Below are 61542 nucleotides of genomic sequence, written 5' to 3' on the forward strand. Positions count from 1 at the left end.
AAAGTCGTTAATTCTTAACAGCATCACAGAACTGATCGTTTATATCATCTGAAAATAGTAAAGAAACGAAACATACAGTTAAAAACCATTTGGGAAACATAAGTAAGCCTTTGGTTATTAGATTCCCGGTAGGAAAAGCACAAAAAATTACACACAACGAAACTATTGAAACTTTAAAACCTACTTCCCAAATAAGGTTCTCCGACTGGCTAATGGCCAAATTGGATTTATATTATCATTTCAAACACTGCAATGCCTGAGTTTTTTTACTAGACATTCTAATTAATCATTATTTAACTAAAGAATACAATAAATAGAACAATAATTGGACAAAACAGGAGAAGCAATATTAAAACCATGGGGTTACCTGAATTTTGAGGTCTGAGGGTGATAGCTTAATGGCATCAAATTGAAATCGTAAACCCAAAACCCAATCAAATGATAAGGAAAAGAAATAAAAATGTTACCTTCCTGAGAATAAGGTCCAGAAGCTGCCCCAGATTTTGAGTCGCATAACTAAGGTTGGTTACTTCTAAATGCAACGAAGAGAAAATACATGTTACTAACTGTAAAAAAAAAAAAAAACACAATAACCAACAGGGTGTCGCTCTAATATATTATTAATTAATTTACAACAAAATTAACTGAAGCAAACAAATCTGAAAAACAGGGCTAACCATCGAATTCTCGGGGTTTGAGCTTCTTGGTTTCAGGTTTACATGCTGAAACCTAAGTCAAATTTCTTGATAAAAAAACTAAGAAAAACTCCACAAATTACTAATTTGTAAAAAAAATTCAGAATCCCAGATTAAATTTCAACTTTAAAAACCCCAATTCGGACAATATACCCACAATACCTCCAAAGATGCTCACCTAAACAGAATGAACAAAAACTGCCCAACTCAGTTGGACATTCCCTTAAACCACTCCAACATAAACAATCATGCTTTTAGCACAACACAAACCGTACGGGGCACAAAAATTGAAATTTGAAGCAGATCGAGATATCTTCAACCCTCTAAAAGAAAGAGAATCCTAAATGTCAACCTCAACGTTTCAGACTCACTAAATTCTAGTGTTTCTTCAGCTTTTCTAACAATGTGGTAGTTTCTAACAACATTAACCATTATGTTTATCAAAATAGTACTGGAAATCAAACACAACACTCGTCAAATATCGACTTACTCTTTTCAACAGCAACTCCATTGCCCTTGACACTCTCAGCAATTGTGATCAGAGTATGAAGAGCTGACCAAATAACTTGCAAAAATTAGAACAAAATGCTGAAACTTGATGCAAATTAAAACCATGGCTGCTCTAATTAACACTAACAAATCTGTTGCCAATATTGTCAGTGACAGAAAAAAATGCTAAAAAACAATGTGAGTCACAAAATACATGAAACCTAGATCGAATTTCTTGATAAAACCTACGAATAACTCCACAAACTACTGAGTTGTAAAAAAAATTCAGAATCCCAGATCAAATTTCTTGATAAACTATAAAAACCCCAATTCGAACAATATACCCATAATACCTCCAAAGACACTTAATTTGCATAATTCACAACAAAAAAAAAGAGTATACATACATCAAGTTTCGCTCTTAAATTCGAAGGAGGACAAAATTAAGATTAGAGTTTCACGGTTCTTACCCAAAGTAATAGAAACAAATGCATAAATGTACAGAAGGCTTTTTATAGAAAAGTTTCTCTATCTTGACATTCAACACACAGAATTTCAAATCTAAAGTATTTAGCATATTTAAACATGAAAGAGCGCTAATTGCATGAACTAATTAGGCTTAGAAAAATGGATTCAAGTAGATAACCAATTCAAATTGAGAACGAAATTCATCAACAAAGTTGGAGCCGGTCTTTAGAAAATGAAAGTTGATTCCATTGTTCCGTTGTGTTCACTCCAAAAAACCGCACTTTTCAACTTTAAAAAGCAGGAAAATAAATACCTTGACAGAAATTTCAAAGAGGATAATTAAATTACAAAAACATAAGTACAATGCATGGATCCGCACCTGGCAATCAAGAAGGGAGAGAGAAGCTATCGCAAAGCAGGTAACTGACTTCGACAAACACAGGTCAGGCGCGAGATGATACGATGGTAGTTGGTCAAGGTCTCAGTCGAATCTGGACACACACGGGTCAGGCAGCGGTAGTCTTGAGGTGCAAAGGTGCAGCTGAGTAACGGCGGCGGTGCGAACAAGCATATATATATATATATATATATATATATTAGGAGTCCTATATTTAGTAGGAGTCATATTTGTATTTATCCTTTCCCTGTGAGAACAAGCATATATAGGACTCCTAATATATATATACACACACAATAAATATATCTATATCTATATATTTACATTTATATTGTAACCCTAACGATCAATACGTGCGAAACTTCAGCCATTCGCTTTCTACTATTATGGCGGGTGATGATGGAGAATTGCCGATCTTGTCCTCCAACAATGACGATATAATCGTCGAGATACTTTCATGGCTACCGGTCGTATCTCTCCTCCGATTCCGTTGTGTATGCAAGTCATGGCGCGCCTTAATCACTACTCCCCAGTTCGTGGCCAAGCACCGAGCACATACCAACGACAGCAACAAGAATGTCCTGATTCTCACGAAACCGTACTGGCCGCCACCAGCCCCGCCACCACCCCCCTCTGTATCTCCCCTACTGATTGACTACCAATCACTGAAGAAGAATGTTGCCGCCTGCGCCTCTGCCTCTTCATCAGCGATACGAAGCAACCATAGAGACGTTGAAGCTGAATTTCCAGATGATACTAGCCTCAACGATTCATCACTTGTGGGTTCTTGCAATGGTCTCATCTGCCTACTACTTAACCCTCTACTTGAATACTATAAAGAATACTATGAAAATATAAGACTTCTCTTGTGGAACCCTAGTACCAGAACAGCCCATAAGGTACCGGACATTGATTGGTTTTGTTTCAGACCATGTTATTACGGATTCGGCTACGATTCCACCACTCAAGACTACAAGGTCCTTTTGGGCGGTAAAAGTGACAAAGATGGATTTGCTGCAATCTTCTCACTCAAAGCGGCTTCATGGAAGATTGTTGTAGACTCCCTCAAGCCTGCGGCCTCGTTAGGTATTGATGGACGAGGGTGCTTCTTAAATGGAGCTCTACATTGGAATCATAGACACGATAACGGGACAATAATCAGGTCCTTTGATTTCGCACAGGAGAAATTTCATTCGTTTTCCTCTATTAGGCATAACAAATGTTATTGGGCGGGAGTGGGGACTACTGGAAATCGTCTCTTCTTTCACACTTTCTGCCATGATTGCCAAAATTTTCCTGACTTTGAGGACACTGGCCTTACCCTATGGGTGATGATGGAATATGGGGTCGATCAATCTTGGACTATTTTTGCAAAAATTCGCCCGGAGATTTTCCCTCCTAATGTGTGGTTGTTGAATCCGTTATTCCTCGACGATGGTGCACTTTTGATGGAATCGGATCGAGGTGACTTGGTATTATATATGCCTAAGGAAGATACATGCAGGAATGTGCTCGACAATTCTGATGTTGAAAAATTGAGAGCTTCGTCTTCGTCTGGGCGTGCAGTAATGGTTATGTACGTAGGCACTTTGGTTTCACCGGCGACAGGTGGCGGCTAGCTCATACATTTTGATTTGTAAGATACCAAATGGTATTGTGAGCCTCGTCTCTCTTTTGCTCTTTTTATTAATTTAACAATGTATTCAAGGTAGTGAGTATTATTTAATGCAATTGAGAATTATATTAATGATCTATTCATCTTTTCGTGATCATGTACGAGACCAAATTTAGATTTATATTACTCTTGATCTATTTCGTCCTTCATGATCATGTATGAGAACAAAAGGACATACATAGCCCCATCAATATAATTCCAGGCATTTCTTTATAAATGAGATCATACGTACGTACATACATATATTTATATATAGAGAGAGAGTTCTGGAAGAGAAAGCAATCCGTTAGTGTAGGGGAAAATAGATGATAAGATCAATGAATGTGTACCGAAACTTGCAACATGTTTACATATAGAAAAGTAAACCATCAACTTATACACGACTTATTATCCGTTTAGTGTTCGTCGAGTTTGTGAATGGGATCAATTAGTCACAACTCACCTGGTTGTGGGATAGGTTGGAGGGTCTGAGATGAATCTCTAGGGATGAATCTAATGAAGAACTATAGTAAGATGTTTATAACTACCACGCACACGTGGCATCTTGGCCTTCACTCATGTATGTGACACGTGGCTCAGGAGGAACTAAAATAAGATGTCAAAGAAACATATAGAGGACGTGCAATTAATAATATTACATGAATTCTCAAAAACAAAGACGTTCCAACAAACAAATTCTCAAAAACGTTTTCAGCCATGGCAAAAGTTTTTACTATTCAGTTTGAGGTTTGAAGTTATTTTCATGAAATTTCAAATCTCGGTTGAATGGGTCTTATCTTGTTACTAGGTTCACTCACTTAGAGCTGTTAATATTAAAGGTGAGCTTAACGGTACACATTCAAGATGAATGGCTTCAAGTTGAAACGTACTTAGAGTCATCCTTCGACAAGTCAATGATTCTTAAGTAATCATTGATCTAATCACCGAACTTCAACTGTCTCCACAGATTAAATAAATCGATTATGTGGAGGCAACCCTATTTCCTAACATTTTTCTCTTTTCTTTAGAGCACCTCTATATGGGGACTCCTACCACAAACTTTGAGGACTCTTTTAGTAGCTTTAAAAGAATATTCGAGTCCCTAAAAAAATATTTGGCAAATCCTTATATATTAAGATATTTTGAGGACTTCAAATCCGGCCCATTGGAAGTCATTTGTCCATAGATTTAGTGACCATACAGTTGTAGACACTCTATTGGAGATGTTCAAGTCTTTCATTTTTTATTTATTTATTTCTAGGTGCATATTTCCTTTGTTACCCACTTATTTCAAATTTTTTGAAAAAAAATAAATAAATAGGAACTCTTAAAAAAAAAAAGTATATATATGTGTGTGTGTTTTATTTACTAATTAGTTTTAATTTAAATTTTCTGTTTTCACATTCTGTGTTTCAACATCAAAAACATTTGTTTCAAAAGTTGTCTGTGCGTGTGTTACAATTTGTGCTGGGTAAGCTTGGGGTGATAAAAACAGTATATTAATTGAAGAACATTGGATTTTTGCAGGGAGCAAACCGGAATAGCAAGAGGGGCCTATTTTCCAACTATAGTGGTCAAGTGCGCAGACAAGAAAAAGTAAAACTGGATCCTGCAGCCTACAGCAAGTCTAGTTTACCATCAACCACGGCAGTTGTAGAGCTATCAAATTGCAAAATTTAATGAAGCTTAAAGCATTTAGACAAACATGCAAGCAGAGTCACAGCAAACAAGCAGTTATGGGGCCTCGAAATGCATTGCTTAACTTGCAGAGATATGTCCCAACTCCCAAATAGTTTTTCTGATCACCTTCACTGCAAACAGCAGTTATTTTGGGAGGGTTTTCAGAAAGCGCATGGGTAATTTTGATGAGGCTTCTGTACTGGACCCAACTAATCCACTTATGTCACTCCTACCCCAGAGATATACATCATTTTTAAAGTCCTACATACACATTCTAGTATTCTACAATTCGTCAACAAAGTTGAGAACGATTAAAATTGACAACGAAATTTATCAACAAAGTTGAAAAATGAAAGTTGATTCCATTGTTACATCGTGTTCACTCCAAAAACTACACTTTTTCATTTTAAAATGCAGAAAAATGAATATCTTGACAGAAATTTCCAAGAGGATAATTAAATTAGAAAAAATAAGTACAATGCATGGATCCGCACCTAGCAATCAAGAAGGGAGAGACAAGCTATCGCAAAGCAGGTAACTGACTTAAGTAAATCTCTCGACTGATTTGCATTTCAAAACATTCATTTCATTTTGGTCTAACGTTTCATTTATTATTCCAGTCATCTATACCCACCAGCAACACAAAAGAAAAGCAGATTTACACTACATGGATGCAGAATACCGATATATCACAGATACATATGATCAACATCAATCCGAGCACTAATTTTCAGATCTACATTATTTCAATTAACAATGTATGTGAATGTGAATGCAGGGATGGATTTTATAAGATCTGTTATGGATCCGAGATTTCCTGCATACAAGGCACTGATTTATGTTTTTTTCAAAGTAGAAAGATATTTATTTGCAGATCCATGGACTATTTTTTCAAAGTAGAAAGATATTTATTTGCAGATCCATGGACTATTTTTTCAAAGTAGAAAAGTCGTTTTGAAAGAAGGGTGGAGGTGCAGGCTATGGGGATTTAAAAACAACTTTGTTTTCAACAACAAGGTTTTATGTTTGAGTTATTTTTTTAGTTTAGTTTTCTTGAGAATTGGACCACCAAACAAGAATTTACATGCTAACAAAAGTATCAGCAGCAATAACAGTACATGATGCGATCGAGTTTGCATCTGTGGACAAAAACAATAAAATTATTCATTATTCATTATTCATGACCTCAGACATTTTTTCCTCTCAAACCAACAAATAAGTAAGATTCAACAATCCATTTTCATACAGGCTTGAGAGGAAAAAATGGATTCAACAATGGATTGTTGAATCTTACTTATTTGTTGGTTTGAGAGGAAACAATGTATGAGGTCATGAATAATGAATAATGAATAATTTTATTGTTTTTGTCCACAGGTGCAGTGTGGAAGGAGGAATATTGTATCAGCATCAAGAATGCTCAAACAAAAAAGAGGGCCAGTTTCATCACTTGCAGTGTTGAAATGGTAAAAAAAGAAGGGAACTGTGTGAGCTGGGAACAGTAAACGTAAGCCTCTGATCGAGTCTGAAGGTTGTTTGGTTGTCGAAGGTCAATCGACCTATTTATATACCAAAAGTCATTGTTTCTTACAAGTCGCTTCCCGTGAGCTACCTAATTTCCATACAAGTCTCTTTCTTCCCGTGAGCTACCTAAACCCTAATCAACCATGCATAAATCATTCTTTTTACACCATCTTTACATGCTACGTGCTTCTGCAAATTAAGATTTAAACCTGTGGACCAGTGGTTATTATTATTCTTTATACCCACAAGCTTCGTAAACTTCTTGCTCCTCTCTTATATATTTATGGGATTTTTGAACTTTAATGCTTCAAGAAGATTAAAATTTAATAAAAATCTGGTGTTAGATTGAATATTGATTTTAGTCTCGAATGTGTACTCAATTCAAATTTATATTATATTTTTGTTTTAATATTTAATAGATATCTTATTTAATGTCATTGCATTAAATTTTAAATTTATTATTATACACATTTTAATTCATTAATTTTGTTTAACTTCCTCTAATTAGTGTACCAAAATGTCCGTATCATAATTTATTTTACTAATTTAGTGTATCGAAATGTCCGTACCTAAATATATTGTAGTAAATTAGTGGCACATAAGAAAATATGCAAAAATATAACTGTATTGAAAATTCCGTATCTAACTATATGATACTGAACTAGTGTACCGAAATGTCGATACCTAAATATATTAGACTAAACTAGTGTACCTAAATGTCAGCACCTAAACATATTATACTAACTCAGTGTACTGAAATGTTCGTACATAAATATAATGTAATGAATTAGTGGCACATAAGAAAATATGCAAAAATATAAGTGTACCGAAAAATCTCTACGAAAATATTTTCTTACATAAGATACTCACCATAATGAGAATTAAAATTTATAATATTTTCATAAAATTTAATTTATGAACACCATAAAATTATAAATAAGAAAGAGACACATTGAATACATATGCTGGCATATAATAGAGTATAGGGACTAAAATCAATTTTTAATCTTATATAAGACATTTTTCTAAACTTCATCTTATTTAGGGATTAAAATCTAGTTTTCTATAAAATTAATACATCAAAAATTAGGAAGAAAAAGAGAAATAATTAAAAAATAAAAATAAAATTAATAAATGAGGTTATTAATGTACCAAGGGACTAAAATTAGATCTTGATCTTACTCATGATTTTAATCTAAAAATCATCTTTATCAAGGATTAAAATGAAGTTTTCTAATTTTTTTATTAGATTGGTATATTTGACTTAGTTAAGAAATAGTTTAAGACATAGTCATTAGGAATTTTTGTAACTGAACGTAGTTGTTTTCATGAGGTCGATAAATACAATGAGGTGCTTCTATACCAAGAAGTGATTTTATACGGACACATTGTGTGATAATACACGTTCCCGTCCAGCCTTCTGTTTTCTAAGTCTTACTTATTTTTCATTAGTCATATGAAAGATATACTGCAATACCTTGGGATCAAAATAGCCAAGAAACTGGACTCAGACATCTTTATTCTATAGAGCGTTTTTAAAAGTAATTTAGACCTTATTAGTTTATATTAATCCTTCACTTCTGTTCATTCATTGTAATTTCTATATGGTTTGTCCACTTTTGTCATCTATAATATCTGCTCGTATTGTAAGTCCTAGCTATTTTCTTTGAATGCATATATAGTTCTGTGTGTTGTATCACAGTGAGATTACTCTTGAAGGAAGAAGTACGACCAAGCTTGATCAAAATTTACTCAAACGGAAACAATATAGCCATTGTAGGTCGTTAGGCCATCTTCAACCGGATGAGTTTATTATCGTCCCGTCCAGAATTATAGTCCTGTAAAAAATTATTTTTAAATGAACAGTGCTAGGCAAATCGACCCATTGGATGGTCAATGGGTACCCATTGAGATCCATTTAGTTTGATTTCACCTTGTACCATCATCACCACCACCACCACCACCATTCTCACCTCTATATTATGATGACATCAAATTAAACAGGTCTTAACGGGTACCTATTAACAACCCAATGAGTTGATTTGCCACCTCTAGACGGTACAAGATCAAGGTTTCCATGTGGGCAGGAAGTTATCCTTGTCAAAAAAAAAAAAAAAGAAAAAAAAAAGTACAAACTACACTTTAGACTCTATACATTTGAGTTGGTTTTCAAAATGAGTCAAGAGGTTTCAAATTTTTTCACATTACACCTTGAGTTTTTAAAATTATATCAATTTACACATTTTGTTTATTTGAACTTGTAATTCTCTGTGTATTTCTCTGTTACATTGATGAGTTTTTAATTAATGTGGTGTAGATGCAGTTAGCATTTTTTTTTTAAAAACAATTATTATTAATGGAAGAGAGTTTGAAACTATTACAACAATTTAGGAGAGGGCGTTTCAATCCTGAAACGGAATAGGTTGAAACTCAAGACCCTATCTAGTAGGAAAGTAGACCGCATGCAATGTAACTTGCATATCAATCCTATTACGAGTTTTATACTCATCATGTCATCAATTTAATGAATATTCAAATACAAATGCATAAATTACAACAATTTCAAAACTTCATTCTGCAATTTGAGAAAATTAAAACCGCATGACACATTTTAAAAAACCACCCCAAACTTAAAAAGGATATAAAATGTAGTTTAGAGAGAACATAGAATTAAGGGAAAGACTGCCGACGGATAACGTTGGCTTAGTCACGGGAAGGCAATGGTTTAGGAGGGTGAGATTCGACATTCATTTATTTCAAAATTTATATTTGAATCTATGTACAGATTTAGGGAAATTAACCGAGAGCTCTTCAAATTTAGGACCCTCTGTTTTCTTCAACTCAACTTACAAAACTATACAACCAGCCCTTTGTGGCAAATAGAATTACATCCCGAGGCCGAAGACCATCAAGGCGTGAGAGATGGCTTCAACCCGTTAGTCTGTCTTCTGCTGCACAAATGCACGGTCTAGAAGCGATACCAAGGGATGCATCAATCTTCCTCGTGCGTCCTTGGACGATGAACATGGCACCTGAAATCCTTCTTTCTATAGTTGCCACCCGACTAGAACAAATAATATTTTGTCTCATTTTACTCCCCTTCTCAACTGGGGGGATTCTTAAAGCCGCCTTCAAGGAACCTCTCTGGAGGACAAAATGTTTCCCTCATTAAAATCTTCGTAGGGCGAGGATCCACTCGAAGAATCGCTCTCGAATGCAGTGGTCTCCCTTGGCGAGGATGCGAGTGAATCTCTCTGTTGTGAGGATGAACCTTACAAAGACGAGAAGAAGTAGAAGTGATTTCAGTTTCAATGATAAAAATCATCAAAGTAGGCATCCAACATTGCCAGAAAAAGGGAGGTTGGACAGACAGACAGTTTCTATAGGATCACCTACTTATTGTCTAACTAAATGGCATCCCTAAGAATGAACAGGCCATGCGCTATGTTATTTTCTACGTCCTTGCGGAAGAATAAAAATGACAAGTGGACAAAAGAAGGCGATGAGGTGATTGATCATTTTACGAAAATGAACAATTTGACAAACCTTTTCTTGAACGGAATTTTCTCGTGTGCCGCCGGATAAGTCTCTTAGCTTTCGTTATAGTGAGCTGCCTAGCAAATGGAGAGAACTCTGCATCACTTTCACTCCAATCTCCTTGGAAATCATTCTCTGCTTCACCCCTCATGGTTCGCAGTACGAATGCCTTGGCCTTGCGACGTTGAGTATTGAAAAGGCCTCTGATGGAAGTGACAAATCCATCACCTGCTCCGTCACTTGGACGCTTGAGAAACGTTATAGGATTCTGGTCAGGCTGTTCTGACTGACCTTCATTGTCACTGAAATTAAGGTCACTATCCGGAACACCCGATCCACTGGGTTCCCTCTGACTATTAGCCTTGTCCTTGAACTTCTTACCCTGAAAAAATTGACGGTGATAATTTAAAGCAGGTTAGAGATCGATGTTTTCATAACAATTTTCCGGCTGCTAAATTATAATAGTAGGGAAAATTGGTGTTAAAGAGGGAAGAAAGAGCCCTAGCTCATTGGATTTTTGTACGGATAACCAGCAGGGGTAAATGTTAAAAGGTATAAATGCAGACCTGCATTCCCGTCACAGACTTCAAGACTCCCCAAATGATATGCTTCTTAACCCGCGAAAAGAGTCTCCGCCAAGTGCCGGTGAACTCAACACGGTGAAATGTATCCATCAGCAACTTAAGATCATTTACAACAAATCTAGATCCTTCGTAAGTAACACATAGCTCAACCTGTGAAAATATGATATTAGGCATTTGAGTAAAAATGGAAAATTAGCAGAATATGGAATTGTAGATAAGGAAACTGAACCTGGCTTATCTTGATATTGTGAAACTCCATCATCTTTCGCGGCCTAGATTGTGACTTTGTTACCTTCTTTTCTTCATGGGATGACCTACCAGATTTGACAGCTTTGGGGTCTTTCAATTTATTCTTTGAGGACTCATCTGGTTCAATAGAACCAAGTGGCCCAGTAATGCTCTGTAAGACAAGTTCTGTAGCAACTGATTCTGCCACAGTGTCTTCCCATGATCTTTCAAAGGAAGACGTTCTTCTTAACTCTCTGGTTGGACTACCACCAACTGTTGTCTTTAGGTTTTGCAATTTTGATTCCTGCACAGATGAATCAGGTCAAACAAAAAGATCAACAAAAGTGCAGTGTAGCTTTAAGATCACATGGAAGAAAATAAACGAACACAATTATTTCTCTATATCCATTCTAGTATGACATCAAATGTTGATTTAAAGTAACCGTGCAATAAAAAAGAAAAAAGGCATACATTAATCTGTTATAATGATAATCTAGAAAATAAGGAAGCGGTAATCATATTGTTTCATAAAAAAACGAGCCCAAAAAATTAAAGGAAAGAAGAGAAGGAATCTCACTTGCACAGGATCTGCATGAACGGAGGATTGACTGGTAGCAGGGGCAGAGGCACTTGCTTTGGATGAGGTCTCAGACTCTTTATTTGTCTGACCGCTTAATGCAGAAATCTCTGGGACTAATGAGCCTTTCTTCACACGTTTCGCACCAGCAGTTGTTGAAACCTTCCAAACTTCCTGCATGTGACCAATTGGACAACCATTTATACCTCTGAAAAGTTCTAGCAGTCACAAATTTGAAATCAGTAACATTTCCAACATACCTGCCGTCTTTGTGAATCTTGTTCTTCTTCTGGGAATAAATATCCCCACATCATTCTGTACATTGCCTCGGTTAAATGAATCTTGAGAGGATAGATATCTACCTACAGTATTAAAAATAAATGTTGAGCAAGCAAATATTGGTTTGCCAAGGCAAGATACACAAACCCAAGCCTCTTTATTACCAAACAAAACGGTTGATATAAGGCAAGCTAGATTCCATGCACGGCATACATGTTCTTTTATGATAGTATTACTGGTCAAACACTCTAGGTTATGAAAGGAATTTGGGTGCCCATAACCCGACCTTCTCCCAAAGAACTCTCCTCCGCATATATCTCTATCCAACCAAATTACCCAAAAGAAACATACAACAGCACAATTATACAAAATTCTTGCCCTACTTCTGCCACTGCAAGTCAGAAGGATTTCGGAAACAGAGTTTGTGTGGGCACATTCGTCCGTCAAAAGAGAGCTTTATAAATTGAGTATCTAAAACAAACAATGTGTGGTTGTTATTACATCCACCCAAATGCTCGCTCCACCGTCTCTTAAAAAAAATTTAAAATACAGTTTTATCCTCTTGCAAAGGAGAAGTTTGAGATTTAAAAGAAAACAAAACTAGGGATTCTGTGAGAGCATCTGTGGCAGTCACCATACAGATCAAACCCAAAATAACCAAAAGCAAATGGATTAGTATTTGTAGTTATTTGACAATGACTGTGGATGTGAGAGAAAGAGAACGTGTTACGTGAAAACGTTCAAGAGAAGAATTTCCATCCTTAGCAGCTCCTTGCTTTGCATCCACGCGAAGCAAAACTTCCCTGTAGCCAAAATCGTATATTTTTAACATGTGAACAATTATAGAAAACATTTAAGGAACTACCAAATTCTTCATATTTAAATGATGTGATTCAGAGGGTGGACAATTTTTATTTACACAATGCCTAACTAAGCAAAATTTTACCCAACAAGTTAATTACCAACATGTTATCACATCATATGCATAACTAGTTTCTTCCTAAGCATATCAGTGTGCTGCTTTTGTAACATAAGAATGGCTGCATGTATTAATATATGACAACTACCAGTATGAACTACACATTTTTTGTCAGGAAACATAAACATTTAATAAGCATGTAAACAAGGTCACAACAACGAACTACAGATATGCAAGGTATTGTTCTCATGACTGACATATGTTTGCCAGATTGTGGATTTGGAACACGTATTCAAGCAGGAATCCCTCTGATGAAAAAGGTCCAGATTCACATCCTGGAAATATAACATTTACGCATACTTTTTATATTGACATGAACGTGAAGAACATATGTATATTCAAAATTGTACCCATAGACAGCAAAACTTCTCATACTAAGCTATAAAGCTTGTAACCGTTTATGGGACAATCATGAAGTCGTCAACATGGGTTTATGCCTTAAAAATATGAATCCAAACATACAATTTTAGTAACTAGTAAAAAAGATAAATACGGGATTGGTAGGTAAAGTTTTGTTTTCTTTCATCTTTAAGATAATGATTTGCAAACAGTAGTTGGATCTCCTAAGGGACGAGGGAGAGGAGGGTTGGCTTAGGATTAGTATAAGTCTAGAGTTGGATTACCTCCAATGGAACCAGAAAAATTAAAGGTAGAGAGAAAGAAAGATTGAGCATTTCTCATGATAAAGAAAACAGAAGAAAAGGTGAAAGATAGTGATAATAGTGCGAAATATAACGCAAGGGCAACAAGCTAGTAACAAATTTAAAGAGGTTTTTTATCCAGCTTTTATTTTATGTCTAGTCATTCATTTCTTCTTCACCTCATTTATTCTCATTTCCTTCCTTTCTCCCTCCTACTCTTTATCCCAACAGCAGCACTGAACCCAAAATCAAACTGCTGTTAAATGAAATTATTATTTAAATTGAAATATAGTCAATTTCAGGGAGAATACCCAAAAAAAAGATAAAAAAAAAGAAAAAAAAAAAAAAAAAACCTGAGAAAAAGGGCACTGGAATGTTAAATGTCAAAACACTCAAAAACCAAACATCCTGAAATGTTATGAATGACATCCAGGGTAGAATATTGAGAGAGCAATAAAGGACATTTTTGTATAAAAGAGTATTCTTGAAATTTTCATGATTAAATCAAACAGTGGCTTAAAGTTTCCCTTTCCTGCGTGGAAACAGAAACCAAAGGTTGTGACAATTACAGCTAATCTTTGGGGACCATTATAGTCCTCTCCTCGCACTAAACTATGATGACTGAAGGCAAAGGAAAAAAATTCATCTAAAACAGAATAAGCATCCATGTTGGGTGTATAGAGTAAGAAAATCAGTTGTTACTCATAAACAATATTCAGGCGAATTTACTCAACTGAACCAAACAGAATCAAAATTAAATATGGAGACATGAAAAATTTTTCCAGAACAAGAGCCAAGGAGAGTGCCTTAGGGCAGCTAACCAACTAAAACGTAAAAACCAAATTTTATTATCACTAAAATTTATTTGCATGATCTAATCTGAGTAACAACTTCTGAAACATTTTATTCAACTATGTAACACAGGTGAAAGGAGGAACACAAAAGCACCATATGGTGGTTCACACTGTACACAGAAAAGCGCAGATATTAATGTGTGAAAAGAATAAGTGTGATAAAAGCAGAGTTGATTAATAGAATAAGCTATGCTTTAGGCAGGGAAAATGTGCATACTTTCGCCATTCATTAGGAGGATTCCATGCTGATAAAAGCATATCTGACTTGGCATTTGGCAGGCAGTTTCTGACAACAAAATTTTTTGTTGTAAACTGAGCAACACCAACATCCTTGTAATCCCGGTCAAAGTCACAAACCTATGTGGAGGAAAAAGAAAATCGCATCAGCCTTCTTCTTGCAAATATAATGCTTAGAAAAACACAATAAATATATCATACATAGCATACATTTATGAAAGTTAACTGACGTGAACAGGCAACGACAGACAAAGAAGAATGGCATCAGATGAAAACAATGTGGGCAAAGAGCATCTTTACTTAATTTCTTAAAGAAACAATAATGTCATAATGGATACAAAGAAAAACAAAGACCAACCAATTACAAGAGAACTACAACCAAAGTTATCCAATAGCAGCCTTCCAATAAGCAAACCAGAAGACAATATTAGATCCCTAAACTCTGAAGCCCAGAGAGAACAAAAACATCACCTCAACAAAACTACTTCTAAACATTCCCTTCCCCCCCCCCCCCCCTCTTTTTCAACCACTTCATTGATAACACCAACAAAACAGCCTTCTTTGAATAATACAAATCATAAAGACATTATGCACACACCTGTAAACAGTACCTTGGAGTTTTAACATTTTGTTTTAGCATCCTTCATAAACAACACACCATACTACAAGGTTCCAATAATAAATTGAGAAACCGTTCATCAATGCCAAGAAAAACAAGGCAAGCTTATCCCCCCTCAACCCCAGTACCGAAATAATTTCTGTCATGACTCACCCACCAAGTACCTCCCTGTATTAATGTTATTTTTCTTCCTGCTACTGGTGGCTTACTTCAACCAGCTCTCTTTGTGTGTGTGTGTGTGCAAATAATAGATCAGGAAAGGTAAAAACACAAACATTGAACACATTTGCATAATGTTTTCTTCTTGATCTCATCTTTATTCCAAGAAAGGAAGTCATGTTAAGCAAGTTTAGGGAGTCACTGCTCAATCTTTTACTTAAAGACAAGTAGATTTCAATTCATAGAATACGGTGATGCTCAGTTCTCACCATGTCATTGATCTCAGCCTCGGCAAAAGATTTACCATCAACAATCATGCTCCAAACCACTTTGTTAATTTGCAAAGAAATGCGCATAGCATATGATGGACTTTTGTTCTTCTCTTTTTCCATAAGGCGTAGCTGGGCAGCCTTATGTAGAGCCATTCTTAATAATGCATATGATGCTTTCCTTGACTTTCTGGAATTCACAAGCTCTCTTTTAAGTCCTTGCACCTGGAAAGAGAAAACCATGGTTTTTTAGATCTCTAATTATGTAATGAAGAACCAAAAACTAAAACATCCATACAAGTACAAATAATAAACAAAATAAACGAGATGTTAAGACAGATTCTTTGAGAAAAAAGACCATATTCTAGTGATGAAAGAAAATCAATTCAGAGTAGCAAGCTTCTGTGCAAAAAGGCCATCATCTAATGTTTGAAACCACACCAATCCTTATAAGCCTTAGAATAGAAACTTTTGAATAGGAAACTCATATTTGATGTTTATTTGTATGAAACTTGGGAAAATTCTTCTTTAGAATAGCATGAAATGCAAGAAAAGTATTACTTAGTAGTTATTATAAATTATGAGTCAAAGGGGAGAAAGAAAGGGGCGCTCCAATCAGGTGGAGAAGTTTAAAGGAGACATTCAGACTATGCACATGAAAGTGAAGCCTAAGATCTATGTGTAAACAAGTCAGACCCAAAGCACTTAAAAAGCGTGGTGTGTTAGAAGAATAGAAAACAAAATGTTAGCATAGGATGGCAGATGCCAAGTATTTATAAGAAAAATCTGGCTACAATGATCATTCAAGTATAACACACATGACTAGCCTTGTAAGGAGGCTGATGCCATTATACCTACATCTTGAAAATCATATTGGACAAAAAAGAATCATGCAATGGTGGAACCATTAACCACATGCAGAAGAAAATATCGGAATAAAAGGCCAACAATACCTAAACGCAGTCACCTACTTTTAGAAAAAATCATTTTACTATACTGTCAAATAGGAAATAGATTTTAGTAAAACTGAAATGCAGAAGTGCTTTTCTTATTTTTCATAAAGAAAATACTATTCCATACCAACCACATAAAAATAAAATAAATAAAATTGGCGGGCTTGAGGAATAGTCGAAGCCATAACCAACCCAAAAAGGATGTTATCCAAACACATTTCAAGTAATACTATTCCATGCCAAGTAAAAATAATTAAAAGTATAAACAATTACCTTTTCCATTAACTTCAGAGTTTAAACAGCTAAATGTAAGGCTACACAAGCAAAAAAGACTAGCTTTGACAAATCTTACCAAGTTATACATGTTGGAAAGCACTTTACCACTATTTAACACTATAAGTACGACCTAATTAGCAAATACAAAATTACAATCAGCACCCAGAGACCCCTAAAGAAAACCTACGATAAAGGGTATCAAATTTTGTCTAGAACTAGTTGTATAGTATATTCCATCCCTTTCTTATTATAGTTATTTTGATTATCCCCGCACATCAAACAAACATGACTTGAAAAAGGTAACATAAAAATGAAAAACCACACAATGCAATGCTTTCACCGACTAAATCACACAATTTAATGCTTTGACTGACTACCATAAAATCCAACTTCAGTGCAAAGTTTGTTTCTCACCAGAGTGGATCTTGTACAATTTATCATCCACAAGTCCCCTTCCTTTTCTGGATATAGGTCCCCAGTGGTATCACACCGAAGAGACAAATTCCTTATGTCACCAAGAACCAATTTCTGCTCCCGCTCTTTCTGCTCAAGGTCCACCTTTGCAAGCTCTACCTCTTCAACACCATCAGGAACAACCTCATCTGCCTCCTCCTCCACATCTTCATCATCTTCAGCAGGAAGAGACAGACTACTTTTTCTAGGCCTGAACCAAACGCATAATTCAAATCAATCGAATATCTATAAAAAGTTGAAAAAGCATCACCAACAACCTTTTCACAGGAAGTTTCACATTTAATTTGAGATCTTTATAGGGAAAAGGCCATTGCAGCTGACTAACAAAGTAGCAGTACTGAAACAAATCGTACTTATTAAAAATTCAGCCAACAACATTTTATTTGCCAACCGACGATGAGATCATAAAAAAGTGGACAAGAAGAAAACCACAAAGAAAACAGTGAAAATCAAAATGTGAGGGGAAAAGTGTAGGAACTCCCTAACTTCAACTCATGAAAATTAAATGAGGAGATCCAATACAATTTTCTATAATTATTGTCCATCTTTGTTTGCATAGTTTTCTATATTTTTGTCTACTATTTATCCCAAAATTATATAATATGACACAATTTGAAAAGGAGAGAAATCAAATTAAAAATAAAAAGGATGCAAATCCTCACTTGGGAGGCCGTGGAAAGAGAAGATTTGTCAACACATTCCACATAACCTGAAACTGGCGAGAAGTCATAGTTGCCGTAATATTATGGGAATTGAAAGTCAGCTCTTTCAAGGGCTTAACCTGCAAGAAAAAGATTCAAATGCGAGGGAAGTGCTTAATAAATGTGAACATTCACACACCAGGCTGGGATAACAGCATCAATATTGAAAGATGATCACTTGGATATGTATGTTATACCATACATACACACCTCAATTTATGCAAATAAGTAAGCATTCAAGGCTCAAGCATACATTTACCTACGAGATATATATAAAAAGTGACCAACATATACGCATAATGAAGGGTCAAATCACCTTTAACTCTGGAGTTCCACCTTTGTGCCTTGTGTAGCGGAAGTACATATCGCAGGGCATAAAAACTCTCTCAAGTAATGCACCAGTACGTTTAACTTTTGGAGAACTTTTACGAATCTTTGGAAGCCACTGCAATCCAGCACCTGGATCAACATCTGTTGGTGCAACATGAGCTTCGACATGTTCCAACATAACAGAATACTCCTGGCGTTTCCATGTCATTTCAGGTTCACATTCTGGAATATTTACATTCCCAGTACCAAGTGCTTGCTCGAGCATATCAGAGCCAACCTGAAGGACTGAATGAAAAGACCTAGCCAAGACCCGGCCACTAACAGCAGCAAGCAGAAATCTTCCCTGTTTAGCAAAAAGGCAGTCATCCTCAGATGAAATTACATTTTTTTTTTTTTCTTGCATAGTTCAGACAATTGAAGAGTGCATAATGCATGAGCACATATTTCTCTGATGGCCTGGACCTCCCAAAAATTTAATGTTTTTCCAGTGAACTTTACGGACAACAATTTCTGTTATGTAATGACATACTGAAAATGACAAGATACTAACAATCTGACTTGTAACATTTTCTTATTAAATTTAATAGAGAGCAAGATCTTTCGATCTAAAACATTATTTGATAAATATAGACAGTAATAAGAATACCAAAACTAAGCAATGAAAATTCTAAACAACTCACATTTGCATCTTCTGAGTGAAGATTAAATTGGGGCCCAATAACATTCACCATGAAATAACGAGTCCCGTCCTCCTCAGAATCATTTGTGTCTCTATTCTTTGCTACAATCATGGGAAACAAATGCCACTTAGTAGAAATTTTGGTCTATAAAACAAGTTAATGTCCATGACATTCATCACAATAAAGTTAACAATATTTATTTAAAAAGTCCTGTTTCCTTTTGATTTTTTCCCTATAAAAACAAAAAGAAAAGCCCAGGAAATCCAAAAGTACACTTCTAAATACAAGTTTAACACATTCGCATATTGGACATAAAAATATAAGTAATTCAGATTTCACAGGGTGGAAAATTTACCAACTACAGCAGATGACGAGTTCCCAACCGCAACAGATGGAGAGTTACCAGATGTCGCAGATGATGAGTTCCCAACCGCAATAGATGATGAGTTCTCGGTGGCTGATGATGAGTTTTCTAATTTAACGGGATGTGCTGGAGATGAAAGTGAACCAGAGGTCTCCGCATGCTCGACGGAAGAGGAACTAACACCATGGCTAGTAGTAGAGGGTTTAGAGTTACCATCTTGTTGCATTTCACCACCAGTATGTGCCTGGTTCTCCTCGTGTAATTTCCTTTGTGCATACTGTCTAGAAGGAGAAGGTTTGGGTGGCTGAAATGCTTTGGATAAACCACCAACAAAAGACCAAACAGCATCTCTATTCTCAATAGTCCACAGAAGCTTGAGCCCATAAACAAATATACGCTGACAATTGTCAGCTATTACCACATTGTATCCATCATCATCACTATGATCAGACCGTGTATGCTCATCACTCTCACTCCCATTTTCAAACTCAGACCTCACATATGTCATCTCAAGATTTTTTCTTCCAGCCTCTTGCCAAGCTAATAACCTGGCTGGGTCAGCTTTCGGCGCCTGCCTTCTTATTGTAAAATAATCAGATGACAATAGAAATCCATCATCACGATGCTTCTCTGTGCAACTACTCACATAGTTACTTTTCTCGTTGGGACCTCTATCCGTAGATGCAGATTGTGAATTTTTTATTGTCATTTGAACCACTTTTGCAACACTAATACTTTCTTTTTTATTTAAAAATGCCTTAGGCATATGAAGGTCAAAACCCTGGTAAACAAGATCAAGAGGCTCACGCTTGCATTCAAAAGTATACTTTTGCTTACCCCGACTATAACACAATTCACATTTGAGCTTAGTCATATTAAATGTCAGTCCTTTAGCTGGATCATCATCATCTAGCGGCATATGTTTTAAACATGTAGGTGCAGCATCAATGCGGAGCATAAATTCTGTCATTACTCTGTCCAATGACAAGTTACCAGATCTAGGAACTCTTGGAACTCCAAAACGAGGCCAACGAGCAAAAGACCGCAATTTGTGAGGAGGAAGATAATTCATGTTCCAAAACTTTATCAACCATGCTAGATCATGAGCACCAACATTTATTGTAGGTGAAAGAACGGAAACATTGTCATCTTTATGAGGAGGACCATAAACAGTTCCATCTACATCACCATTACCTGCCTCGGTAGAAAAAGGGCTTTGCTTTTCAAGTGGAGAGGGCCTAAGAGAAAAGGTCCAGCGAAGGGATAGAGAGGTGGATCTGTATGGATCAAAAACCTTATCACGAGGTCTTCCTTCAGCAGGAAATGCAAACAAATAATGATTCATGGGATTTCCAGATTCACATTCCCAACCTAATGTAACTTCAACTGTAAAGGCTGGAGCCTCTAGCAATGGACCAGATACACCTTTAGGAAGTTTTAAACCACAATTATTTGCCAAACTCTCCAAACTGCTTATGAAAATCTTGAAAGCATTTGCTGAAACATAAATCCGGCCATCGGACTGCTGAATCTCCATAGAACCAGTTATTATTTGAAGTTTGTCAAGCTTTTCATAAGGATCAGTAGTCGCAAGTATATTAAATATGGCTTCTGAAAATAATAAGGTGATGTTTCCATGAATATAATTTCTCATATCATCCCACCATGGTAAGCTCTTTTCCTTTTTGGGAGGAATGGGAAGTGGATTAGGGTTCCTAACAGATAGATTAGCCCTGCGAAGGGCCACAGAAAAAGCATAAGTGACATCAGCAAAAGCAGGTTCATATCCCACCCCAAAGGACACTTCAGCTTTCTGAAAATGTAAGGATAAATCTGTATATGTTTTCATAGGTGGAGTTGTGCCACTAGCCGAACGAAGCATGTTCACCTTTCTCCATCTCCCAATATAGACTTCTTTGTATACTTGAGGCTGAAAACTTGTTGCCTGATCCAAAGAAATAATTTTCAATTATACAGCATACGCGCACAAGTTTTGCATGTAAGGAGATGAAAAAATCACATCAAGACCCAAACAATCAATCATGAATACATACAAAGGAAGGTTTGATACACTTTCAAATATGACTACAGGGTCTGATCACAGAAGACCAAAGAATGGTTTTTCATTTTGACAAGAAGAACCTGGGAGTCATTTTATCCAGGAAAAGAAAAGGTGAAGGATATTCAGCACCTCTTAATGAATGATAATGCTAGGGTCAGTAGGCAATTATTTTTCATTAGTTTTCACTCTCTTTTTTTCGGCCTTGGGCCTCGACTGGACCCCAACAAAAGGTGAAATACAGGCAACGCATACAAGCAGTCTACAAAAGATATTAAGATAGCTTAAGTGAGCAAATCCAAAAGAAGTATTTTAACCTAAGAAATATGCACACAAGCTCTGTTTCTTTATTGTCTTTTAGCTATACAATGTCTCCTATTCAGAAAAGGGAAAAAAGGGAAAAAGAAATATGCTACCGAAAAAACAGGAAGGACCTGGTCATCTAAACCCCACAATGTCCTCTAAGACTTTTTATGTCCGCATGCATGCACGTGGCAATAGATGCAAGTATTTAGTCCTTAATTATCCAAGAAGATGGATTGTATGAAATCAAATAAACTTACAATTCCACTTCACAAACAATATTATTAGCGCGTGACCAAAAGGAGATGCATTGATAAAAGGTGGGTAATATCCCTGCATTTGACATTTTATAAGATTTAAATGAATGAAGATGGGTAATATTATCCCCGCATTTGACATTTTACAAGAAATTTACACTAGTACTTGTCCAAAGAGTGGGGACAACATTACTGACTACTTCAAGATGACTAGATGAAGACATATTGGCACATTAACTAGCTATTTAACTTTTTTTGAACCATATAATCACTAATTGACAATCACAATCGACAACTTGACATTGGACCAGACAAACCACTTTGAATGTGTTGGTTAACCCAAAGGAATGACCTGTCCGCATAGTAGATTATTTAAGCTGTAGAAAATTAGTAAAATCTTTACTTTTATTTCATAAAGAGACATTCCTAAAAGAAGAGAGGAGAAATTAAGCTGGAGGATATGAGTAATCCTTCAGCTACTTTGTTGAACTATCTGACCAAACGTCAAGTTTTGCAGCACAGACGTTCATCACTTGCAATTCCAGTTTTGTTCTTTTTCTTTTTATCATGGTAGGCTTGGCCAACAGAAAATAATTGGAAAAAACAATGTTCCTGTAATCAAGATTTGTCTAAGGATTTTCTTTCTTTTAATATTTTCTCCCCAGAAATAGCACCTGGCAAAGCAAATTTACATATGCTAAACCTAAGAAATCAAAAGAAGGGTAACAAACGGAATATGTCACTTTGCAAATTACCTGCTGTGCAAGTACAAGACGACCTTCACATTTACCAGAAGTACCACACAGAAGAGGAGATGCATAATCACGTAGCTGAATGACAAGAGAACCTGCGTGCAAGAGAATATTACTCCCACATAGTCGAGAAAATGGTATATCATTTTCACGACAAACCGGATCTAGCGTCTTTATGACCTCTATCATCCCATCATCTCCACCATCAATCCTTGTCAAGGTTACATCTAAGTCTCTCGCTGTTATGGAAAGAAGAGAAGTCCTGGAAGTACTTGGCTTAAAACCAGACTGAAACCCTTCCCTACAGGCACCTGAACCTTCAGATGGTGCTAGATTTTTGCATGCCCTATAATACGATTTGAATGATTGTTTATAAATTTCTCCTTGCATCTCGCTAACTGCTGATGGATCTTGTACATCAATCTCAACTCCATTAAAGAAAGTTTTTATTCCTTGAGTAGAATCTACTCTTTCGGTTGTTTTAGGAATCTGGTTGGCTTTGGAAACAAATTCATCAAGAAACTTCAACCTAACAGCTAACTCAGATGCCTCATTCTTCATCAGCCGATAATGTTCATCAAGCCAACCTTGCAGCGGCTCTTCTTCAATATCAGCAGTTAACTTTCGTATGCCAAACTTTAAACAGCCAAATTTCATTGAACCAGGCTTCTTAGGTTTTGAGGTATCTTTCTTCCTGGGAAAGATGAGACTAGTTCTAGCAGCACTTACAAGCTTCAAAGCGCGCAACATTTCTTCAACAGAATCATCAATGGCGCGCAATTCTAACCTATATGGCAAGCAAATATGAACATCAAGGCCTTGAATTACCCAATCCCATGTTGTAGCTACAGGTGTTTTTGCGTCGGAAGGGCATGAGGCACTAGGAATACGTGAAATTTGCATCCGGCTACTTTTTAATACTCTGGACCCATTAAAACTAAGCATAAGCCCTTCAAGAAGTACACCTATACGGGCATTCTCAGAAAAAATTGATTGTACCTGAACAATTGCATCAACCCCATCACCAGCCTCAGCAAATATGGACAGCATTTCCACATCTACAGCAAAAATAGATTCCCTCTTCTTGGACTTGTCTAAATTCACTGGTTCTGCAATGACTTCCTTTTTCTGGTCAGAACCTTTCATGCCAGGGGCATCTTCATTACCATGTCTCTGAAGCTTCTGATTATGTACAAGTAACTTCAACTGTAGTCCAAGTTCAACTAGTGATAATTGTACATCAGGTTCCCACCTAACTGTAATATCAGTAGCACTGAAAAGAGAGCAAACAGCAACCTCTTTCAGACCGCCAGAACGCCGTACAAATTTGGAATTCTGGATGTCAAACAAAGCCACTTTCGTTTCCGGCTTATCTTCCTCCAAGTGGTCCTGATAGATAGATCTGGCTCTTTCAAGTTCAATCTGTGTGGATTGTTTCTCCTTGTTCACGCACAAACTTAAATGGAAGATGTCAAGAGAAATGGAATACCTCAATTTCTTGCGTTCATCAGATGTTGTGGACATTATGTCTGCAACCCGGGGTGTGCCATCATCTGAGGTACTTATTACAACTCGACCACCTTGTGATCCATAGTTCACACACTTAGGATCTGCAACAACAGTATTTTCTAAGCCTGCCTCACCACAAAATTTCACAGAACATCGTTCAAGATTTAACTTCAACAACTGAGTCCCTTTCCCTGATGGTTTGGACGGACGCCCTTGGCCTTGTGATGCTCTTCTTTCAGAAGAAGACAAAGTTTTCAAAAGTGCTTGAAAGGACATTGCAGTTGATATAAGCGACTCAACACGCTTGAATGTGAAAAACACACCCATACCCGTCACATCAACAGATAAAACCAATTTACATTTCGGACCGTCTTCTTTGGATGATTCCATGTCCTTTTTGCCCCAGTCCAGACTAACCTTTGCAACATTAATTATAGAACCCGAATTTGATTCTACACCAAAAAGGCTCTCTTTCAAGCATTCTTGGTATTCATCTGCCATGTGCAAATTTAGCTCACCAAGTTCCATATGTACAGTGGTTCCCGTATTTGATATGTTATTCGCAAATATGTGCGATGATTGAGAGCAACCCTACACCAGAAACTCAAACGTTATGACTTGCAATTCATAATTTTATTTTTGAACTAAAAAATAAAAAGATTAACAGGAATAGGAATACATGATTAATGACAAATAAAGAAGCTGAACCTAGAGAAGAGCAAGAGACACAATGGCTACTTCACTGGACAGTGAAAATTAGATGGTAAATCAACAAAAACAGAGCTCTATTACCTACATATATGCAAATGTTTTACATTATAATATGACCAAATACTAATTGCTTAAGAACTTAGAAGTGCAATTGGGAGAGAATGGCACTACAATGTTGTTTTCTTTGAACTAATACAACTTTGTTCTTAATCAAAACCGAAGGCCCTACTATGTATGACCTGCTGAGGGGTTTTAATATACACCTCACTTTTTACTCATTTTAAAAAAATAGAACAAAAACCACTCTGAATTTTTGCAATGGCGAATGGATAGTTTCATATCCTTTCACCTATGAGTTCCTCATGTACATAAAATGATATTCAAGCAAGGACAAGAAGAGCGTTCAAAACTCTACAAATAGCAGGAAATTCTAATAATACCCATTTGCTTACTACACCTCTCATATCCTTTAACAAATTAAAGATTTGCTCGATATACCAACCTAATCCCAAATGCCCCCAATTTGTATAAGAGATAACTGATCCTTTTGGATTAGATCATGCCCCCAGGGTTAGATTGCTGGCTTCCCCTTGTGTTTCCTTGTCAAAGCACGTAAGGGATGTTTCTTTTAATTTGATCCATGTGTATTGGTCTGCCATTTTAGTCTAAGTGGGTGTATTTTCTCTAAGTCCGGAGTGGGTTTGAGGATGTTTGAAAAATCACTGCTTTTTAGGCATTTGTTTCCAACGGTCTTTTCATCTTATTTTGTATTTCTCATTTGCCCCTCCAATAAAAAAATTGGATTCTTAAGTCTTATCACACAAATAGCTACAACATCCTTTTACTCACTAAACCAACCTAGGTAAACTTTTCACTCATTATATCCCTCATAACTCTCAAAACTCTTAACTACGAAGACATGAAAGCCACTGCCATCACGGCCCACCACTGATGCACTGGGTCATTGGACTTCAAGAACTACCGCACATGTCATGAGACCTGCTCACCCACTCCCATACGACCACACATCTAAGCTTTTGGAAGCACCTTTTTGAATTTCATCTTCAGTGAAGACCTAGGGTGAATCTTAAATCTAAGCTCATTTGTGGTTTCTGTAACTATTTTCATTGCTTATGATTTTTTTTGGCCTTTGTCTGTTATGAATTATGTTGGAAAACATACTCGGTGTGTGATTTAATGGATTCAAGGTTTTTCAAACATCAGTGGGTAAAAACATCAAACACTCCTCCATAGTTGAGTGGCAACTAATAACTGAGCGGTATGTGATCAAATAGGGGAAAATGAATAGAATTTACTGTAAATGATTTTAGGAACGGTAAAATCTAGAATGCACTTGCATAAATTCACTGCCACTTTAATCACTTGTTTGGTACCCCACGGATTTTTCTCAAAATGTCTAATAAAATCACTCATACTTATGGAAGTGCTGTTTAAGCATCTCTCCCACCAAATCCTTACGCAGTCATCATAACTGGGAAAGAAACTGTTGCGCATCACACATACCCTAATCATATAAAATGAATCTATGAGGAATGGAGACGTGGGAAACTGTACCAGAATTGCTGCCCTGAACTTTCTTATGATTTGATACATTCCTGCTTTTATATTGTCTTTTCCTATGGTAAAATTTGCATAAAATGCTTGATAATTTATATAACTCAATTTAGCAAAATAAATGCCTTTCAGTGTCTGTTCACATTAGATAATTATATAACAGAAAAAAACTGATATTGCACAAGAAAATTTCACTTTTCCAAAGCTTCTTACATGCACAGACAAGAATATCTTACTCTTTATACTTTTCCTGATTTTTATAACTAATTTTATATCACTGATTTCGTTCCCATGGCTTGCACATATGGGTAATGCCCTCTGGGCACAATTTTTTGATAAATTTTTACACATTAATAAAAAAAAAACACAAAAATATCAGTTGTTCAGTGTAACCTAAAAAATATGATAGTGCTAGCAGAGAGTTGTATCACTTACATGATACAATGGCAACCCACTGATGCTATAAACCACAATAGTCATCTCAGGGGCTGAAACAGTACATGTCCACATGATGGCCTTGGTATCATCGGTTGGTGGTGGCTTGTCAAGAGTGGAACTTCCCTCCCGAAGCACCATTCGTTTCTTTTTTGACAAGTGGAGGCGCAACCATGGCTTTAATCTATTCATTATAACGTTGCATTGTGTACCTCCTAGCTTTACATCCATTTCAGCTCTGACAGGCGAGGTTGGCTGAAAAGTTAAAAGAGTTCCAAGTCAATAACTGACCCCCACCATATCAAAAATGCAGTGCCTGTTTCTAATGAAATATTGCATAGGGAATTCCATGGGAAATTCCAGATTTGATTCTTTTCAAAGAAAAAAAATATCGCATGGGAAATTCTAAATTTGTTGGAATGGACCGTAGCAGTGGCCCGTGGATCTTATCATGTGCTTAGTTGCTTTTAGAAACATTGTTTTCATTTATTTAGAGACACTGTCCTCAGTTTCTTTCCTTATTTTCATCGTATAAATACATTCCATATTAAACATGGAAAGTACTACAGTACGTATAAACCACAAACCTTCAGTGAAAAACCACAATCATATAATCCTTGAATAGTGCTAAATCAATGATCCATCAATATATTCTTCTCAAAAAGAAAAAAACGATCCATCAATATATTCAGTATCAAAATTAACTGTACATGATGATATGTTTAATTGGATATATTTACCCAACGTATGCAAGAAGTATAAAATATAAGCAGAAGGAAGAGGATTAACTTTTAAGAGACACGGGCTGCACAACTTAAACTGAAAAAACTTACCTGTACTGGAATGTAAAAGAATGATACAACATCAACTTTCAGTATCTCCAAAACAGAAATGCCAGCTTCTCTAAGCAACTGAAACATAATGTTGAAAATCATCATCGAGAATAGACCAATATGCAACGAATGTGAAAAGTATAACACTAAAATCATATTAACAGTGTCGAAGTTACATTCATACATGAATCTCACTGAAATCCAATTGAACATCAAGGCGTGTAGTCTCCCCCACATCTTCACTGGATTGTGATTTGGTGCTTTTTAATTGGATGCCCATTATGTTATTCTCGACAGAAAAATCATATTCCCGATGCACAAATCTCATGTCCAGTTTGGGTAAACTAAAGGAAACCTATCAAAAAAGTAAAATATTAATTCTTATAAGGAACACAAATTTTAATAAAAGAGAAGTTACACAAGTGGATGAACCAGACGTTGCATGATGAAAGCACATAAACAAGAACAAGGAGAGATTCAATCGTAAATAATTGCATGGTACTTAGTATGATTCAAGAGGTTGACATGGAAAATGAATTGCTAATATCATCACATTCAGTGCAACAACTCTGAGTAATAGATATAGGGTAGAAAGATGCAAGAGAAGCTGTCAGAAAGAAATCACATTAGAATCCGGTGTCAAGCAAAACATCGCATAAAATATAGGTTGGTCAAAGTTTTAAAATAATCTATAGCCCACTCACTCTACTTCAAAATAGGCACAAAAAAGTTCATGACTCCTCTACCCTTTATGACTCTTTATGGACAGGGGAGATATCCTCCAAGGCACACTTCTGGCACCAGTTTAAACTTGTTTCAGCCTCTTAATACTGTATACTAGATTATTGCTATCACATAGCTTTTCGGGATTTCACCTGACTGGTAAGGATTAAGGAACAGCCTGGGATATGGGTAGATGTTAGTCCAAACCTTGGTAGGAGAAAAACTATACCATCACATCGCATGTAATTACACATACGTATAGTCCAACAACTAATTCTTCGAAAATCTGATAATAAAGCTTGATGCTCAAGTAATTTCTTTATGCCTGTGCAATTAGATTGAAGTGTGTGTGTCTTTGGAGTTTCATATTTTTTAGGAAATTATTTATCAAAAAGAAAAGAAAACATCTGCAAAAATGAACAAGATATCAAAACCAACTGTGCAATCATAACTTACATTCACTAAAAAGGAATATATCCCAAAATTCTTTAATAAAGATGCCCAAGAAAAAGAATATAATTCTGTCTAGAAGAAAACACTTAAGAAAATTTATGTTTAAAGGAATCTGAACAGAAAGAAAATGGTATTAGTAAAAATATGACAAACTGAAGGGGGGAAGAGAGACAGATCATGTTGAAAGCCATATTAGTTGACAAACCTTTTCTGGAAATAGAGAGGTGTACTTTGAGAGTGCAACAATCATTTGTTGTTTTTTGTGTGGCTTTTTAGAAGCAACAGAATCAGTAGCGGACCCTAGAACATTATCAGGTTGAGAAGAAGTTTGTGATGAACTTTTGCTTGTTGAAAGCATCTCCTCATTTAGGTTCACAGTAATCTCTCCACAGGCAATGTCCACATTCTTGATCATTACACCGACTTCCCTACATCCAAATCAAGTGAATAAAAAGATATTAGCTGCTTTACCTTGCCTTATCATTGGAAATTTAAAAAAAAAAAAACAAACAAATCTAATGATAGAAGAGACACAAAAAGTAATATAATAATGAAAGTCTCATACTCAAGAAATCATATTGAAGCCACATTAAAAGAAATTAACTATGCTTTTGCATCTACAGAATATTTCTCCAAAGAAAATACCTATTATGACCAAATTCACAAGAGAGGATGAAATCTTCACAAATAAAAAGAGCAGATGTCCTTTCCATCATGGAGGATGATGACTGGCTTGCAGAAATGGATCCTCCAGTGGAAAAATTGGATAAGTCACAACTAACCCGTGGGTCACTCCTCAGAACAACAATAGGTGATATATGTAGCTTAACAATAAGATTTTGCTTGGATGCACCATCTTTAGATATGTCCACTTTCAGTTCCTTCACTTCTATGGATGCTTTGGGCATCTGTAACATTTCAAAACTTGTAACGACAAAATAAAGTCCATGGCACGAAAGATACAACTGAAAAATGAAATGAATAGACTACCAGTTAACGAAAACAATTAAAAAGTACAGCCTCTTGAACTTGATTATTTCCAACCTAATATTTGTACACTACCAGATTCACCCTTTTTTCTTGTCGATGACACAAAATATGTCCAACTTATTGGAATAAAATTTTGGATCGCCTACATAAAACCTCACAATTATGGGTCTATTTCAAGTTGGTATCCAATCTCCAGAGGTTGGATAAAATGGAAAACAAACTTAATAGTACCTACACATCCGATCTCCAAGTGGGTCAGTTAAATTCTTATGTAGCAAACGTGTCCCATGTTCTATGATTAATTGGACTCCAAATGCGTGCCATCAATTTAGAATGACACGTGAATCACAAAACAATAGAAAACTAGAGAACAGTTTGAAAAGTCATCAGAAGATGAAATTTAAATCAAAAAATAACATAAAAACCATAAATCTAAAAGAAGGACTAAACCTCCTTCTCTTTTCTCTCCCTCTCTCCAACAGCTGCAGGTCGTGAGAGAGAGAACGTAAGGGCATAGAGTTTCCAAGAGAGGGAGGTTTGTTCTTCCTTTTTATTTTTGTGTTTTGTTTTCTATCTTATTTATTCCACATCGCATTAGTAAATACACATGGCACACTCCAGATAACCATTAAAAATGAGACCCACATTTGCCATGCAAGCATTTAACAAGCATACTGAGGGATTTGTTGACTATATTTTCTTACTTACCAAATTGTGATCCTGTACCAACATAAAAAAACAATCCTATATTTTGAGGAGGTGGGAGGTATGTAGTTTAAAATATTTTCTTATTTTTAAAAAAAAATGGTGTTGCATATTCTTTCCACTTATTTCAGATGAGTTAACCTTGAACCGGTTTTATTCTTCAAATGGCAATTACAAATATCCTTCAAAAAGGTATTCATGAACAAACTTCTACGCACTAAGAATGAGTAAAGCAAACAGAAGGTATTCTACAGATAAAAGGGGATAAAAATACTAGTACAAATCTGCATACCTTCAAAACCAAATCTGTGATGGAAACTGACAAATATCTTGCAATATTAGCCACAACCATCCACTTTCCCCTGCCTGAATTGGCCTTTGTTGTACGAGGTCTTTGAGGTTTAGCCCTTGCCGTACTTCTACTCGAAGGCCTCATCACAACTTCTAAGTCACATATTAACACTTGCAGCTTAGGGTCTTTAGAAATAAAACCAAATAGTTTGACCAAGGACTGACGTAAGCTGAGTTTAATTTCACCAACAGAAACAGATTCAACAGCGCCCTACAAAATTACCATAGTCGTAAAGAGAAGAATGTCAACATCTAATGGGCACTAATCTGCTGACCAAACAAAAATTTCCTAAGCATTGACAGTCATCCAACAAAATTCCAAACAGCATATAGAGGGCCCAAGGAGGGTTAGAGTAATCCCTTCATTTTCTTTTAGGTAGACTATGATCCACTATAGATGAGTGTAGTAATCAAATTTGTAGACATAACTAAGGAATAGATCTACCACTCAGAGCACTCCAGAGAGATAAATCACAAAACCCCAATTAAACACATCTACAAACAACATACACACTTGCTTTGTAAACATCTGCTTAGCTCCATATAAAAACCTCAAAACCATCCAGGAAAGGGAAAAGATCATAAAGAATTTCCCATTGGACCGAGAGCCTCAATTAGAAACTCCATTTTAAAACGATAAGTATGAACACCCAAGGAACCGCACGCCTCATGAACAGTCAAAGAAGAATAACTGGGAACTAATTCTGCACAAATGAAACAGTCCACTAAAACCTCTATAAATATACCATTCTCTTCAAAACAAAATTACAAAAATACCATTTTGCAGAACAACCACTGAGTTATATCACATGAGAAACATGAAAAAAAATTTCTGGCATGGCTTATTAATGAGACTAGATTTATATAGATTACTAATTAAAAGATGCAATCAATTTTTCATTAGTAATTATTGTGAAGTCAGGCTACCATAGGTCTCATAATACTTTTATTAACTTACAACTTAATATAAGGAACAAGAAAAACCCCTTTACTCAGCCATGTCATGATAAATAAATAAGTAAACTGAACCACTGAAGAAAAAGTGAAAACCTTTTTGAACTCCACCACGAGATCCCTTATACACTTCCATCCGCCAAACCGGAATCTGATAGATGCCCCCACTACGCGGCTCAAAATCCAAGCCAGCAACCTTGAAGAAAATCTGCCCAAGAAGCTTAGTGCAAAAACTTGGCAACAAGAACCTATCTAAATCACTTCAAGCCCAGAGAAAGAATGAAAAAGTTTATCCAAGTAATAATGAAAGAGTCCTATTTTGAACCCATAAAATAACTCATCTTAATAACTGATGCAATTATCATCGCCCCGGTCAGTCCTTTGTTTCTTTATTTCAATTTTCAACTAAGTTCCAGAATGGTTCCTTTCTGTATACTGTTCAAAACTTCAAACTAATACACCTATACTACGTATACGTAGCAACCCCCATCCACTTTCACACACACATTGTCTTCACCGGTTTCCAGGGCTGCTAAAATTGTCCCAACATTGCAAATTCGATAAGCACGCCTGTATGACGAATTTCATTTCCAAAACTAGCAAATTCTTAAATTTATCCCATTTCTAATTCCACAGGCATTGCAATTGGCATCAAAAACTGACTTGCACCCAATAAAATTCATAAAAATAAAACCCGAGTTCGAAGCATTCACATACCATACATATATATACACATATACATATATCTTATATGAATGGGTTGTGGAGATGAGGAAAAGAGAGACGTACATGAAGAGGAGCCATAACGTGATGCAAATGACCAAGAAACAGAAGAGGAAATTGACGGGCGAAGCTGCCATTGTCGTCTGCCGGCGACGAGATTGATGATGCGACGAATTTCAGTAAATTGCTGCAGAGAATCGAAAAGGGGAAAGCATTCCGCGCTCATAACTTGATCATGTCATCAAAACCCTAATGGAAAATCAAAGGGAACCCAGCGACAGAGCGACTGACAGTCTTCTTCTTCTTCCCTTCCGTCGCGATCGCTTTGTAATTTTGTATGAGAGAGAAACTTCAGAGGCAGTGCAGATCCGATCCCTGAGGCACAGATCGAGAGAGAGAGAGAGAGAGAGCGTGGGAAGGCCTGGGATCAGGTGCGGAGCGAGTGTACGGGCGAGTGTTCTTGAGGAGTGTGCGCAAGCGGTAGTATTTTGAGGAGAAAATGGCGAACATGTCCTTTGGAGGTTGGGGCGGTTGAAATAAAGTCAACGCGCGGTTTTGATGCACCCGCGACGGATTGCTATGAACTTCCTTTTCAATTATTTTCTCTTCGTTTACACGAGGAAAATAAAGTTGTAATTATAAATATAGAAATTTTAAAATGAAAAATGTTTTTCAATTGCCATTTTAATTTCATGTAATTAGCTACCATTTTCAAATTTTCATGAAAGAGAGTTTAAAACAAAAAATAAAATAAAATTCTTAATCATGAGTGGCCATCACAGCAACTCCGACTGTCGTTGCCTCCACCATCATTATCGCCGCCACATCACCACCATAATCACCAACGCCACCTCGACCACCACCTACCATCTGCACCACCATTGCTAGCACCCACCATCATTGTTATCTTCCATGTTAATAACGATGATAAGTGGGGTCCTTACCTACACTTCGCTGAACATGGCACACTTTTTAACCTTGAAATCAAGGATCAAGACATAGTACTAGAGTATAACATTCTTGCTGCATTTCAAAAGATTTATTAGATAGTCATAACAATTCATCTTAAGGGCAGCACAATCAGAGGCGATCAGAAAATTGTTGTGGAGAAAAAACTTTGGACGATGGTTGCAAGGGGAGGGCTTCAAATGAACATTGGCTCAGGCTTGTTGTAAGCATGCTAGTGGGTGCACGACTATGGGGTCCTTGGACGTTTGTGTTTTGAAGGGCTCACTCAATTCACTAGCATGTCAAATGTGAGTTCATGCAATGATGATGAAGCTTGTCCCTCGTAATGGACATAAGCAAAGCGAGGTGAACTTTCTTCGTTCCCCATGTTGAAACGAAGGTGAGGGTTTGATAAAGATCAGTACTTAACCTAGCTAAGTTGAAGTGGAGTGTGAGAACCTTCGTGAGGATGCTTCAATCACTAAGTGATGATGATATGTGAGAGTCCTATGATCCAAGAGAGCTTAATTGTGAGGGAGAAGTCTCCTTTCATATATGAGGAGAGTCCCACATTCTTGTCTATGATAGATGTGGGACTCTAAGAATGTTATTGTAATTTTGCCACATGTCCTTGAGCAATTGGGCTCCAAGTTAGAGGAACTCATTTGATCAAGGTTGTTCATGTGCTTCGATAGAGGTGCCTCTAGTGGCTTATCATACATATTTATCATGCAATTTATATCAAATATTAATACATCGTCAAATAAGCCATAAATAGTTAAGGATTATGAGTCTGACTAGTGCATATTTGTCAACCTCTCTCTTGTGTCAACCAAAAATCTTCAATAAAATCACGGGTTAGTGGCATCTATAGCGTGCATGCGCACAAGTACCACTTGCAATTCACCTTCCAGTACAATTTCTTCTCGACTAACAGTCATTTAATTATGTAGATCATTTGCCGTAAAACCAATTTTCAGGTAACCCTCAACTTGGTTAACCATTTACTCGTACATATTGCAGGTTTTTACAAAAGTTTAAATGAAAAATAGTGTGAACCCGTTACTAAAAGAAAAATAGTGTGAAATTAGAGGATTTATTGAATAACTCATGCTTAAAATCAAATTAAAGACGGAAGCTAGATATGCATATATTAAAAAAACTAAATCAATTTCTCAAAATCTTCAAGGCGTAAAGGTTGATGAACCAATTTTTTTTCAAAAAAAAAGTTAGAGAGATGAGATGATTACTCTTGAAGACTCTCTTTAGTTCCAAGAACCAAAGTTAACATCTTTGAGGAAAGACTTTCAAATCTTCATGAATGTTGTCTTCCTTTGTTTTGACGAGGATTCTTCAAAACTACCAAAGAAGATGATTTTATGTCTCCACCTGAAACATGAACAAAAAAGAAGATGAAATGACCATAAGCTCCTCCTTGTGGTGGCCAGTTTTGGTGAAGGGAGAGGTAAGGGAATGCCAGCTCTACGTCATTCTTTTTCTCATACTAAAAATTAGAGGCGGAACTATTAAGGGACCAGAATAATTCTGGGCCCATCCTGCCTTTTTTCTTGCCGCAATAACATATTGTTGCTATTGCTTCTTATCAGTGGAATACCATTAAATTCAAGTGTGCCCTTCTTAATCTAAACTCTCTTTTCCTTTTACATGCCTCATTTTTCACTCCATCTCTCTTATTTCAATGCAGACTTCCCTTGCCCTTCTTTTGTTATAACTTTTCTTTGTCATTTCTTTAGTCCTTTTGTTATATTTTCAAATCTTTCATGCTTAACTCTTACCTCGTATTCAAATGTTTGAGTATGTACAATGTTTTTGGTTCTTTATATTGAATTTGATTGGTTTTCCAAATGTGAAATTTACTACAACTTTTCATGTTGTGAGGCCCCTCCTCACATGAAATTCTGGCTCCGCCATTGCTCAAAATCCTAAATTCTCTTGAACGACGATTAAAAGGACAAGTGGTGGGTTGTGCATGTGAATAGACTTCTTCTTTAGCCAGTTGCATTCTCTATGTAAACTTTTTTTTAATAAATATAGAAGGTATTCTATCACAAATCACACATTGATGATAAACTAATTGTTTTTTATGTAGTTTTAGTATCATATGAGACGGTAACGTACTTTTGACTTTCAAGTTAAACAGTATGTCAAAGCAAAACCCATAGCTCTAAAAATAACATTCGTGGATGTTTAAATCCTCTCTTATGTTAGTATAGAATGATATAGTATTATTGTTTGTAATAAATACAAAAATCGATTATTCTGGTTTTATAAAAATAAATAAATAAAACCTCTCAATCATTTCGACGATAAATAAATACAACCTCCAAAAAACAAAGAAAAAGAAAACGAAACCTAAAACCTCAATAAAACCTCTCAATCCAGCCTCTCTTCCTATCGCAGGCAACGACTCAAGCTTCTCTCTTCCTCCTCTTCTTCTTCTGATTCATCTTCTTTCTCTCCCATCGAGCTTTACGTTTTGACGATCTTTAGGGTTTTGAAATCTGAAGCTTCAAAACCATGGAAGACGCTTCAAATTCAAACCCAATCTCTGAAAATAGAGTAAAGCAGTGAGTTCAATTTCTCAATCTGCAATTATGCTGATTGGGTTTCGATATTCGAATTCGGTATGATATTTACATTCTGTTGCTTTTTGTTTTTTCAGAGAAGCTCCCCAGCTTGCTGCTTTGTTGAGAGAAATGAAGGAAGGATTAGATACAGTGAGGGCAAAAGTCCAAGCTTTAACTGCAAAGGTAAACGAGTTCCCTCTTCTGGGGTCGTTTTAGTTTCGCTATCAGTTTATTTCGGTCAAGGAATCTTGTTTCGAAATTGTTCTGCTAGTTTGTAGGCTGTAGGAAAACTGTTTCTGGATTGATAGTGTGCTTCCTTGAGGTTTAATATTAATTTGAGGGATAAAAACTGATTTGACTAGAAGGCTATGTTTTTTTTTTTTTTCAAAATTTTCCATTTTTTGCAGCAATCTTTTAATACTTGGAGATCATAGGAGTCCCATTGGCGTGTTAGTATAACAAGTATGATTTGCATCAAAAGGCACTTGTTTCATTTGTTTGCTTCTCCATGTCAAATGTATCAGGTGAAAGCAAATAATTATCCGACAGCAGACGGGATAAGCTATCTTGAAGCCAAGCATTTGCTGCTTCTAAACTATTGCCAGTCACTTGTCTATTACTTACTTCGTAAGGCTAAAGGGTTTTCAATAAATGGGCATCCTGTTGTTCGTAGCCTTGTGGAGATAAGATTGTTTCTGGAAAAGGTCTGGGCCTCTGGTGATCTTTTTTTTCTTTTTCTTTGTCGTTCTAGTAACCGTGTAGTCAGTTATCAATCAATTCTCACCCTTTTTGTGTGCAACAGATTCGACCCATTGACAAGAAGCTCCAGTACCAAGTTGAGAAGCTCACCAAGGTTACTACGAGCACAACTGAAGATATAGGGCCAAGTGGGAAGGAACCACAACCCAATGTGCCTCAGCAAACAGATGATTTGCTGAGATACCGCCCTAACCCTGACATGCTTGTTAGCAAAACAGATGTGAATTCTAAGGTGAAATGCGCATCAGTACAATGTTTGAATTCCTCTTTTGTCATCTGCCAAACAATACTCGAGGTTTCTTCTTCTATTTTGTATATTGTAGGATGGTAAGGATGTGTATCGACCTCCCAAATTTGCCCCGACTTCGATGGAGGAAGATAAGTTGTCAAAGCAGGAAAAAAATGCATTGAGAAGGGATAAGAATACTTTACGACAAGCTAAGCAGAGTGCTTATGTGAGGGAACTGGTGGATGATTTGGAGGGGAGGCCTGAAGAGGTTTGTTGTGGCCTGTTTTTGTGGAGTTACCAGGCATGACTGCTGGATATACTGCTCTTGTAACTGCTGTTTTTATGTCAATTACAGATTGTAGAAAGTGTTGGAGCTGAAAGCATAGAACTAGCGAGATACAGGGCAAAGAGGGATGAACGTGAACGGCAAGAAGAGGAACTTTTCATGCGTGCTCCTATTACAAAGAAGGAGAAACAGAGAGAAAAACACTTAAAGAAATCAAGAAATGGGTAATGGTCATTTGAGAAATTATTTATGATTTTCCTTTTCGATTATTCCAAATTTATTTTTCTGTATGGATGGCTGTTCTGAATCGTTTCTATCAGGTTGCTTGGTTTGACGGAGAATTTCTATGATGAAATTAAGGGTTTACCCTTGGACGATGAGAATGATGAGCAGGTTGCAAGCTCCCGCAGTGCTAGGGGTGGAATGGGGAGGCATAAGAAGCGCAAGGTATGTCATAATCTCTTAAAAAGGAATCAAGTTTAGTTTGTGAAATATGTGTCCCTCTTTTGTTCTGAACCAACTGCATTTGTGAACCTCTGTTTCCCTTGGACTTTTTCTAACGTGCAAATTCAATGTTAACTGTTTTATATTTCCATGAAGTTGTTCGTTTGTACTAAATATGTGGATATAAATTTAGGACGTGAATGTCCGTGTTATACAAGCCTATTCGAAAAATTGGAAAGCATGTCCTGTCCTCACAGGAATTTGCGCGTATAGACTTCTGTAGGCAGACCATTTAGTGATATATGCGTCTTTATATTGAATACTCGAGCCTCTGTATAATGTGGAAAAGTATTGTTTTGGCATCTGAACTTAAGACTCTGCTGATTACTGATTGTACCATCTTCATTAGAATATTTGGTGGTGGGCTATAACTTGCCATGCTTATGCATCTCTTACTTAGTCACAACTCATCTAGGAATGCCTGCATTTCTTTTTCTCGTTTATGTTTACGTAGGGTCAGAGTCTTGAAGCTGCACAAAATGACACCTATAAATTTACTGCAGAACACTTCGTATTGTTCTCCCTCCTATCAATCCATATCATGCATGTGAATTTTTCTCGGCATTTCATGTAATATCTTGATAGAGCAGCCCAGCTGGTGAATGTTACGTACGGTAAATCTGTCTGGAATCAAGACCTTCACTGAAATTAGCTACAAGATTGTTAGGGTTTTGACGCAGCCGAGTTATCTCTAATGTGTCTAATTACCGGATGTACCCATTCCTGAGTGATTAATTTGGTGAATGTTTATCTTAATTCTCAAATCCTTTTAGCAAGCTGCTGGATTATTTCTGTTTTTGCCCGAACCAGTATCATCAAACCTTCTAAATTATCCAGCTGGCTACTCGGGTTTTCTTGTGTGCATGAGTTTCTAGTATTCAAATTTTTTCTTCTTCCATATTTGCGTTTATTTATTCATGGCTTCAGTCGGTTTTATGCTTTATTTGATTTTATGATATTATCGCAAAGGCATTGACACTTTCGACTGTTTGTGCAGATGAGGCGTTGAAGGAATAGCGTATGCCAAGCTTGACAACGCCCAACAATTTATTTGCCGGCCCAAGCTCCGATTGCTCCAGTAGCATGAAATAGCTTTCCTACAAATCTCAAGTGTTTTTCTTTTGTTCCAAGTAGGGAACAAAATTTTATTTGGACCGATTAGAGTTGTTTGTTTTAATCTTTTTGTTCTTGCATCTAACCCTACACCAAAGAAAATTTACTTGCTTTATCTCGTGTCAATCTTGCATGCAATTACCAGTACGTAAATTACGATTGAAGCTCCATTATACGACCGCATCTGTACAAGTTTTTCTTTCGATTCTTGTTCAACATGACCCATTTGAACGAGGGCGGAACAAAATGAGTTATATTCCAGTTCTTAAAGAGAGAGCGTTAGGGAAAAGGTCTTGCTCTTTACTGGGATTGAGTAGGATACAATACTGGACTGGACGTGACTCGAGATACATTTTTTTTTTTTTTTTGCGTATAACGATATATTTTACATATTAGAGGAGGGGGGCAGTCAGGCTAAGTCACACAATAAGCAATCTAATGTGGTATCGAATTTGTCATCTACGAGATTTAAACCTTAGACCTCTCACTTACGAATGAAGAAGAATACTATTAGACCGTAATATTGAATGGCGACTCGAGATACAAATTGAATATCATGAATATATAACATCTTTCAACACTTGGAGTTGGTATTGTAAACTAATTTCAAGGCACATCCTTGGCAGGCAGGGTAATGTCAAGTTGTCAACTTATGCACTTGATGTGGTCATATTATCAGGTAATATAACCCTCCCTCTTCCTTGGGAGTCCTCCTCTCCTTTCTTTTTGTCTTTATTTTATTTATTAATTTATATAAACTCCTATTTTACTATCTAAATCAAACTTGAAACATTTGTAACTTCTTTGTTATCGTCTAGATTTGCAAACGATTTTGCCTATGCGCTCGTGTGATGCACTCTATTCGAAAACATTAGGAGTGATCCCCCAAAGATCTACGGATTTTATATGATTATTTTCGCAAAAATCACTTTGTAACTAAGTAATTAAAATCTAAAATAAATTAAATTAGATTAAATTCACATAATAATATAAAAGCCCGTAAATACGAAATACGTAAATTACAATAGTGAAATCCAGGAAAGGGTTTTCACATTGGGGGTGTTTGATGAGCCGATATTATACTGTATATTTTGCCATATGTTTTGGTATTTATTTTGATTGAATTTTTATACTTTGATTTATATTTCAAATATAGGACATTCAACTTCATCTTGAGAAAAAAAGTATTCAAATGGATGAATTTTGGAGTGATTTCATTAAAAGGATGTTTCTAAGTCTCTTAACTTGTTCGTGTCAAAGTTACAAATTTTTCTATGGAAAACTAATGAAAAGGGTTTGAAAACTTTGAATTTTAACGATAAGGACAAAATAAAGGGTAAAGTGAATAGTACCAGGATTGACTTTTTAGTGTAAAAATGTGATTTTTCGTTAAAGTGAACAGTACCAAGAGCTTTTCGTTAAAGTTCGCATTTTTCTATCCATCAATTTATTTATAGTGATGAAATCAAAAGGAGCAGCTTGTAGGGCTATTAAAGTGACGTTTTGAGCTTATTTGGGCTTTGTGGCGTCCAAGATGGTGTCTTTTGCTATTGGTTTCTTCTTGGAACTTGGAGAGGACATCCTAAGCCTTAATTCAAGTAGTTTTGGGCCTGATTTATAGCCTTGAGGTCCATAAACGTGGCTGATTTTTGGCTGGGCAAATTTCCATATTTGATTAGGATTATGTTTATTAGTTTCTCTTTTTCCATTTTGTTTCCTAGTTTTTGAAAGATCTGCTCTAGGAAGGATTTTATTTTGTAGGAGTATAGATAAAGCTGTTTAGCCATTTGGGTTTTGAACGCATCAATTTGGAGAATTAGGCTAGGCTTTGACGATTTGTATTCTTCTCTCAAGATGTTTTCTATCCTTTTTCTAGTTCAATAAAATTCCTTTTGTTTTATGATTTTTTGTAACTAATTTTCTTTTGTAATGAAATCATGAGCTTTATCATGGATATGTAGTCTTTTATTTAATTATCTATAATATTATGCATGCATATTTTGAATTATTAATCACCGTGTTTAAATTGTCTCTATTTCTTAATGATCAACTACCATTAGAATGTTTCGATAAGAAATTGAATGCAATTCGATCAGAATATCATCAGAGGATTGAGTGTTGCTTCTTGTGATTGATAATTGTAATTTCACATGTTCTTAAGGGTTGCTTGGTTTTTCAAAGCGTTTTTACATATCTTAATGAGTCTTGCATGTTCACATTTGATTTAAATACCACAGACGTATTGCATGTTAGATATACGTTCTTGCTTGAATATGAATATATCATGAGGAGAATATGTATGAGGAAAACCTAACATTCAAAATTGCATGTTTAATTTATAAGTAATTGGTAAAATTACACAGGATTATTAAGATGAATACGGAACCCTAATACTTTTACAACTTAATTTTTAAAAATTGTTTACTTTTACTTTCCTTGCTTCGCTACTTTCTCTACTTGTTTTAATTTAAATTTGTTTTCAATATTTTAAATTCCTAAATCAACGTTTTCTAAACTTTGTTTTCAAATAATTAATTAAAGATTAGTTTAAATACAAATTATTCATTCAATTCTTGTGAAGGACGATATTGCTTAAGCTGATATATTACGCTAAGCTTTGTATATTTTGTAAATTGCTTCCGCCGGCTCTAATATGGTGTCTTGTTGTTTCAGGTATAACGCTAAGCACAAGAATGGGTTTTTAGGTGGATATTGTTCTATTTCTTAAGATTTTAATTATGATAAACAATTTTATTTTAATTTCATATTTGGTTTGTAATTTTAACAAAAATAATGCATAGTTCAACAAAATTAAAATTTCAAACCAAATATGAAATAAAATAAAATTGTTTGTCATAATTAAAATCTTAAGAAATAGAACAGCTGGTATCCACCTAAAAACATGTTCTTGTGCTTAGCGTTGTACCTGAAACAACGCTACACCATGTTAGAGCCGGTGGAAGCAATTCCAAGAACAAAATATACAAATCAAAATATGTTAAAAATAATAAGGACACTCGATTGGTTAACAGTTACAGTGGAGAAGAACTGGGGCATGTGGTTGGGACCGACCTTAGTAATGTTATAGTCAGGCAACTGACATTTGCAGTGTTTGGCAAATTTCGTTTACCTGTGACTTATACATTTTACTATTGGAAGTAGGATTTACTATTTGAGTTGGTAGCCAAAGAGTTATTATAACTAAGAAAAGGAGAATGATCCACAACAAAGGAATGAACCTCCTTCAACACTAAAATCATGCCTCTCCTAATTGTAGTCACACTGAATGCTATGTACCTAAATGCCTAAAATTAGAGCATACTTTTGGTGAAGCCTAAAAGGGCTCCCTTCTCATTTTTTTTCATTCTAAATTTTTTAAAGAATACAATATAATAAATAAATAAAAAAAGCAAAAAGAAAACTGTAAAAATATAAACACGCTTGAAACAATTTAAACTGCTTATTACCTGAGCTGCCAAGGGTGATGCTTGACATATTAACCCACATGCCAATTCCAACTACCACATAAAAAAGGATGATGATTCATTTCTGCAATTTGGTGTGTGCACACTTTTTTATGTGGTAGTTGGAATTGGCACGTGGGTTAATATGTCAAACATCACCTTTGGTAGCTCGGGTAATAAGCGGTTCAAATTGTTTCAAGCGCGTTCGTATTTTTACAGTTTTTTTTTTAATTAAATTGTATTCTTTAAAAAAAAATTAAAATTAAAAAAAAAAAAAAAAAAAAAAGAAAGAGAAAAGAGTCATTTTAGACTTCACCAAAAGTGTGCTCTACACTGAGGTGAGGCATGGTTCCTTCCTTCGTTGTGGATCATTCTCATTTTCTTATTTATAATAACTCTTTGACTACCAACTCAAAGAGTAAATCGATGGTACTCTATTGCCAATTTCCTAAAAGCAAAAGTAAAATGTATAAGTCACGGCTAAATGAATTTTGCCAACGCTGCAAATGGTAGTTGCTTGACTATAAGACCACTAAGGTCGGTCCCGATCACATGCCCTAGTTCTTCTCCACTGCAATTGTCGACATCGACCTTGGCAGGCTCATACTAAGCTTCTTTTGACAACCTAAACATTTCGACTGTTGGGAAGTTATGCCCATTGACAGTTACAGTGGAGAAGAACTGGGGCATGTGGTTAGGATCGACCTTGGTGGTATAGTTAGACAACTGCCATTTGGGGTGTTGGCAAATTTCGTTTAGCTGTGACTTATACATTTTTCTTTTGCTTTTGGGACATTGACAGTTTTTTTAATTCAATTTTGGGTTTTCGGTTTGAGATTTTTTCGATTCGGTTTTGAGATTTTTTTGTTCGGTTTGGAATTTTTGGTTTTTTTTTTCCATCCCTATGCCTATTTTCACTTTTTTTTTTTTTTTAATTTTAGGATTTTTAAAGAATACAATTTAATTACAAAAAAAGGAAAAAGAAAATTGTAAAAATACAAACGGAAACGCGCTTGAAACAATTTGAACTGCTTATTACCCAAGCTGCAATTTTCAAGAGTGATGTTTGACATATTAACCCACATGTCTATTCCAACTATCACATAAAATGTGTAGCTATAATAATTTTTGTCAAGTTTATCAAAATAAGTTCTGTTGAAATGACCATTGCTACTATTGGAGTCCCCCACCTTATCAAAACGTGTAGTTATGGTCATTTTCGTCAACTTCGTTAGAATTTTGTCAAAATGAGTTACGTTGAAAGGACCATTGCTACAATTGGATTACAAGTTGAGGGACCATTGCTCCAATTAGGTTAAAGTTGCGGGACCATTTCTCCAGTTGAATTAGAGTTGAGAGACCAATGATAATAAATTTTTAGTTGAAAGACTATAGCTACCCGTTTTGATGAGTTGAGGGATCAATGAAAATAGATTAGAACATTGGAGGGTTCCAATAGGCAATAAAATTTTGTTTGTTTTAAATCTTCTATTCTTCTAACCCTAGACCAAGGGACACCTTACGATGATATTTACTTGATTTATCTTGCGTCAATCTTATATGCAATTCCCAGTACGTAAATTATGATTGAAACTCCATAACCTGACCGCATCTGTAGAAGTTTTTCGTTTGAATTCTGGTTCAACATGACCGGTTTGAACGAGGACGGAACAAAATGAGTTATATTCCCGTTCTTAAAGAGAGAGTTAGGGAAAAGGTCATGCTCTTACTGGGATTGAGTAGAAGACGTGACTAGAGATATACAACAACACTAGACGTGACCCGAAATATATATATATATATATATATATATATATAATTTAGTACAAAGATTATTTTACACTAAGGGGAGGGAGAGAGTTTGGCTAAGCCATACAATGAATCTAATGTGGTATTGAATTCGCCATCTACAAGATTCAAACCTCAGACCTCTCACTTACGAGTGAAAAAGAATACCACCAGACCTTAATATTGAGTGGTGACTCGATATACAAATTGAATATCTAGAATATATAACATCTTTCAACACCGGAGTTGGTAATGTCAACTAATTTCAAAGCACATCCTTGGCAGGCTGGGGTATGCTGTACAGCATAAGACCCAACACAAGAACCGCACTACCGAAGAGGAAAAAGGGGCTCAAAGTTGAACCTCCTTCCATATACGGCAAGGGAAGGGAAAGAACATAAATTGATATTGGCACTGCAACAGAAACGAAAGCTTATGTTATAAAAACTTCATTCAAAAACATAGTTTAGTTGCACATTCTTGTATAGATCAATGACCACGAAGCGCATAAGTGCTTATGTGCACGGGCACATATTGCGTGGCAGTGAATATCTTTTTAGTCCTCTATGCTTAAGCATCCAATCGAAAAGCCAAAACTGTTAAAGTGCAGAACCAAATCAGAGATATATATCGCTCTACTAACTACTTAACCACCGATTGTGGGATAGTACTATAAAAATCTCATGTGGGACCCTTCTTTTAGGTGGTCATCCACGTGGACAAGTTACGAGTGGTTCTCATGTCATGTGCGGTCCCTTTAAAGGTTTAAGGTTAAACTGTTGGGTAACCGGTGGTCATCCAACCCTAAATCTTAACCTTTAGGGGTGGAAAGGTCAACTAAGTATATGTAGACCATAAAGATATACCAGGTACTTGGCATAACCACAACAGGGCTAGCGCTTAACATTGAGTATGTACATACAAGCGTAAAAGAGAACGAACCTGACAACATCACGATGAGAGAAGCAACAACCGCAGAGGAAATCTTTACTACATTCAGCAATGATATGTTGAAAAACAGATTGGTAGCTACATACAGCAATGGTAGTAACGGAGCCCCATTGCAACCTGACACAAGTGACAAATGTGTTGGTAAGAATTTGAACCTGAGAAAACCTCAAGAAGCTTTTAACATCTTGACGAGAATTATCACATCAGAATAACCATTTCAGCCAATTGAAATTGAATTACATGATAGAAAAAATTTGTTCTTTTTTACTGCCAGCATTCAAACTGAGATTTTATGTGAAGTGCATGATTTCCCATCATTCCTAAATGTTATGCAACCGTGTAAGTAGATTTTCTCATCACCACCTAAAGTTCACTTGCAATGTTCACATGAGTTCATGATACACACTGTTCAGATGTAACTTGGTGTCAAAATCTTTTACCATTCTTGGGATGCTATTTTAAGCTTTGCTCTTACTAGTCGATGTTTCCCGTTCGTAATGCAATAAAAGTCTTTTTCATTCATTGCAGTCATCCATTTAAAAGTAAGAACAGGTTAGAGAAAATCATTCTGCACATGCTTGATATGATAATAGGTCTTCTCAGATTATGAACAATAATTTTCAGCTCACTTATGGGCTGGAAAGTAGATACTCAAAACAATCCAGGTATTTTAAAAGACTACAGACGAAAAGAAAAAATGATATGACAGCTTGCCTGTTGTATCGGCTCCAATATTCAGAAAGCAACAAGCACCATCTTTTAGATATGAAGGAAGTTGCGCAAATGGTATGCCTCTCAGGTTTGACAAGAAAGGTAGAAACAGAAGAACAAAAAGAGCCTACAAGTCACAGGAAATAAAGAATAATTTCAGCAAAACCAGTCACCAACCAGTATCCTGTCAGTTAAATTGAAATTTTATGTGCAGGACTTTACGGTTAACCTGAGTAAGCAGACGTAAGGTGTGGTTACGTACGATAACAGTGAGGGAACCCCAGGCATTGAACGAATATAAATAATCCCATATCGATGTCTATTTTCAAATTAAATGGACCTTCATCACCTCTAAAAATCTAGTTAAAGATCGGTGCAAATCATTCTAGTTCTGGTAGGGTCTTGTGGTATAATTAACGGGGTCCACCATACTAAGGTGCATCAAGATTACAAACAAGACAACAATATATAAAAACTATCTTATAAAAATGTAGCAGTCACCTGAAATCCAGATCCAAAAGAATTGACAACAAATATGTCAAGTGATTTTTCCTGCAATGTAAAAAGGTTTATGACTTAGAAAGTATGCAAAAGTAGTTATGTCAAGCATAAAGTTTAGAAGGCTAGATAACTATTTGAAAAGATGAGGAAATAGCCATACCTTAAGGTGGGCTGCAGCATCAACAAAGACAAACTCCTGTTTGAAGACAAAAATTCAAGATAGATTATTTTGCTATAAAGGGCACCACTGAACTTTTAACAAATGTTCATTGCTTTAACCTTGATTATAGATGCACCGGCTTGAAAAGCACTTGAAGCAATCATTAGTGCTGGCCATATAGACTCAACTCCAGATAGCATCTGACCAGAATCAGAGCCACTGCAATTTCATAAAATACATATAAGTATCAGAAGCCTTACTTTATAACATGTCACAATGAAACTCCAAGAGTGCAAGATACTCTAGTTTATGACACTGCAAATTTACTTTCTAAGAATATGAAATTTACCAACAACGTTTGCCATCTCAAGTTAAAATTCAGAGAAAGTGTCCAGTTAAAGGATTGCTAAAGTTGGATAATAAAGAAATTGGCACTTGACAAACTTTATTAACCAAGAAGGAAGAACAAAACCCAATAAAAAAATTGTAAGAATAGAGGAGGGTCATGAAATACAAGCAGCAGTAGAAATATTTCAGTTTATTCAGAAAAAACTTCATTCGTAATCAAAATCACCACTAAGTGAAGACAGAATGTTGGTAGCCATTATAACATAAAATGATAAGGTTGTTCGTATCCTAGGAAGTGCAATAAAGATAAAAGGATGCCAAAAAGAAAAAAAAGGTGATATCTAACAAACTCTCAAGGAAAGTGCAGAGCAGGCATGCTTGTTAGAAGTACAATCTTCAGGCAGACATTCAAAACAGGGTGTTAAACTAATCATCAGCAGAATAAAAATGAGTTATTTTGCCCTTCTTTTCAACAAAAAAATTCGGGCATTTAATCTAAAATTGCATTTGTCAGAGAGATGAAAACACAGAACAGACGTCAAACTGTTCAAACATTGGGCACAATTCTTTCTTCAGAACTGTTCTCTTCAAGTTTATAAATGTAATCAGTATATCGTTGAGCCCATTCAACTTTTCTGATCTTTGCTTTGTTATTATCTGGAACACAATGTATAAGTATGCAGTTAACATTTGTAGGCATGGCATGAGTTTAAAGTACACCACATCCAAGTGACTACTAGTAATGGCCTTGAAAGATCTGTATCACAGATCCTTCAGCTTAACTGACAGAAGAACTGGACAATATTAAAGATAACCAAACACAGTAGCAGCTCTTTAATCTGCGGAAGAATGGATCAAGGTACCTTGAAACAGCCGCTGCTACACCTGTAGCTACGAGTATGCAGCCAACAATCTGATTAAATGTGTATGTTCTCCCCAAGAGAAGGGCAGAAAAACTCAGCTGCCACACCAAAAACGTCTGCACAATGTGGAGACAGTAAAAGCTGAGAAGAGGAAATGCCAAATATAGGTATAATAAGAAAACAAGATTCCAAGTAATAGACCCATTATGCCTTTGTTATGAATCTGGACTAAAATAAATGTTCGATATACCCTTTGATTTTCACATTTTATTTTCATATTTCTACTGCACTGTATTATAACCAGAGAAACCATTCTCCAATTATTTGAGGAGAGCAGAACAAAATTCTACAGCCCTGCTGAGTTCTTATCTTCTAGATCAACAAGTAAAGGAAAGTAAAAGGTAAACAGAACTTCTAGCCCCCAAATATTTAATAATTATTCATGCAATAAATGGGTTCAGTCCAACCTGAAACAATCTATGATCCTTGACCAAATTAAGCCTGGCTTACGCTAACAAAAAAAACTCAGCTGCTAGACATTTAATTGGCAGTTACAGAATCACACCCAACACAATAATGCATTATAAGAGAGTTTAGACTTATTTTCCTCTTTCTATAAATCTTTCAGGAAACTAAATGGTAAGGAATGTTCCTTATACTTCACTTCTCTAGAGTAATATTTTACCACAAAATTATCTTGACCTCAAATGAAGCAACAATAACCCAATAAAACCCTTGGCCATCGCATACTACCGCATGCCCGGTATCTATTCATCCACCTATTATCCTTCAAGCACCTTCGTCACAAACACTGCTCTCATTGCTTATACATTATATTCTCTCACAAAATAGATTATACTTCTAATTACATATGGTATGCCTCCATGCTGCTGATGTCGATGGGGAAGCCCTCCAATCCCAAACTCCAAGACAGGATGGGTCTAATTTCCTATTCCAGGGCATACACATCCAAAACAGTTTAATATGTTCTTAACCACATCAATCCATAGTAGGTGAAATTGTGGACGAATTTCCATCAGGCAAAACCTGGTTTGTATACCATGCGTAGTCCTAATTCTTCTTTTTCTTATCTTACTACTTTTTTCTGGGATAGCAGAAAATACCTGACTCAATATGGGTATGGCCGGTCCAGGAAGCATGGCTGTCGATGACAAGCAAATTTCAGAAAAGCAAACACCATAATCATCACTAATAACATACACTTCCTGCTTCATTTCTCACCACAAACAAAAACCACGAAGTTCTAGCTTAAACATTCAACCATTTTTTTTTTTTTTTTTTTTCGGGATGGAACCACTCAACCAATTAAACAGGATAAAATAACTCACAAAACACAAATTTTGACATTACCAAACCAAAACAAGAGAGAAAAAAGAATGGTACCTGCAGCAGCCATTCCAGAAGCAACTCCAAGGGCTTCTAGGGCACCAATGGCGGCAAACCGTGACTTGGGAAGACCTATCATTTCGTCGGTAACAACCCCGGAACGGTACCGTACGACCAATATCGAAAAATATATCACCACGTAGCTGTAACCAAAACAAACCCACTATTCTTCTCACATCACAAAAGCAATAATTCCCAGTAAATTCGAAAATTAAATTGAAAATTAACAAGGATTAAAGAGAAATGGTTGGATTTTCATACCCGAAGGTTGTGAATTGGGCCAAGAAGAAAGGGTGGCTTTTCATGGGGACGAGGGCCAGCTTGTAGAACACGCGGTTGGCGACGGCCAGAGCTATGGTCAATGCGGAGCTCAAAACGACGCGTTTTGTAATGGTGGAGGTGGAGGAGGAGGACGAGGGCGGCTCTGGGAGCGATGCTCGGGCCTTTACATTGCGAGTTGCCGGTGAGGGACTGCGGGAGGAGCGTTCAGAGGTGTGGTAAAGCGGTGCGTTTTGAGGGCGGCGGAGGAGAGAGATTCGAGGCCTTTGAAAGAGCGGCATTGCGGAGGAGGAGAGAGAAGGGAAGGGGATCGCGCCATTTTTGATGGTGCAGTGCCGGGCGTGAAAAGGGGCGGAGAAGAAGTGGTGAAACGACGACGTGGTGGTCATTGAATATCCCATCAGCGAGTTTGGACTTCTGGGTTGTGACGTGGTGTTGTATTAGGGAAATATAGATATTTTTTGTTTTTGGAAAATGTGCAACTACCATATTAAAGTGCATTTATCAAAACATCACGTGTGAATTCGGCGTGCTGAAAAACCGACTACTTACTTCTAGTGGTATAATACAAGTAGTTAAATATTAAATTTTTTTATTTTCTTTTGAAAAATATAACAATTATCTATTCTAAAACTAGGGAGCAATTGACTGTTCATTGGGCTACAGTCAATTGTTTGCCCCTCGATTTCATCTTATTTACAAAAAAACCATGACAATTGGGCTGGGTTTGAAGGATATTATTTGAACTGATAAGGGTGATTTTGTCCGGAGGGTTTAGGACGAATTACCCCTTCATTTCACCTTATTTGCAAGAAACCCATTATTTGTGGACTAGGTTGGAAGGGCAATTTTGTCCTCTCGGTTTTGAGTGAATTAAGGGGTTGCCGTGTAAGGGTTGCACTTGCTGTCTTTCATTTATGGTTTCGGGGAAATTAAGCTCTCACAGAGAGCGGAAGAAACAGAGAGACAGAGAGACAGACAGAGAGAGAAAGAGAGAGAGAGGCAGAGAGAGAGAGATGCCGAGGGGAAGACAGCAGGGAGAGGTATAGCTGTTGTCTGCAGTTTCATTTGCTGTCCTTCAAAGAGGGTTTCGGGGGGATGGACTGTGACAGAGAGCGGAGAAATTAAGCTCTCACAGAGAGCGGAAGAAATGGAGAGACAGAGAGACAGACAGAGAGAGAGAGATGCCGAGGGGAAGACAGCAGGGAGAGGTATGGCTGTTGTCTACAGTTTCATTTGCTGTCCTTCAAGGAGGGTTTCGGGGGGATGGACTGTGACAGAGAGCGGAAGAGAGAGAGCGAGAGAGAGAGAGAGAGATGACGATGGAAAGAGAACGAAGAGGAAAGGGGAAGCTGCATGCCTCAACCCCTCGCGTTGCCCTCATCACCTCGATCCGATCGAATCATGGAGGCTTGCCCCGATCGAAACGAAGCACAACCTCTCTCCCCCCTTGAAATCTGAAATCCGCACCCCAAAAAACCACGCATGGGCCTTCCTGACGCAAAAAGTGGAGTAAGACGACATTAGCGAGAGAAGGGAGACGGCGGCGAGAGGAGGATAGGACAGAGGGTTCTGTTTAGGGTTTTCTCTCCATCCCACTCCCTCTCTGCTTCTCTTATTCAGTTTGACGTAGTTTTGCAATCTAGGATTCAGTGCATTTCAATCTTTTTTACTGGAATATACATACATATAAATGTATAAATTTGTTCAATTTTTCTGTACACAGGGCTGCGTTAATTTGATTCTTGACCTATGGTTGGATATTATATTACAATTGTGGGTTCTATTTTCAAGGGTGGATGAAAAGAGACACCCATCAGAGCTTCCAACAACTCAAAGGTCAGTGATTCTTCATTCTCCTCTCTAATTCTCTTTCTGCTATTTCAATTTGTAGGATTTAATTTAGGGTTTTAAGTTGGAAACTTTAATTTAACATTTTCAGTTGCAGAGCTTAGTGTATACAACAGTTAGGGTTGTTGATTTTGATTGCTGGTCTACTAAATATTTTATAACATGTAAACAGGGAGTAGATACTTTGTATGCCCTGGATAGGGAATGGATACATAATTAGATCAATTGATGGGTGCCTTTGTTTTGGATATCTACATCCAGCAATACCTGGTATTCTGTGTTTTGTTGTTTTAGCTCTGTGTCTTGATCAATTTCATGTTGTTACTGTCTCTTTAATTTTTTTTAAACGTTATTCCAACGGTCCTACAAAGATATTCATAACTGGAATGAATAAGCAAACTAATGAATTCAACTGTGAGTTTAAATGATTGAGAGATTCTGGTGGTTATTGGATTGCTTAGGGAACGTAATTGTTGCCTCTGTTGCCATTTTGGTAGTCATATATGTACAGGTCAATTTCGTCAATTTTGCAGATTGTGATGGATGAACACCAGCGTCCCAATGGAACCCCCGTTACATGTTTTACCCTCCAATCTATATATGCGCAAAGTGATGAAGAAAAGCTTGAATTTGAATATGAATCAGGGAGCACAAACATTTTGGTAAGATCATAGTATATGAATCCATTTTCTTAGGCCGTCTTAAAGCTATTTTGGTCATTCAGATTTCAATAAGGAAATACAACAGGCATATTATTAGGGACACATCGATTTTCTCTTTGTAATTGTATTTGAGTTCGTAACAAATGCAGGAAGCAATATAATCTTATTATTTTTTTGATTGAACATGCAAATGATTACACCTTGCAGACAGATATCTCATCAGGTATGGAGGATGATGTTTTTCTAATTCTTAGAACTTTTTTTTTCATGCTTCTGTTTTGGTAGGACTATAGTTTCTTCGTCTCTGGGTGATCCAACCTCTACCAGATTATTTGAGGATTCCATGAGGGAAACTCTATTGCATTTATGTTCATGATTCATGTTTCATATGATCTGACAAATGGTTTTAGTAGTAGTTGTACTTATCATGCTTGGCGTCTAGGTTTAGACTGCCCTTTTGCTTTTATTTTGCTCTTCCCTTCTTTCTTTCCCTTTGCTTCAGAGAGGAGCAAACTAACCTTTTGTTTTTGGTTTTGTGGGGAAATAGATATGAGGGTTGGACAATGAATCTATTAGCATTTCCGCAATTGCTTTTATTTTGTAATTTTTGGGGGTTTGTTGCTGTCTGATTTCAGTCTTTTTTGCTTTCTGGAAACACTGTTGTTCGAATTTTGCAGCTAGAGGTCAAGGTGCTAGCGAAGGCTATGCAGGTGTGTTCCTGTTAATTGCAATTTCGTTACATTCTATATTCAGATATTCTTAATTCCAGCAATTGATTTCATACAACTGCAATTTTCGAAAGATGCAGATATTCTCATTTGCTAATTTACTTATCAATCTCCATTTTCCATGGATTAATGCTTATCATCTGCAAACCCCATTGCCCCTATATCTTAAAGTTTTCCTCTTTCTTTTTCCCCCCTCATTTGGATGCATATAATTTGGGCTCATTGTCATTTTTTAATTACTTACTGGTACTTTAGTTTACAATCTAGGCCATTCAGTCAATTGCTTTCTCAAATTATTGTATTTTGAGTAAAAAATTATTGGGTTAGTTAGGCTGCTGTATTTGGGGTTAGGGGTGATGTCAGTCTCACAAGCAGATTTGGGTTTGGGGGATGGGTATAGGATTTCAGGGAGAAAAATGGGGAGGATTTTCGGGACAAAAGGGGGGATTGAGTGGTCGATTTGATGGGAGAGAAAGAGAGGAGAGTGTGATTTAGGGAACGAGAGAGAGAGAGAGGAGATTGTGATTTGGGGATTAGGTGAAAACAAAGCAGCTTCGAATCACTCAATTCAAAACTGACCCTTCTGTTACCTGCCTCTGCTTGCTTGCTCCCTTTCTCAATCGATGAGTTCTCTCACCATAATTCAGGTCTCTAATTTTTTAATGAAAGTAAAACCAAACGGTGCAAAGCACGGGAAGCTGACGGCAGGAAAGAGAGATTGAATTAGGGAATTCGAACTGATGAGATTATTTTGGTGAGAGAGATTGCCATGGCAACGGGAGAGACGACGGTTGAGATGTAGGTAGCAAGGAGTAGGGCTGCAGTTGAGGCTTTGAGTAGGCTCCAGGAAGCAAAGAACAAAGTGTGCAAGTTGAAGATATTTTGATTCATCCTTTACTGTTTGATTGATCATTTGCTTTTTAAAAGTTGTTATAGATATTTTATTCCTTCATTAAAATTGTCATAGATCTTTGTAGGTTGTTTAGTTCACCTCTAGGGTTAGCTGTATGTCTTTGTAAATTAGGGGGTTGTGCTATGTTAATTGCTTTGTTTCTTGGTTGTTTTTTGTCCTTTGCTTCTAAGAAAACCGAAATTAGCCATTTTCGTCATGTAGATTGGATAAATGGTTGAATTGATACCCTCTTATTTGTTGATGAGATAGTCTACCAAAAGGTTATGGAGTTCAACGTAGGAGAGTACAATTTTTTCATACGTAGGTATTCCTCATTTTGGTTTAAGGTACTAAGTCTGAATCAGGAGACGTTTTCTGATGAAGAAAACATCAACATTGTATGGATGAGTTTTTTGTTTTTAATTCATTGTTTACTGTTTGATTTGCCATCTGCTTTCTTCAAATTGTCATAGATATTTTTTTTTCGTTCTTTAAAGTTGTCATAGATTTGTTTAGGTTGTTTTAGTTCATTGGCAGTCTATTGTTTTGCCTGGTAGAAAGGTCCAGTCTTGCTGTATCCTCCGACTCACTCCAGTCTATCTCTGTCTTTGTGATTCTGGGTTCTCTTCTGCCATTTTTGCTTCTCAAAGAAACCTAATTGCAGGTTCCTTTTCCATTTCCAAGCTTCCGTTATGCTTTGTGCTGCTGTGTTTTCTATTTTTAATGAGGCTCGATTGAAATAGGCATCAGTTTGATTGAAATATGCGTCATCTTGATTGATTATGCTGCTGTATTTCGAAGAATAACAACTTTAATAGGTCTTAAGTGTCTAATTCATTGAACTATTGCATATATGTGAGGTATTTAATTTTTCCATTGATTTTCATGTTCAAGATATAGATTTTCATTCTGTAGCTGGAGCTAACTTTCCTTTTAAGTGAGGTATTTAATATTTTTTTTGTTTCTTCAGCAGATCATTTTATTTTTCATTGCAACCTTTTATGTGTATAAATATGCATGTGATTTTTTTTTCCAGGAAAAGAATTGCGGAAAGGGAAGGTACTTGCTACCAAGGTGTGTTTCGTTTGGGTTTCTAATGGCTAGAAAATTAGAATTAATAATTGCAAGCGAATTTTCCCGAGAAACAATCACATTATTGGATCTAAGTTGCTAATTGTTTTAATTTTGTATAGGCTGCAATAAAATCTGCACCCACAAGGGCCATAACTGGAGGAGTCAAGAACCCTGACCGCTACCGCCCTGGAACCATTGCTCTACGGTGAGTTTTCAACACAATATAGTTCAAATCCTCTGAATCATGTTCTTGAATTTTACTATATTGCATTTCGTTATCTAAACTCTGTTCTTTCAATCTGGTTACCTGAATTGTGCCTAATATTTGATGTGGCTGGTGGCATTGTATGGCTGACTGGTGTGATTTGGGACTGTTTTTAGTTAATGGGAGACATGGCACAAAGGTGTGGGGCAATGAAGTCAAGTGGGATTAGGAATTTAGGATAGTAGAGTTTTTGCTAATTTATGGGATTAAGCGTTCTCAGGTATGTATTTTTTTGAGAAGAAACTTTAACAATTTATTAAAAAAGAAAAGAGAAATACACAGAAGTGGATAAGAAATCCACCAAGAACAGAACAAGAAAATCTCTCAGGTATGGATGTGTGATCTGAATAATATGAATTAGAATTTTTTGGTTAGTGTCCAATTAGTGAAGAAAGGATGATTCTTTTTGTTATCATGCATATTTAAGTTGTAAACATTTGAAAAACTGCTTAATTGAAGTGAAATTTCCAATTTTTGAGCCTGATTTCAAGTCTTGAACTTTGAATTTGTCTATACCTAGCTCAGCTGAAGCTATCCACGTCGTAGTTTAAAGTATTTGTGTTGGTAATTATGTGTTTAAGTTGCGCAAATGAGTTGCCCCAATATCTTTTGTGTGCAATTTGGTGTAGAAATGTGGGTTTTGATGTTTTGGCAGGCATCGGAAAAAAAAAAAATTAAATTGGTTTTCTCTCAATGCATAGTTAATCTTAAAATACGGTTTATTAAATTGGGTTCATGATATATGGGTGGTAGCAAATTAGCAATGTCGACTCTTGTAAGGAAGAGGCTGATGAGAGACTTCAAGAGGCTGCAACAGGACCCGCCTGCAGGGATTAGCAGGGCACCCCAGGATAACAATATAATGCTGTGGAAAGCTGTTATATTGGGGTAAGTTGGAAAAATGCAGTGTATAAAAGAAATCTACTGTTGTTTTCTCTTCTATTATGCAACATTAATATTTCACATTTTTGGTAGGAGACGTGGTAAGTTGGAAAAATGCTTATATTTCTTATTTTTGGAACCCTTTATCTCATTGTTAGTTTTCTGGAAGGAAGAAAAGATAGGCATTCATAAGTCCTATCAATTTTCAATTTTTATTTTTCTTGCTTTTATTTTAGTTTCTTATTACTAATTCTAATTTTGGGTGTATTTGTTAAGGCTGGTTCAATTGTAAGTAATATTTATGGTGTAGATTGGGAAAACAAACTTGAGGTATTAATTTTTCAGAGATAGTTTATGCTTGAAATTAGCATTGTTTTTATATCTTCCAACATTCTGTTTTCTTGGAGTTACTATGTGCTTGAAAACTTGCTGAAACAACAATGGAACAGTTTTTTTGTTTTTTGTTTACTGCTGAAACAGGTGCCAGGCCTATAGGCCATATATTTTGCCACCTTAACCGCAATGGCAAAATATGTGTGGACTGCATCTTGCTTCTGTTTCTTACGGAAATAGGCGTCCTGCATTTTTTTCTTTGAACATTAGCGCTTGAAAGCTTAGCTGCTGAAACAAAAACGGAATACTTTTAATGTTTTTTGTTAACTGCTAAAACAGGCGGCTGGCCTGCAGGACATATTTTGTCGTCTTAAACTTCAGAGGCAATATATGTGTGAATTGCATGTTGCTTCTGTTTCTTATGGAAACAGAGGATTTTTTGCAACCACGTCTTTTGTAATCAAGAATGTTCAACTTCGTCCTGTTAAATTGTACAATGTCTTTTCATATCACCTATGTTGAATGTATATAAAAACCAAGCTGCTTATCTTACCGACTCTTCTCACTCATCTATCCCTCTATTCATTAATCATTATGTTTAATTTATTCAGGTTAAATATGTCTTATTCATGTTGTTAAGGCTGATGCATTCAAGTCCCGCAGCAACGCGCGGGCATATTTTCTAGTATCAAACTAATCCTGACATTTTCATCATACCGCAAACAAAGCAAAGGATCACGCAATATAAGAACGTGGATTGGTTAAGCAAATAACTTAAACATCAATTTGGAATTAAACGCAAGGAATTACACGATCGAAGAACGAGGAATTAAACGCAATTACACAACTCTCTCTAATGATTGAGCTTTCAGAGAGTCGGTTCGATTCAAAACTCCCGAACTGAACAACCATGTAAAACTGATCTCCATACCGAATGTTTCAGGGTTCGAAATTTCGGGGATCAATCTGTTTTGGGTATTTTCAATTCAGATAGAACCTGGTTGGGTCAAGATTTTTCGGTTTGCGATTTCGGGAGAAAAATCTCAACCCACCATTTACCCCTTATCATTTTTCGAATTGACCTCTATGGTGTAAAAACGGTTGGTCATGCCATGTGACGAAGTCTGTTGGCAATGATGATCAAAATTGCAAGTTCCATTTTCCTTTTGTTAGACCATCTCCAATGGTTGGGCTAAAAATCAAATATTTTAGCCCGGAAAATTTAACTTTTAGCCCAGAAACAACTTTTCTGCTCTAACCGTTCTAACTTAAAATTTTAGCCCGGGATTATTAAAGAATGAACTTAGGCTATTTTTTTTTTTGTTAAATTAAATTTAAAAAATAAATAAATATGTAGACTATCGTAAATTAATTTTATAAATATTTTAATCTAAAAAAATTTAAATTCCGATAAATATTGGATAAAGTCCACTCTAATTTTTGGGCTAAATTTTGAGGGGAATTTGGCCTTGGTTTAACATTTAGCATTTAGCCCCAATTTTCCCCTTGGGTTGGAGTGGGTTTGGGAGAAAATTTTGGGGGGTAATTTGACTTTTAGTCCACCATTGGAATTGGTCTTAAAGTTTAAGGGCAAAAAGTATTTTCAAATCCATTAATTTACTCAACCAATTATAAAGCAACAGATAAACATGAATTTTTTACTTTTGTTTTTTTCAGAACTAAAGGGCAAAAGAAACCCTGACTTCCCCACCCTATCTTCTTCCCCCATCCTCTCTTATGATCTTACCACCGCCGTTAAACACAGACCCACCACCGTAGCCACTCCGTAACCATGTTTGCATGCTGTCTAGATCACGATCAATACTGAGGCAAAGAGACTTAACTTTTGAAGACATGGCCGTCGTAAAAGAAATGGCGGTCGAAAAAGAACTCTTCTACTCACTTAAAGACTTGTATTCTTACGGTGATAGCCTCAGTGACGTATAACATATTCTCTACAAGCAGGAATTCATTTATATACACATACAATGGCAGCCAACTTTTATCTATCGTGCAGGTTGATTGTTCATCCAACGCATCAAATCCTGATCGTGTTTTTTTTTTTTTGTTAAACGATAATTTTGTTAAATTAGATGTTAGGTTATGGAGCTGACAATCGTGTTTTGAGTAGCTATAAGTATGCTAGGTTTCAGAAGCACGTTGAATGTACTTTCTCAATGATAGGATATCGTTTTTACACGTATGCAAACTCTAAAACTGATTTATATTTACAATATATTAATTCACCTTTATCATAACTAATTCAATAGAACGTTAACTAGTTATGGTTTGACAAAATATGCTCATGACAAAATCATTCTTTAATGATCACCGTGACTTTTACACAATCTACATCTTATAAACATCTTCCAGCATTCATTTGAAAATTGAACTCCAAAAAATTATGCATGTATCAATACTGCATTAATTCACCCCGGAATCACAATATCCAAAATCATACCATATGATGCTATGATATATATACATTCCAAACAATTAACTGTTGATAAAAATCACACCTATCAGCAGAATCAAAACTATCATGGACACTCATATTTTCGACTTGCCCTTGAAAGTTCCCACAACCAGTGGCTTTGTCAAATGATCAGCCAGCATCAGTTTCGTATCAATGTGCTCAATTTGATAATCGATTATGTAACCTTATTGTATAACAATCATGTAAAAGATTAAGAAAATAACTAAGATTTCAAGTCTTTGGACAAGAAAATAGTCAACTTAATTCTCTTAAAAATGTTATACCCCGAAAACATTCATACATTTCTTTCTTTGGAAAAGCATATTGACATGTTCTGAGTTTTAAAAACCATAATTTACACAAGTTTACATTACAAAATCTTGCTAAGAAGTATTCCTGAAGGAGTGAAGGTTAGTGCAGAAAATATTATCATAAAAGACTATTGTTATGAGTGCAACAATCCTAAGAAGCCAAGAAACATTACGCAAAGAAGTCATCCATCATAAAATGATTATTTGGTCAAATACCAATTAACTAATCTTTAACTCAAAACTCAAGCGGCCATGAAAACAAGTTATTTAATATGCATGTTTATGTCAATTGAGAAAGAGACATAAATTGGCTTAATTCTTTACTATATAGCTATCACACAAAAGATAGAATAATGCTTTAATAAACTAATGCCCAAAACTTTGTAAACAATATGATTAGAATAGAATTTATACACTTATTGCAAATAAGTTAATGAGTGTGAAGCGCAATTTTTTTCACTAATTCTCTCAATTGGGCAAGCGCTCATTAATATATTCTTTCAAAGAATGTACCAAATGGTATTGCTTCATATATTCTACATAATAGAAAATATATCACCACTAACATAAAGTTGTCAAACTGAATTCCAACAATAAGTATACTTGTGACAGCCCATCCCAGACTTTTCGTACTGTAGGGGTGAAATGACGGTTTTGCCCCTAGTATGTTTGTTTCCTTGTGTGGTCGTTTTTGGGTTTTGGTTGGTTGATTTTGGACCACATACACACCCACACTCATTTCTCTCTCTCTCTCTGCCCTGTCCCGAGTCCCTCTCTCTCTCCCTTTCCTATCTTCTTTGTACAGACAACACCCAAAATCCTTGGAATCTTCACGGATCGAGGAAACAAACTACATATTTGTGCTCATGAAGTCCTTAGGAGTTCAACCATACCCATTTCAGGTAAGGATACCTTCGTTTTCACGTCGAACCCGAGATGTTCAAATCGAGGTACTGTTCATGCACACGTTAATTCTTGTGTTTTTGAAAATTTCAAGCTTGTAGGAAACTTGGTGAGGTCCTTAGGAGGCTCGGGGTGGTTCATTTAAAGTAGGGCTGGGTTCGGTTCTAATCGGTTCGGTTTTTTCTCAAAACCGAAACCGAACCGAAATTTCGGTTCGGTTCGGTTCGGTTCAAATTTTTTTCGGTTTTTTTCGGTTCGGTTTTTTTTCGGTTCGGTTTTTCTCGGTTCGGTTTCGGTTTTTTTTCGGTTTTTTTTTTTTTTTTTTTTTTTTTTCTTTCTCCCTCCAAAATTATTTAAAAAAAAAAAGGAAATATGAAAGTTCACATTCATATTAATAGGCCAGGCGGAATGAAAAATAAGGAGGAGGAGGGTTAGGGTTACAGTTAAGGGTTTTGTTAAAAATATTAAAAAATTAAAAAAAATCTCACAAATTCTGGAGGCATGAGGGTTCGAACCCATGCCTCCATGCTTGTAAAGTTTCACTGAAACCAACTTGGCAACAGGTTCTGTTTTGTTATGATTGTATGACTAAACTATTTATAAATATTCAAAAAAATTATATATATATATATATATATATATATATATATATATATCGGTTCGGTTCGGTTTCCGAGCCTCAAAAACCGAAACCGAACCGGTCAGATTCGGTTCGGTTCGGTTTGACAATTTCGGTTCGGTTTTTTTTTCGGTTCGGTTTTTTTCGGTCTCGGTCCGGTTTGGTTTTCGGTTTTTTTCGGTTTTCGATTTTTTGGACCCACCCCTAATTTAAAGGTTTTGGACGTCGGGATAGTGAGTTGCAGGTTTGGCCGGAGTTGGTGGTGTTTTCCAGGCGAGATTCCGGTGGTTTTAGTGCTTGAAAGTGATATGAAATTTTTCCTCTTGTTGTAAGCTTCATTTTGGTACCAATTTTGTGAAATTTGGATGAAAAACGAGTGAGATATCAAGCTTTGAATTTTTCTTGGTTTTCCAGCGCTGGCGACGGCGCCGAAGGTTGGCCGGAGAAGATGACGGAATATTCCGTCAGTTTGGACGAAATATTCCTAACAACGTTAACGGAATCAGTTAGATTTAACGGAATATTCCTGACGGCGTTAACTGACGCCGTCAGTGTGCCATGCACGTGCCTACACGTGTGGCCGTGCCTTGGCCAGCGCGTGGGGACGCTTGCGGTGTCGGAAAATTATTTTTAAAATATGGGGATGTTCATGAGGTTGAGTAGATCACG

General features: G+C 36.3%; 4 protein-coding genes across 7 annotated transcripts; 2 read left to right on the forward strand and 2 right to left on the reverse strand.

The window, feature by feature from the left end:
* The first annotated feature begins 2435 nt into the window (after nucleotides 1-2435).
* Nucleotides 2436-3668, forward strand: LOC137717166 (F-box/kelch-repeat protein At3g23880-like). The gene has a single exon (XM_068456470.1). The coding sequence runs from the start codon at nucleotides 2436-2438 to the stop codon at nucleotides 3666-3668; it is 1233 nt and encodes a 410-aa protein (XP_068312571.1).
* Nucleotides 3669-9503: 5835 nt separating this feature from the next.
* LOC137718429 (protein SABRE-like) lies at nucleotides 9504-33496 on the reverse strand. 4 transcript variants are annotated; one of them, XM_068457976.1, is made up of 23 exons: nucleotides 33045-33495; nucleotides 32352-32451; nucleotides 31243-31512; nucleotides 29901-30163; nucleotides 29461-29683; nucleotides 28264-28434; nucleotides 28080-28157; nucleotides 27247-27501; nucleotides 23020-25116; nucleotides 19637-21590; nucleotides 19282-19382; nucleotides 18588-18944; nucleotides 18233-18351; nucleotides 17511-17760; nucleotides 15868-16092; nucleotides 14801-14940; nucleotides 12840-12912; nucleotides 12091-12192; nucleotides 11831-12004; nucleotides 11255-11557; nucleotides 11008-11175; nucleotides 10451-10823; nucleotides 9504-10175 (listed from the first exon to the last, which is right to left on the reverse strand). In XM_068457976.1, exons 1-23 carry the CDS (start codon nucleotides 33113-33115, stop codon nucleotides 10036-10038), a joined length of 8007 nt encoding a protein of 2668 aa, XP_068314077.1. In that variant the 5' UTR covers nucleotides 33116-33495; the 3' UTR covers nucleotides 9504-10035. The 4 variants fall into 4 exon arrangements, with proteins under 4 accessions (XP_068314077.1, XP_068314076.1, XP_068314078.1 ...); XM_068457975.1 differs by having other exon boundaries at nucleotides 32352-32463; XM_068457977.1 differs by lacking the exon at nucleotides 11255-11557 and having other exon boundaries at nucleotides 32352-32463; nucleotides 33045-33496.
* Nucleotides 33497-36293: 2797 nt separating this feature from the next.
* LOC137718249 (uncharacterized) lies at nucleotides 36294-39583 on the forward strand. Its single transcript, XM_068457764.1, has 8 exons — nucleotides 36294-36514; nucleotides 36610-36697; nucleotides 37039-37218; nucleotides 37317-37505; nucleotides 37597-37770; nucleotides 37858-38012; nucleotides 38109-38235; nucleotides 39290-39583. Exons 1-8 carry the CDS (start codon nucleotides 36465-36467, stop codon nucleotides 39299-39301), a joined length of 975 nt encoding a protein of 324 aa, XP_068313865.1. The 5' UTR covers nucleotides 36294-36464; the 3' UTR covers nucleotides 39302-39583.
* Nucleotides 39584-44499: 4916 nt separating this feature from the next.
* LOC137717592 (protein CLT2, chloroplastic) lies at nucleotides 44500-50312 on the reverse strand. The gene is made up of 10 exons (XM_068457004.1): nucleotides 49860-50312; nucleotides 49596-49741; nucleotides 49316-49353; nucleotides 48192-48307; nucleotides 47100-47199; nucleotides 46981-47016; nucleotides 46821-46871; nucleotides 46323-46446; nucleotides 45600-45725; nucleotides 44500-45071 (listed from the first exon to the last, which is right to left on the reverse strand). Exons 1-10 carry the CDS (start codon nucleotides 50276-50278, stop codon nucleotides 44923-44925), a joined length of 1305 nt encoding a protein of 434 aa, XP_068313105.1. The 5' UTR covers nucleotides 50279-50312; the 3' UTR covers nucleotides 44500-44922.
* Nucleotides 50313-61542: the final 11230 nt, after the last annotated feature.

The sequence above is a fragment of the Pyrus communis genome, chromosome 15 (assembly GCF_963583255.1).
Source record: "Pyrus communis chromosome 15, drPyrComm1.1, whole genome shotgun sequence".
Lineage (NCBI taxonomy): Eukaryota > Viridiplantae > Streptophyta > Magnoliopsida > Rosales > Rosaceae > Pyrus > Pyrus communis.

Bases quoted from the DNA above. Each gene is read 5' to 3' on its own strand.
- LOC137718249 (XM_068457764.1), top strand. From the start codon at position 36,465: ATGGAAGACGCTTCAAATTCAAACCCAATCTCTGAAAATAGAGTAAAG. The intron at 37,219-37,316 runs GTCTGGGCCTCT...TGTGTGCAACAG, and splicing joins TAAGATTGTTTCTGGAAAAG to ATTCGACCCATTGACAAGAA. The intron at 37,506-37,596 runs GTGAAATGCGCA...TGTATATTGTAG, and splicing joins AAACAGATGTGAATTCTAAG to GATGGTAAGGATGTGTATCG.
- LOC137717166 (XM_068456470.1), top strand. From the start codon at position 2,436: ATGGCGGGTGATGATGGAGAATTGCCGATCTTGTCCTCCAACAATGAC.
- LOC137718429 (XM_068457975.1), bottom strand. From the start codon at position 33,115: ATGGCAGCTTCGCCCGTCAATTTCCTCTTCTGTTTCTTGGTCATTTGC. The intron at 28,435-29,460 runs GTTTGTCAACTA...CTTTTTTGATAG, and splicing joins CCTCTCTATTTCCAGAAAAG to GTTTCCTTTAGTTTACCCAA. The intron at 11,176-11,254 runs GTTCAGTTTCCT...ATATTTTCACAG, and splicing joins ACAATATCAAGATAAGCCAG to GTTGAGCTATGTGTTACTTA.
- LOC137717592 (XM_068457004.1), bottom strand. From the start codon at position 50,278: ATGGGATATTCAATGACCACCACGTCGTCGTTTCACCACTTCTTCTCC. The intron at 46,872-46,980 runs GTATGGCTATTT...TTTACATTGCAG, and splicing joins ATGCTGCAGCCCACCTTAAG to GAAAAATCACTTGACATATT. The intron at 46,447-46,820 runs GTGACTGCTACA...TGTGACTTGTAG, and splicing joins CTTTTGGATCTGGATTTCAG to GCTCTTTTTGTTCTTCTGTT.